Source organism: Pituophis catenifer, unplaced genomic scaffold (genome assembly GCF_029215685.1).
Source record: "Pituophis catenifer annectens isolate HBS135680 unplaced genomic scaffold, rPitCat1.0.hap2 SCAF_5, whole genome shotgun sequence".
Classification (NCBI taxonomy): Eukaryota; Metazoa; Chordata; class Lepidosauria; order Squamata; family Colubridae; genus Pituophis; species Pituophis catenifer.
Window position 1 is genome coordinate 8,817,158 of NW_027256885.1, and position 72,089 is coordinate 8,889,246.

The 72,089-nt window shown below is 42.7% G+C and overlaps 1 pseudogene; it reads left to right on the top strand.

The window, feature by feature from the left end:
• The first annotated feature begins 19,557 nt into the window (after positions 1-19,557).
• On the top strand, positions 19,558-42,599 carry LOC139317509 (vomeronasal type-2 receptor 26-like; annotated as a pseudogene).
• The last annotated feature ends 29,490 nt before the right edge of the window (positions 42,600-72,089 follow it).

The following is a 72,089-nucleotide window of genomic DNA, read 5'->3' on the forward strand; positions in this document are numbered from 1 at the left end:
ATCTAATTCATATGGCTCTTTTTGGAATCCAAATTGCACCGAATCTGTCTTATGTCTAGATTTTATTTGTAAATATGGCCACCAGTCAATGTCTGTACCCTGTTCTTTCAGTTCTTGTCTTGATCTTAGTTCCCCTTTATTTATTTATTTATTTTATTGAATTTCTATACCGCCTTACTCCCGAAGGACTCAGGACGGTGTACAGCCATGAAATAAAACACATAGATATACAAAATTTAAAATCAAATAAAATGAATTAAATAAATTTGGCTGAATTAATACCCATAATTTAAAATACCCATAATTTTAAAATACATTAAAAATTTAAAATTTACACTTAAAAGGGAGAAGATTTAGGCGAGGCCAGCTTGATGAAATAAAAGCGTCTTCAACTCGCGGCGGAAGGTGCGCAGATCCGGAATCCTCCGTATCTCTGGGGGGAGCTCATTCCAGATCGTCGGTGCCCCCACAGAGAAGGCTCTCCCCCTAGGGGCCGACAGCCGACATTGTTTGGCCGACGGCACCTGGAGGAGCCCCTCTCTGTGGGAGCGTACTGGTCGGTGGGAGGCTGTTGGTGGTAGTAGGCGGTCCCGTAAATAACCAGGTCCTAAGCCATGGAGCGCTTTAAAGGTGGTAACCAGAACCTTGAAGCGCACCCGGAAGACCACCGGGAGCCAGTGCAGCTCGCGCAGGAGAGGTGTTACATGGGAGCTCCATGTTGCTCCCATAACCACCCGCGCGGCCGCACTCTGCGCCAGTTGGAGCCTCCGGGTGCACCTCAAGGGGAGCCCCATGTAGAGAGCATTACAATAGTCCAGACGAGAGGTGACGAGGGCATGAGTGACTGTGCGTAACGAGTCCCGATCTAGAAAGGGACACAACTGGCGAATCAGGCGAACCTGATGAAAAATCCTCCCGGTCACGGCAATCTTTCCCAGAAGCGATAGTTGTAGTTTACTCCACATTTCTAAATCCTTTTTTATCTGTTTTGTCAGTTTATTATAATTGTCTTCTCTAATTGATGATCCTTTGTTAGTGAGCCAGATTCCTAAATATTTTATCTTTTTTGACATTTGTATTCCCAATTTATCTTCTAATTCCTTCTCTTGTTGGTTTGTAAGGTTTTTCATTAATGCCTTTGTTTTTTGTTTATTGATTTTTAATCCGGCTACCCTTCCATACTCTTCTATTCTTGCTAATAATTTAGTTCCCGATGGTATTGGCTGTTCTAAAATAAAAACCACGTCATCAGCGAAGGCTTGGAGTTTATATTCCTCTTTTTTGATTCTCAATCCTTTTATTTCTGTATTTTTTCTAATTTCATTTAATAACGTTTCTAAAGATAATATAAACAGTAGGGGGGATAAGGGACATCCTTGTCTCACTCCTTTTGATATTGTGAATTGTTCTGTCATGTCTCCATTTATCATAATCCTTGCAGTTTGGGAGGAATAAATCTTCTTAATCATATTTATTTTATTATTTATTTATTTATTTATTATTTATTTATTTATTTTATTTCTATACTGCCCTTCTCCCGAAGGACTCAGGGCGGTGTACAGCCTGATTAAAAGCACAAAGACATACAAAATTTAAAAATAATTAAAATTATTAAATGATAGGCTCAATTTAAAACCCCAAATTTAAAATCCCATTTTTAAAAACCAATTAAAATCTTTACCTTGATAGCCCAGCCTGGCGGAACAACAAGGTTTTGAGGGCACAGCGAAATACACGGAGATCAGAGATTTTACGAATTTCTGGGGGCAGATCATTCCAAAGGGCAGGGGCTCCCACAGAGAAGGCCCTCCCCCTGGGTGTCGCCAGCCGACATAATTTGGCCGATGGCACCCTGAGGAGACCCTCTCTGTGGGAGCAGACTGGCCGTTGGGAGGCTACTGGAGGCAGAAGACGGTCTCGAAGGTATCCAGGTCCAATGCCATGGAGCGCTTTAAAGGTGGTAACCAACACCTTGAATTGCACCCGAAAGACCACTGGGAGCCAGTGCAGCTTGCGCAGGAGGGGTGTCACGTGGGCTCAACGAGTTGCGCCCATAACCACCCGCGCGGCTGCATTCTGGACCAGCTGGAGCCTCCGGGTGCTTTTCAAGGGGAGCCCCATGTAGAGAGCATTGCAGTAGTCCAGTCGAGAGGTGACAAGGGCGTGAGTGACTGTGCGCAAGGCGTCACAATCCAGAAAGGGCTGCAACTGGCGGATCAGGCAAACCTGATAAACAGCCCCCCTGGCCACGGCCGTCATATTTTCTTCTAAAGACAGCCCTGCGTCCAGGAGGACACCCAGATTGTGAGCCCTCTCTGTGGGGGGTAAAGACTCACTCCCAATAGTCAGCGATGGCACCAGCTGATTATATCGCGACGCCGGGAACCACAGCCACTCAGTCTTGGAGGGTTTGAGTCTGAGCCTATTTCTCCCCATCCAGACCTGCATGGCCTCCAGGCAGCGAGACATCACATCAAGGGCATCGTTGGGGTGGTCTGGGGTGAAGATGTACAGCTGAGTATCATCAATGTACAGATGGACTCTCACCCCCAAACCATGGATGATCTCACCCAGCGGCTTTACATAAATGTTGAACAGAAGGGGCTAGAGGACCGACCCCTGCGGCACTCCCCATGCGAGGCGCCTCGAAGTCAACCTCTGCCCCCCCTGTCAACACGAACTACGAGTGGTCGGAGAGGAAGGAGAACCACCACAGAACGGTGCCCCCTATTTCTAACCCCCTCAACCGCTGCAGCATGATACCATGTTCGATGCTATCAAAAGCCGCTGAGAGATCTAACAGGACCAGGACAGAGGAGGAACCCCTGTCCTGAGCCCTCCAGAGATCATCCACCAACGCGACCAATGCCGTTTCAGTGCTGTACCCCTGCCTGAAGCCCAACTGGTACGGGTCCAGATAGATAGCTTCATCCAGGTGCCTGGGCAGTTGTCGTGCCACCACACTCTCAACAACCTTCAGCACAAAACGAAGGTTGGAGACCGGACAGTAGTTGGCTAATTCAGCCGGGTCCAGGGAAGGCTTCTTGAGGAGGGGCCTCACCACCGCCTCTTTCAAGGCAGCGGGAAAGGAACCCTCACTCAGAGAAGCAGTTATAATCCCCTGGAGCCAGCCTCGTGTAACCTCCCGGGAGGCCAGTACCAACCAGGAGGGACACGGGTCCAATAAACATGTGGCGGCACTAATCCTACCCAGAACCCTGTCCACATCCTCAGGAGCCACAGGATCAAACTCCTCCCAGATAATGTTCTCAAGACCTACCCTCGTCTCCTCCCCCGGACTCACCCAGTCGGAGTCCAAGCCTTCCCGAATCCGAGCGACTTTATCATGCAGGAATTGCACAAAATCCTCAGCTCGACCCTGCAAGGGATCTTCCCGCACTCCCCCGCGAAGAAGGGAGTGGGTCACCCTGAACAGAGCGGCTGGGCGGTTCTCTGCAGATGCGATAAGAGCGGAAAAATAGTTAGATTTTGCCGCTTTTATCGCCACTAGGTAGGTCTTGATATAAGACCTCACCAGTGTCTGCTCGGAATCGGATTGACTAGTCCTCCAAATGCTCTCTAGGAGTCTTTTCTGATGCTTCATCTCTCTCAGCTCCTCGGAGAACCAAGGAGCCAATTGAGGTCGGCATCCGGTCAGAGGCCACAAAGGCATGACGCGGTCCAAAGTCCCAGGCTCAATATTTAAAAATTTGTCGCCGAATTTCATGTTTTCCAATTGTGATGTGAGAAATTTCCAATTTAAATTATCAAAAGCCTTCTGTGCGTCCAAAAAAAATAATGCCAATTGTTTGTCCGGGTTTTTTTCATAGTATTCTAAAACATCAATTATTAGTCTCATGTTATTTTTTATTTGTCTTTTTGGGAGGAAGCCGTTTTGGTCTGGATGGATATACTCGTTAATTACTCTTTTCAGTCTCTCTGCAATGATTAATGTAAATAATTTGTACTCTACGTTTAACAGTGATATTGGCCTGTAGTTTTTGATTTGTGTTTGATCTGTTTCTTCTTTTGGAACGAGCGTGATGGTAGCTTCAGTCCAGGATTTGGGAATTATAGCTTTTAAAAGTGCATCATTAAAGACTTCAAGTAGGGTTTCATCTATTGAGTGCTGACATGTTTTGTAGAATTCTGCCGGTATACCATCTGGTCCTGGAGTTTTATTGTTTTTTTTGTTTTTTCCTTGCCTCTATTAATTCTGTCATAGCGATTGGTCTGTTCAGTGACTCTCTCTGTGTTTCTTCTAATCCTTGGGTATTTGTTTTATTTAAGTATTCTTTAATGTCTTCTTCCAAAATCTCTTCTTGTTTATATAAATTCTGAAAGAAACTTTTTGTTATTTACTTTTTATCTTCATTTCTATAGTGTATTTCTCCTGTATCATCTTGCAGTTGATGTATTGTTCTTTTTTCTTTTTCCTTTTTCAATTTGTACGCCAGCCAGCGTCCTGTTTTATTTGCATGTTCAAAATGATTCTGTTTTGCCAGTCTAATTTTCCTTACTATTTCTGTTTGTGTAATTAGGTTAATTTTATGTTTTGTCAGATTTATTTTTCCTTTAATTAATTTGTTTTGAGGTTCTTTCTGTAACTTTAATTCATATTTTTTAAGCTCCGTTAACAAATTGTCTCTTACTTGTTGCTTATCTTTATTTTTCTTTGCCGTGTATGCGATTGTCAAGCCTCTTATATAAGCTTTGGCCGTATCCCATAAGTTTTGAAGTGAGGTTTGTTCCTTTGTATTTATCTTGAAGAATATATTCATTTCTTTCTCAATCATTTGTGAATAGTCTTTATCCTTTAGTATTTCTTTGTTCATCATTCATCTTCTCTTTCTTCGATATCCTTTCCATGTTACTGTTACCGGGCTATGATCTGCCCAAGTATTTGTCATTATTTCAACTTCCTCCACATCCTTTCTGAGTTCTGTCGTCATCCAGACCATATCTATTCTAGACCACAATTGATGTGGGCTAGAATAGAATGTATATTGTTTTTTTTCTTTATTCACCTCCCTCCATACATCTTGCATCTGTAATTCCTGTGCCATGTCTTTAAATGTATCTGGGAGTGTCTTCTTCTTAGTTTTATTCTTCTTATTACTTTGGTAATCTTTTTCTATGTCTGTGATCACATTAAAGTCTCCTATGATACAAATGTTCTCGTATTCGAAATTCTTTACTATATCGTGTATTTTTTTGAAGAATTCATTTTGGTTTCAGGTTTTGTGCATATATTGAAAGCAATAGTATTGTTTTTGATTCTGTTTGTATCTCAATCATCAAAACCCTTCCATCTTCATCTGTGTATATTTGTTTAGTTTTCAGGTGTTTCTTAGTATAAACTGCTATTCCTCTCTTTTTTTGTTCTGCTAATGAAGTGTACAGCTTTCCTAATCTTTGGTTCTCTAATATTTTTTGGTGTTGTTTCTTAATATGAACTTCCTGTAAATTTATAATATCCATTTCTAATTTTTGTAATTTTGTGAATATCTGGGTTCTCTTGGTTGGTGCATTTAGTCCATTTATATTGATTGAGATGATTTTTATTTCCAGTTCCATTTTTATTCTTATCTATTTGTTGTCCTTAGTCTTCTTGTGTTTCTTGTTATTATTTGTGTTGTTTCCCTCGCTCCCTCTCTTTCCGTTCTTTCTCTCTCCAGTCTTCTCTTTTCCTCTTGTTCTCTTTCCATTTCTTCTGTAGGGTGTTCCTCTTGGCTTTTATTATCTGGTTCTTCTCTACTTTCCTGGTCTTCCTCTAGCACAAAATGATGGTCGAAAAACTCCTGAGCTTTTTCCAAACTATCGATCTTATATTTTTTATCCTGCCAGGAGATTAAGATACCTTCCAGTATCAGCCAACGGAACATCACCTTGTATTTATTTAATTGTGATGTTAGGAAGTTATAGTTTTTCCTCTGGTCCCTTACTCTTCTAGGAATCTACTTGAGTATAATTATCTCCTTTCCCTTATATAAGATTGCCTCATTTCTCATCTTCTTGTAAATATCCTCTTTTATCATTTTTTTTTAGTGAATCTCATGTGCACCTCTTTTGGTAGTTTATGCCTACGGGCATAATTTGTGTGCAACCTATAGACCTCATCAATGTCCCTTCTGATATCCTCTTTGTCTCTCTGTGTTGCTTCCGCTAAGATTCCTGTCATTGTCTCTCCTAAATCTTCATCTTTGCTTTCCACTACGTTCTGGAATCTAAGATAGAAGGAGGCCTTCTCCATCTCCAGATATGTAATCGACTCTTCCAATTCTCTATTGATTGACACCTGGTTTTGTTCCAGCGTTTCCATCTTCTTATCCATTTGTTCAATTTTTACCTCCATCTTTTGAATCCTTTGTTCATTTTTCGCAATATTCTGTTGTATTTTTTTCAATTCCGGGATACGGAAGATCCCGGACCTGCGCACGTTTCGCCGTGCTCTCAAAACTTTTCTATTTCAGCAAGCTGGCCTGGCCTAACTCCCCTCTTTTAAATTCTTAAATTTTAAATTTTTTAATTCGTGATTTTATAAATTGGGTGTTTTAATCTGTGTTTCGGCCGAAATATTTAATAATTTTAAGGGATTTTTAATATTTGTATTGTCTGTATTTTATCTTGGCTGTTCACCGCCCTGAGTCCTTCGGGAGTAGGGCGGTATAGAAATTTGATTAATAAATAAATAATAAATAAATAAATTTTGTCATCCATTCTCTTAATATTATCCTTTATTTCTCCCACATCTGACTTCAGGTCCTCATGGTTTCTTCTTGTTTCTTCATGATTATTTGCAATAGATTCTTGTGTTTTGTTCATTCCTTCCTGGATCATTGCTAGCACTGATTAGATATTTTGCATGCTAAAGGAGGAGGTTGTCTTTTCTTTCTCTGTTCCTAACATGGTGTCAATTGATCTTTGCTGTGCAGGTGATACTGTAAGTGATGTCTGGTTTGAGGTTATTTTCTTGTTTATCTTAGTTATAGTTGTTGTGCCTGTGCTTGTCATTTTTATTCTTTGTTTTACGCTTTCCCAAAATTTCATACACTAATTTACTTTTAAGGTCTTTGTGTTTGTGTGTCTATGTTAGTATTTAACTTATGTGGTATACAAATCCTAGAATAACAATCAATATTTATAATATTATAAATTTATCTATACTAGTGCTCTTATCCCCTTAATACGTAAGTTCCTTTACTGTTTAACCACTCTATCACACAATATATATTTCTATATGACTTTCTGTATAATTATTCATAGTTTTGTAGGCTTAAACTTATCAATATCCTTATATAAGGGAACAGGAAAATGAAGGGAGGGAAATGAGGGAAAAATTTAGGATTTCAGCAATTCATTAATTTGTTCTTAATATAGTTAACTCAATCTATATAATCAATCTAAGGTAATAATTAGATAATACTAAATGTTACTGATATTGATATAAATAGCTAAGTAAATAGATAGATCAATGAATAAATAGAAGACTAAGTGAATAATTAATCACACTAAGCCAAATTTATCTCAAGCTTTAAATACTAATTAGCAATTGAACTCTAACAATCAATTATTTTAAGTGATTAATAAATAGTTCTACTCCAATTAAACAATTATATATATACTTCGTTGTTCGTTATTCGTTATTCTCCCGTCTTGCAATCTTCTTTCACTCTTGCGTCATTTCGTCTTTACAGTTATTTTTAATGTCCCTGGTCTGGAGTATCCAAGTGTCCAAAAAGTCAAAATGTTCTAATATGACACTTTTAGGTAATTAGTTCAGTCTTTCCAGTTTGTTATTTTCCAAATCTGTTTTGTATATCACTCCGTTCCTGTCACTCTTTCTCCAATCGTCGTTCTGAGTCAGTCACTCGATTGCCATCCCCAACCTTAGAAGCTTCCATCAGTCTCACCATACTTGTTTTTGAAACACCGTTCTTTTTTACAGTCTGCTTCTTTTAAAATCCAACTCTCCTTCAAATCAAATATAACTTTCCATCTCAGCCGCTCGCTCATCTTTCACACTGTCACTGTCTGTCAAAAACCACCTTCCTTCACTCGCTGTTTCTTCCACTCTTCTGCTCTCTAACTTCCACTCTTCCGCTCTCTAATTTCCCTCATCACATCCACAGTTCTGATCCAAAACACTTTTCTCTATTAGTTCTGCTTATATTATAATCCACACCTCTTTACGAGTATAGCTTCTGGAGTTTCTCTGTTTCCACCGCTCTTTCTTTTTCTGCGCTGTCACTGTCAGTCTGAAAGCTTCTGTTGTGACTCCGGCCCCGGAGGCTGATTTATCTTTGCATGCTGAGTTGGAAGATGATATGGAGGAAGCTGGCACGAGCTATGTGCCGGAGGGGCTGTCTTCACTGGTGAGTCAGCAAGAACTGACAGTTGCTGACGTGCCTCTGGACCCCAGCCAAATTGAGGAGGAAACAGAGGCTGGTAACGAGGAGAGGGAACCCCTATTGGATGCAAGAGAGAGACGTAGGAGACGTTGTAGAGAACAGCTATTGCCACGTCCCAAGAGGTGTGGTCAGGAGACATAGGGCCACACCCTACAAAGTATAAAAGGGGTGTGGCTGGGCCGGAAAGGCATGGTGAACAATTTGTTGGCGTTTTAGGATGTAGTGGATTTACAACTGTTGGTTTGGAGTTTTCTGATGAGAGACTGCATTCCTGCATTAGCCTGCTGGCCATCTGCCAAGACCTCTGGAACATTGTCCGGTAATTACTGAACAGATATACTTTTGAAAGAGAACTGTTTATTAAAGGGCCAGCTTCAAACTCTCTAGCCTGCGTTTGTTACTGCTGGGCTATTTGAGCTTCTGCAAGGCCACTCGTGGGAGGGGACAGAACAGCTTCTTTCCGCTCCTTTCACTTTTTCATCACCGCTTATTTGGCTGTCGTTTTGCTGCTTGCTTGGAGTCTCGATCTCTCCGCTCTCTTCTCCTACTCAATAACTGTACCACACTTGATTCTCTTGTTCCTCTTACCGATGCAATCTCTTGTTTCGATTTTCGCTTCCTACTCTTCGGTTGTCAGCACTTCAGGCCAGCCAAGATGGCTGGTTTTTTCCTAACCAGAATTAAGAGGTTTCTCCTGAACCTTCGAAGAGATTGCTTTTCTCTCTGAGGTCCTTGAAGACTCCTCTTTTTTCTATTGATCTCTCCGGGATCAATAGCGCCTAAATCGGCTTCCTGGTTAAGAATATTGGAACTTCAAGAACAGAGCTCCGTTCTTTCATTCCAGACACATTGACGTCACCGCCGGAAGTTTGGGGCTGCTGGTCTTTCTATCCTCCCAACTGCCCCTTCTTCCCTCCAACTTCCCTCCCTTTGGGGATCCCTCTGATTAACGGCTGGAGAGGAGAGAAAATCTCCCTTCAGCTTTTTTCCCCTCGAAATGGAGGGAGGAAAAATCCCCTCAGGAAAGAGGCCACAAAATGGAGGACGCTGCTGGGTCTTTGCCCACTTTAGCTGTCCTTCTCACTGCCTGTGGGGCCTAGCTGGGACCGAATGGCCAAATGGTAGACTGCCCCCTGCAGGCAGTGAGAGGGGCAGCTAAAGCGTGGAAAGTAATAAAGAGTCTATCTAGAGCAGAGTTGCCCAACCTTTCCAGGTTGGAGGCCCAGAGTGGGGGAGGGAGGGGGGAAGAAGGGATGGTTTTTGAGGGCAGGGCAATTAGTCGGTGACAATTAGCCCCCAGCCCAGTCGCCTGACCTAGAGCAGCATTTCTCAACCTCCGGGACTTTAAGGAGGGGGGACTTGTACTGTCCTGATCCACACACGCAGAACACGAGTGGAGTCTTTGCCTCACACAACCAGCCCAGGGGTGAAATCCAGCAGGTTCTAGAGAACCAGTAGCGGAAATTTTGAGTAGTTCAGAGAACTGGCAAATACTACCTCTGGCTGGCTCCCGAGTGGGGTGGGAATGGGGATTTTGCAGTATCCTTCCCCTGCCACACCCACCAAGCCATGCCACGCCCACCAAGCCATGCCCACAGAACCGGTAGTAAAAAAAAATTGAATTCTACTACTGAACCAGCCCCTTAGTCACTCTCCAGGTCCCAGCCAGTTCTGCCTGCAGACTCTTTTAAAGTGCACTCTAAGCATCCTGGACAGAACAAAGACAACGGGAGCAAAACCTGCAACAGTCATTTCTGAACCAGTGGCTCAGGAATGATCCCGGGGATACGGCAGCCCACATGGCGCTCTGGATTCAAGGAAACAGCAAACACAGTTTCTTCTTCTTATTTTACATATATTTTTACATATAAATATATTGAATACAGTGTAATTGTCCTGGCATTCCACTTACCATACCACAAAAGTAAAAACAGAATAACATATATACTATTTTAAACAGTGCTAGCATTGTACAATATTCTCTTGGATTCCCCCCGACATTCCTGGCACGACTTCACCTCGACCATCCAGTTCTGCCACCGAGCCTTCCATGTCCCCCTGCTGCTCCCCCATAGTCCCTCTCAGATGTCCTCAGAACCAGCTCTTCCCCCTCATTGTCCAAGCCGGCAGCCAAGGGAGCCATCACACTACCCCAGACAGAGCCAGTGCACAACTTGGGGGTCCTTCTGGACTCACACCTCCTGCTTGCAAAAAACTGGCAGCTGTGGCCAGGAGGGCCTTCACTGAACTTTGTGTTGTGTGCCAGTTATGCCCTTTCCTGAACAGGGGGGTGCTCCACTCAGTCACTCATACCCTGGCCATCTCCCGTCTGGACTACTACAACACATTCTACATGGGGCTGCTCCCTCAAAACTCAGACACCCCAAAAGCGCCTTGAGCTGAAGACTTGTTCCCTGAATTTGGGAGAGAACACTTTTTTCTTTGCAAAGGATCTTCTTTACCTCCTGAAATTTGAATCACCAAGTAATTCAGGCAAAGCAAAAAGCATTTATTAAGGGAGGGGCAGCCAAGTCTTTTTCTAGGGCACAGAAACAAATGATTCATGCATTCAGTACATGAAATATGTCAGTAAGCAAATGATCAAACAATAAAATACATGGATGGCTTATGAAATTTGAATAATAAAAAACATTAATTCTAGATACCATGTTTCCCCGAAAATAAGACCCTGTCTTATATTTTTTTGAATCCTGAAATAAGTGCTTGGTCTTATGTTCGGGGATGTCTTATTACTTTGGGGCGTGTGGAGCAAGATGGGGCTCCTCCAGTGGTGAGTTTCACTTACCTTTATTACCGGTTCGCTCGCGCATGTGCATAGCATATTTGATGATGTCCGGGCAGGTGGGTGGAGCCTCCCGCCGCCGCTACTCCTGGTTTGCCCGAACTGGAGCGAACCAGTAGCAACCCACCACTGGGCTCCTCTTGCCGTCTTACCTGATTTCCAGCTCTGTCTCCCTAACCCTAACCAAAGGAAATGGCGGGGACCGGCTACACATGCAGTTAAATATTTTCGGGGTGGCTTATTTTAGCGCATGTGCTCAAAAGCCCGATTGGGCTTATTATCAGGGGAAGTCTTATTTTAGGGGAAACAGGGTAATATTACATCAGTGGTAAATTTATGGGTTATACTACTCTTTCCCAACCAGGATTACATCTTTCTTAAAACTTGCAAGTGTATTCAAGGACTTTTATAGTACATTCTCTATTGTGTAGTTGCTGAAAAAGCAAGTTATCACATATGGGAAAAAATGCCTTGATTAAACAGGAAAATCAAGCTCTTTTAAAATTTAAAAAAAGAGACCCAGACTGCTATGTTAAAAGTACTAATATAACTTTTAAAATGCTAATAATGAAGCCTAAAATTTGAGGCACCAATTCCCCCATTAAATTCTCTATTTACAGTTTGCTGAACTACTGTTATATTTAGTTAGCAAGCATGTTTATAGCATTTGAAACTATATGGGATCCGAGTGTTGTGGGGTAGATTTTAAAAAGTTGTTTCAGATTGGATGGCAGGCAAATAAAAGGAAGCAAACCAAAGAATTGCTTGAAATAACACTGAAGTACAAGGAGCACCAATGTAACAATGTCAACTAATCAATATTTCTTTAAAAAATTCTCTGTACGGATTGCTTCCTTGCCGTTGGAACACAGACAGTGCTAGTGTTAAATGTCATCAGCCTAGAGTGTCACCAAACTCCACAGCTCTGGGTGAGCTTCCCCAGCTGTTTCTGGAGACAAGAGACCATGTTGAGGGACAGCAGAAGTCAATTCCCTTCTTACTGAGCTATCTTCCTCCAGCATCACTTTCTGGACATGCCCTGGCAGGAAGGACCACAACCATGATAGAACAGTGTCCTCAGGGGTGTGTCTGTGATTTTTCACTAACATGCTTTTGCCCAGCCTCTCCTCTGCACCTGGAGCCCAAAAGAAGTTCTGGATCCCAAGAGAAGTTGCTTCTCACTGTAATTACAAACATCTGAGCCTTTGAGACCTGATATACTACTTCCCCAGAGATTGCCTTTGATGTACACAGCAGACTGAAGCCATCTGCAAGAGATTTTGCATCAGAATAGGATCAATTCCTTTCCTTTAAATCACACTCTATGTGACACAAGTTTTGGGACAGCAGGGCTGAGCTCTTGATTGTACCTTTCTCTCCTTTCCAGGTGAAACTGAGTGGTTCTCTGTTTATGTCAGGAAAGCCACGGGCACTTCTCAGAGTCTTTCAATTTTTCCAACTATTCCTGATGTTTGTGTCAGAAAGAGGAAGCAGATTAATTCACCCCATGCCATGAATGATGGACCTCCTGCTTCTGCTTCTGATGCTGCTTTTGTCCCAGCCAGTCTCTGGGAAGCTGAGAATGAAATGCCCGCTGAGTTTGGAGCACCAGGATGGAAAACAATCACAGAGCTTTTACAGGCCAGGAGACCATCTCATTAGTATAGTTATGAGTTTAACGAATATATCACATACAGCGTTGGCTTTCAACTGTGCTCCTAGTCAGCCTCCTTCGTAAATCATTCAGAGTGATGGAGCTGTCAGGAATAAATGCCTTGCCTCTGATCCAGAGCTAGAGGCAGGGGGGCTGGACAAGCCAGCCCCCAAGGTCCACCCTAACCCAATAACCCCTCCTTACCTTAGCCACGCCCAAGGGGTACTTAAGGGTCAGCCATGCGGTCCTGCTTCAGTTCCAGACTTGTACCTGTAATGATAAGATGCCTAATTAATAAACAATATCTGATTTAATGAATACCTGCTTATGGAGTTATTGGGCACGATCCTTGAACACATTTAACAATATGGTAGCAGAGGATGGTTTGACAGCCCAATTATAATACTCCACAACATGCAAAGGACCACGACAGACAGGGTGAATACCAGGGCATTCACCAAGAAGATGGCAGGACGGCCTGCCCAACCCGAAACCACACAAGGAGAGGCATCCGAGGCGAGCGGCCTACTCCAACACCCATGCACCCCGGCCAGAAGCGACGAGGGGTGGAAGAAACACGAAACCTCAAAAGGAGAAAAACACGACCTAAAAGTAAAACTTCTGGAGCTGATAGATTCGTCACAAAGCAACACCGACCTCATCGCGGAACTCCGAAGCCTGGTCAAAGGCTGCGAAGCAGCGAGTGAGGAAGATGAAGACGAATCCGACCACAGCGACGAAGATGCGGTAAGGGGAGACTTCCCCCACCAGAAACCCACCGAAAAGGCCGAAGGAGACTTCGCGCCCTTTTTACGGCAGCCATCTTGGGAGGCGGCGTCATCAAAAATGGCCGACCATCCACCAATAGATTCCCGAGATTTAAATCTCATGGCGGGAATCGGGGCCTACTCGAAAGTAGCCGACCAAAACTACTACAAAAAACAAAAAAGCCCAAAGCCAAAACCTACAGGCCCACCTACCGAGCCCGAGGTCAACCAAGCCATCGAACTAATCACTGCGGCCCTAGGGGAGAAGATGAAATTACCGAACACGCACCCCGGTGCTAGGCCAAAACGCAAAGGGGACCCTAGCGTGAAGAGGGCTGACACCGGCACCTACCCTGGGGAACTGGCCACTACCTCATGGGCCCAGGGCCACCCAGAGCCCCCAAGGAGCCTCCCCATAAAAACGGGACACCGAAGGCGATGGGACTACTCACCGGACCGACGACCGGGACCAGATCCATGGCCCACGGGGCCATCCGCAGGCAGGGGACGTCCATCGGCGGGCAGGGGACTCGGCTCGACACCCGGAGGCGACACCCACACAAGGCCGGGCCATCCGGGACCATTCGCGGCCCCAACGGGACTTCCGACCTCCACCGACGATCCTCACTGCTTCCCGAGGCTCCAGACGATGATCCGCGACGATCCCGAGCAAACGAGGCCGACCAAGAAGGAACCGAAGGCCCATCCGGAAGGTTGGGGCCTTCACCCGAGAGCTGCGGGGACGAGCTCCTCACTCCATGGCGGCTGGGCAGAAATGAACCTCACGCATGCGCAATGCATCCCTGTAAGAGAAACGGAACAAGACATAGAGCTACATCGACGCAAGCACATAGAGACAAGTCAGTTCAGACTTGCCACAGTCGTTCCTCTGCCTTATTGTGAGTACCCTTACGTGAGGAACCATGGACAGCGACATAATGTAAGTAATTTAACTTACAATTCAGGGACTTTGCCAAGTGACTTTCCCAAACTAAGACTAGATGGGGAGAATTTCCTGGACTGGAACCAGCAACTCCAGGTCACCCTGCTAAAGGAAGATCTATTATCCCTAGTCATAGACCCCCCAGAAAAACCCTGGACTTTTGAATTAGATTGCATCCACCATAAACCATACTGTATTGTCATTGCCAGCATTACCCCCAGTATCTACCCCAGCATTAACCACCACTTGACTGCTCTGGAGGTAATACAGAGGATGCACAAACTATTTTACTGCCAAAGCGTAGCAAGCACCACCAGGTTATCCAGGGAATTCTACGCCACCAAACTTAAAGCAGGAACCCCAATGAGCGAGCATTTATTGTCTTTAAATACCACCAGAGCTCAGCTGACACAAAGGGGGCAGGTCATAAGTGAGAGGACTATGATAAGCATCATTATAAATTCCTTAGACCCCAGTTGGGACACATTTATCACGCAGATAGACAACCTAGGGTCAGGGAAACTCTCACTGGAATTACTAACAAGTAAACTAATAGCTGAAGACAGCATCAGGAAAGACCGCTTACTAAGCCGCAGGGAGCAAAGACCCAGCAGAAAGGCTGAGCCACAGGGTAGGAACTACAGTAATGCAGAGTGCTACATATGCGGGTCAAGAAATCATTACAAAAGGGACTGTCCTAGAAACACAGGGGACAGGGATAGGTCACATAGAAGGGACAGACCAGAACAAAGAGCAAGGCACACTAGCGGACGCTCACCAGAGGACAGACACAGGCGTAGGGATTCCCCTAGCCCAAGGGACAGGAGAAACCACAGGGACAGCTCCAGGGAGAGCCAGACTGGATCACTGTATGGCATAGGAGATCAAGAGCGACACATAGGCCAGGACAGGGAGGAAGGCACATGGCTGCTGGACTCAGGGGCCACAAACCATACCACTTATGACCGTAACTCGCTAACCTCATTTACAGAAGAGAGTTTTATAATAAAAGTGGCTAACCAGAACAATGTGCAAGTAACAGGTAAAGGTAACGCATACGTGCCAGGGGTAGGAGTAGTACAAGGAGTACTATTAGTGCCAAACATACCCTACAACATCCTTGCCACTCTAAAACTAAGCAAGGACAACAATGTCGAGGTGACATTCAAGGAAGGAAAGGCGCAGGTAACTAGAGGGGGCAAAAGAATAGGAAAAGTAGTAATCAGTGGGGAACTGCCATTCTTCCAACCAGTCAGGGACAAACAGCCAAAGGTAAACAATCACCAGAAGGTCAAACCCGACAACCCAGACTACACAAGTGGGGAAGTAGAGGGGGTTAGTCACACACACACCACTGATGATACAAGTGAGCAGGGGACTCCCAGGGAAGGAAAGCCAGCGATAGGGAAGCCAATGCACGACAACTGTGCCCACCTGCTACACAGAAGACTAGGACACATTAGCTTCCCTGTGGTGCAGAAAATGATGGAATGCTCTGAAGGTGTAAAAATAAAAGATTGTGAGAACTATCTCGAGTGTTCTATTTGTAAGAGCTCAAAATTAAAAACAAAACCAAGGCCCAAAAAGTCAGTACGCACAACTAATTCAATCTTCCAACTCATACATATGGACCTAGTGGGACCACTAAGACCCGCCATCAAATATAGGAAGAGGTACTTCCTGACCATAGTGGATGATTTCAGCCGCTATGGCTTCGTATACATGCTAAAACACAAGAGCGAAGTATTCCAAAAATTCAAGGAATTCTACACAAGGGTGGAGACACAACATGATACCAAGATCAGGCAAATAATGACAGACCGGGGGTCTGAATTTTTGTCAAGTGACTTCTCGCAATGGCTAAAGACACGCGGGATAGTCCACTACATGACTTCTCCATTTTCCGCCTTTCAAAATGGCGTTGCAGAATGAAAAAACGGAACACTGCAGACCATGATGAGGTGCGCACTAGAGGATGCCGGCCTAGGGCAGCATTTCTGGTCAGAAGCACTCATTTATGCAAACTACACTTTGAACAGGTTATGGACCAGCGTACTAAACAAAACTCCATACGAGTTAATGTACCAAAGGAAACCACAGGTGTCACATTTACACATATTCGGGGTCACAGCAGATGTGCATATCCCCAAACAATTGAGACATAAGGGAGACAGGGTGTCCAGAAGACTGAGGTTCATGGGGTATGAACCAGGAACGAAGGGATATAGATTCATAGACAGCAATAACAATTTTGTGATATCACGAACAGCTGTCTTTCATGAAAACGCCAACTGGTCCAAGATACACCTCAACGAGGTGTCCCTTAGCAAGGATGGACCAGGGGATGACCAAAGGGGGATAAAGCACCAAACAGGAAAGGGCACAGAGCAGGAAAGGAGCAAACCCAAGAGACAGGAAATACCAGTGAAGGGGTGGAAGGAAAACCACCCATGCATCAAAGTGGACTCACTCACCGAGAGAGAAGCTAGGTACATGCATGACACAGAGACACCCCCCGACAGGCCAATCAGGGCAAACAGGGGCAAAAAGCCAGAAAGGTTAGGGGACTACGTGTTAACCCTCCACACTAACCAACTAACCCCCAACACATATGAGGACGTACTGAAGTTACCAGATGAGGAAAGAGAAAAATGGGAACAAGCCATGGAGAGGGAAATGGACAGCCTGAGGGAACTAAACGTATACACTCCCTCTAAAGTCCCAATAGGAAAGACGACCATAGGCACCAGGTGGGTCTACAAAATTAAAACACTAGAGGGAAACAAAGCACTCTACAAGGCTAGGCTGGTGGCACAGGGGTTCACCCAAAAATACCCTGATGATTACACGGAAACGTACTCCCCCACAGTCAGGGCTGAAAGCGTAAAATGTGCGTTGGTTATTGCATCACTACTTGGGTTAGAAGTACATCAATTCGACGTGCAAACCACTTATCTGCACGCCGAGCTCGATAAAGAAATATACGTGAGGGCGCCACCTAGCCAAAACACCAGGAAGGGAGAAACCTGGATCCTAAACCGGAGCTTGTATGGACTCAAACAATCAGGGAAACGTTGGTACGAATGCCTATCCAAGACATTGAAGTCCATGGGATTCTCAGCCACCTCGGCCAACAACTGCTTCTTCACCAAGAAGTCAGACAGTTCCCTCGAGTACGTTTTGATATACGTGGACGATATATTGTATATCGGTGGCCAGTCTAGCAAATGTAATGACTTCGCCAGTGAGCTAGGAAAACATTTTACACTGAAAATATTGGGTAAGGTAGATAAATACTTGGGAGTGCAAATCACAAAAACTGGCAGAGGTTTCCAGCTGTCACAGAAGGACAAAATTTTGGAACTAATACATAAGTGCAACATGACAAACGCCAAGGGATGTGAAACACCAATGCAACCAGACTTTCTGAAAGACATGTATAATGAGGCTGAGGCGTTCAAGGACAACATATTATACAGATCCACCATAGGCTCCCTACTATACATTGCGAACTGGACTAGGCCAGACATCGCCCTACCAGTTAACTTGCTATCACGACATGTAGGTAAACCCACTGTGTACCACTGGGAGGCCATCAAAAGAGTACTGAGGTACCTAAAGCAGAGCTCCGATGCTTGCCTATCACTAGAACCGGAGAACACCACAACACCCACACTCACGTGCTATGCAGACGCTGACTGGGCTGGGGATGTGAAATGCAGAAAGAGTACTTCAGGTTACGTATTCTTTCTAAACAACAGCCCAGTACATTGGTACACAGGCAAACAGGATCTGGTAGCCACATCCACAACAGAGGCCGAATATATTTGTTTGTCCAAGGCCGCCAACAACCTGGTCTGGTTTGATGACCTGCTCGCAGACATATGGGCCGAACCGAACTATCCCATCATCATGCACGAGGACAATAAAGCCGCTATGGAAATATCTAAGGCCGAAGCTGTGGGTCAAAGGTCGAGGCATATCGACATAAAATACAAACACGTTAGACAGTTCGCAAGCATAGGATTTATAAGAGTTATACATTGTGACACAGAAGAACAAACAGCGGACATTCTAACCAAACCATTGCAAAATAAACAGCACATGTATTTAACATCAAAATTAGGTGTCCTCCTGAAAAGGGCACCTCAGGTATGCACCACACAAGAACACCTCGGCCAGGCATTTAGAGGGGGTTTTGTCAGGAATAAATGCCTTGCCTCTGATCCAGAGCTAGAGGCAGGGGGGCTGGACAAGCCAGCCCCCAAGGTCCACCCTAACCCAATAACCCCTCCTTACCTTAGCCACGCCCAAGGGGTACTTAAGGGTCAGCCATGCGGTCCTGCTTCAGTTCCAGACTTGTACCTGTAATGATAAGATGCCTAATTAATAAACAATATCTGATTTAATGAATACCTGCTTATGGAGTTATTGGGCACGATCCTTGAACACATTTAACAGGAGCTGCATTTCCTCCATTTGCAGTTCTAACACTCTCCTTTTCTTCTTATTTCATTTACTATTATTAAGTGAATATTAAAGGGCCTGTCTAATTTTCTGAATGATTTTGATTTCCATGGCTTCCCTCATTTGTCTTATTTTGTGAAAGAGATTCAAATCAGCAGATGGGAATTAAAAACCCTGAAGGAAGTCCAGATTATTTTCCTCTCCCAGTTCAATCCTGAATTCATCACTTGAATATTGACCTTTGTTTAAAGCAGTGGTTGAAATTGGTGGAGTTGACTCAGCCCAGGCCATTTCCATGTTTGTATAACTGATCCTTGGTTTTGGATCAATGTTGATTTAAGGCTCAATAAGCTTTGGAAACAAAGAGGATTAATTTTTAAAAGAAATGTTTGTACTTGCTATTCATTATAACATGAACTTTTTTTTACAATAGGAATACTTATGCTTTTTCATATGCCCTACAATTCATTGTCGCCGTTCAAATGGTGAACAAGAATTTGTTCCTCCTGTACAATCTCACACTTGGCTACAACATCTATGACAACTCTTTGAGTCCTTTACGCCTTGCTGGACATTCTCTCTACTGGAGAAGCCAATGTCCCCAACTACAGCTGTGGAAGGAAGGAGAGCCTCCTGGCTCTGATGGATGGAGCTAAAGAGGACATCTCTATCCAGATGTCAACATTAGGAGGCATCTATAAAGTCCCACAGGTTTGTGTGTGTGTTTTTCTCTATCTGGTAAAGTGTGGGGGATGAGAGATAGATTCTTACATAGATACTATGGAATTCAAGAGCTGCTTTTCATCATATTATCAAACATGTCAACTATTTTTCTACCCTAACATGTTAGTGTTCAAATTCATCGTAAAAAGTCTGAAGAGCAATAAGGCCCTTGGAGAAGACTTTTCAGTGGATGTTCAGCTATTCAAAAAATATCCTTAATTCTGGGGGGCTCTATTGGCATGTTCATTTCCACATATTGTCAGGGCTGCAATCTCCGCTCACATCCTGACAAGAGCAACGGTAGGAAGGAATGGGTTGGAATGCAGGGAGGGAATGGGGAGAGGGGTTTAAAGGAATGCAGAGAGTGCCGTCTAGGAGCCTGAGACAATGCCAGCATCCCAAGGCCAATTGCTGGGAATGTCTGTTCCCCAAACAAAATGAATGCAGCTGATTGAACAGTAAATAAGAACAGTGAAAAGACCAGGAGAAAAGGGAAAGTTAACTATGCTATTTGCATGAGAAAATATCAGAACTGGCGTTGCTACTTCTGTGACTACGTTGGTCTAGTAAATTATACTCTTGGAGAAAAAAAATGTTCCAGGAGTTTTTATTTACTACATAAACCAAGTGGGACAGTTGACACATATAAATAATACTTGCCACATCCAGTTGGATTCAAGTTGGCAATAGTAACATCTATATTTAAATAAAAATGGAATAAAAAGAATTGTAGCAATTACAAGCCAGTTAGTCTAACAGATATTGTGGCTAAAATATATGCCACTATTCTCTTAGGTGAACTGGAGATTGGGTAGAAGAAAAGTGCATTCCTTTCAGAAGGACAATGTGTATGATAAATAATGCATACATTAATAAACTAATTGTCTCGAAATGGAGCTCAGCCTGTTGTCCTTGATCCAAGTCCTTTCTCCAAGCCCTTGTTTGAGAGGGAGGTTTGGGCTCAATGGAGCCATGAGAAGAAGGATGGATACTTAGGAAGGGGGAAACCTTTGTTATTCAGTCTAGATATTAAGGACTTACCAGGCATAATGAAGGATTCTGAAATGCATATATCGAAGGTGTTAAATATATATTGGACCATCCTGGTTTATTATGTTGCTAATATGATACTGGTAGTCCTTGACTTCCAACAGTTCATTTAGTCACTTTTCAAAGTTACAACAGCACTGAAAAAGTGACTTATGACCATTTTTCACATTTACGACCGTCACAGCATCCCCAGGATCACATGATCAAAATTCAGATGCTTGGCAACTGGTTCATATTTTATGATGGTAGCAGCGTCCCGGGCTCACGTGATCCCCTTTTGCAATCTTCTGACAAGCAAACTCAGTGGGGAAGCCAGATTCTCTTAACAACCATATTGCTGTACGGCCGGCCCCAGCTGACCCCTCCCCTTAGGCCAGAAAGACCCTCGACTCCATTTGATTTATAGTGATAGGCAGTGGTGGGTTTCAAAATTTTTTACTACCGGTTCTGTGGGTGTGGCTTGGTGGGCGTGGCTTGGTGGGCGTGGCAGGGGAAGGTTACTGCAAAATCCCCATTTCCTCCTGATCAGCTGGGACTTGGGAGGCAGAGAGTAGATGGGGCGGGGCCAGTCAGAATTTTTACTACCAGTTCTCCGAACTACTCAAAATTTCCGCTACTGGTTCTCCAGAACTGGTCAGAACCTGCTGAAACCCACCTCTGGTGATAGGTCCTTTTACTCAAAGGTGCTGGTTGAGTAAAGTCAGGCTAGTACTAAAATTCCCATGTTTGTCTTTGACAAATGGATGAACATCTGGGTGTTTGAGGAAGGCTTGAGATGTTTGCAGCAATCGCCATTCCATTCTCTGGTTTCTTAGACTGGACAAGCTGCTCCCGGTCAACCCTCATCCCCCTCCCATTTTCCATTGCAGCTGCATTGCCCATTTGTTCCTCCCCCCCCCCCCCATCAATTGATGGCAGGAGGGCGACCAGGCTTTGACTTGAATATGGCAGAAGTGACATCTGCAATGATTCACTTAACAACTGTACCAAAAAAGGCCATAAAATGGAATAAAGCTCACTAAAGAAATGTCCCACTCAGCAACGTAAATTTTGCTGAGCTCAGTTGTATTGCAGTCAAGGACTACCTATATTTTCATACTCATACACTGGATTGCATAGGCTTAAGAAGAGTTGGATCCTATTGTCATAATAATTGCCCAATTATTAATAAATCAAGTTCAAAAGTTATGGTCTTTCGGAAATGACATCATAGCCATAAATGGTCAGCCAATAGAGCAATTAATGCCTTTCCTTGCCTGGGGTCATTTTCTCTAAGATTCAACCTTGGATCCCTCATCATCAAAGGAGCTCAGTTAGAGAGCAAACATGGGTGAATCTAGTGCTAAAAATTTAAAAAGTCATCGTTCTCCAGCCTCCTTAGCCCCATTTATTAAAGTATATAAGGCCAAGGTTACACCCATGATCTTCAAACAGAAATCACGACCAGAAGAAGCCCAATCAGAGCATCTGAGGACTATCTTGAGGTTCGAAGAAAGACCTTCAGCTGCTGCCTTGGGAGCTGAATTGGGAATTTACACAATTTGTTTACAATCAGAATGTATCATTATTGGTGTAAAATTAAAACTATGGAAAGTGATAGACTCCCAAAATTGTGCCTGTTAAAACTCAATTTTCAGTCAATTTTGTATTGTGCAACTGATGAATTATATCAGGAGCTGTGGTCCTCCTGTCTCTCGTAAAATTGGGGATTAACAGATTGCTGCACAAAGAATCTGGGATACAGAAGCAGAGAAAGATGTAGAAATCCTCAAAAATAACATATAATACAGCCCTTTATTCAGTGGTGAAATCCAATTTTTTTTACTACCGGTTCTGTGGGCGTGGCTTGGTGGATGTGGTGTGGCTTGGTGGGCATGGCTTGGTGGGCGTGGCAGGGGAAGGATATTGCAAAATCTCCATTCCCACTGGGGCCAGCCAGAGGTGGTATTTGCTGGTTCTTCGAACTACTCAAAATTTCCGCTCCAGAACCTGTCAGAACCTGCTGGATTTCACCCCTGCCTTTATTGCAACAAAATACTTAGGTTGACATTTATACATGTAAATCTAATTGGGGTAAAATTGTAGGGTTGATTTTACTGCTCTCTTAACTTAATTTAACTTCTTGTATTCCATTTTTATTCTGTCTTTAATATTTTGTCTTTAATATCTTAATATTTAATATTTTAAACAATGGCTAATCAACAAACTATTCTAATACGTTCATCAGAATGAAGTTGTATTAATTAAAACCTAATATTTTGGAGTTTGTGTGACCCCAAATTTAGCACAGAATTCTTCATTGCTTTATCAGGTCAGTGATAAAATTGTTTCAGAAGCTCTGAGTGATAAAAGGCAATTCCCCTTTTTCCACCTGTTGTCCCCCAAACAAGGATTCCACTACCCGGCAATTGTCCAAGTGTTCCTCCATTTCAGATGGACCTTGATTGGCCTCTTTGCTTCAGACATGGAAAATGGAGCGGATTTCATGAGGACTTTCCCTCCTATGCTTGTCAGGAATGGAATTTGTGTTGTTATATCACAACGATTCTCAATGACCGGTCACACAGCAGCCCTCAGGGATGCCCTCTCTAAGTGGAGACAAGTCAATGTCTTTGTTCACTTCATAGAAAATGTTTCTTTTTGGGACAGAATTCTTCTTTTCCATTTAATACTTGAAGATTTTCCAGGACCCATTGAAGGGAAAGTCTGGATCCTCACAAATTTTGCGTGGTATATGGTAGAAAAGAGCAGATTTCTCAAATACATCCATAGTATTTTGAAATTTGGTTTTTTGCTAAAAGACAGGTCACAGGATGATGTTTGAACACGACATCTTCATCGACCCCCAGTTTCATGAACATTATTTTCACTGTTCTCTTTCAAAGCATGTCCTTTCTGTCAAAGGCCGGGGAAGATGCACCCAAATAGCCCCAATGGAGACCCAATGGAAAAGGAACAGGATCCACATCCCAAACTCCCAAAATTTGCACAGTATCGTTCAGACTCTGGCCCATGCTTTGAATGCAGCATATTCCTCCAGATCAAGGAGGGGGAGAAGGAAGAAGATCAAAGAGAGTTTGGTGACTCCAAGGCTGCAGCCATGGCAGGTACGGGGTCCAGAAATGGATCCATGAATCTTAGATCTTTTGGAGAAGGAATCCAAAGGAGAAGGAGGGGAACTATCTCAACCCACTTATGCTACAAAAGGTCAACAGATTTGGCCAATTAATTGTTCAGGCAATAATGTTCCAAAGAGTAGATACCATGAAAGATAAATTTTCATACTAAACATGGCTAATTTTAAAAGGCTGTATGCATTTTTAAATAAATTCCTGCATATACGGATTTGTGGTTACCATTGTGGAATTTTATCATTAGGAATTTAAAGGAAACCTGAGACCATCAAGCCCAACTCTCTTCTCTGCAAGAATCATAGTTAAAGCTTAACCCATTTAACAGAATAACAGAGTTGGAAGGGACCTTGGAGGCCATCTAGTCAAACCCCCTGCTTGAGCAGGAGAATCCACACCATGCCAGATAGATGGCTGTCCAGTCTCTCCTTGAAAGCCTCCACAACTTCTGAAGGCAAACCATTCCACTGATCTTTCCCATTGTTAGGAAACTTCTCCTTATTTCTAGGTTGCTCTTTTCCTTGGTTAGTTTCCATCCATTGGTTCTTGTCTTGTCTTCTGGTGCTTTGGAAAATAAGTTGAGCCCCTCTTTGTGCAGCCCCCCAAATACTGGAACTCTGCTATCTAGAAGAAAGATTCAAATGTGGGATAAGAAATGACGTTTTCTGCTTGTAAAATTTCTCAATGTTTCAATACTAGTTTCATCCGTTTCTGGAGAAGAATGAATTTTGGAATATTTCTGAGAATAAACTGTACTTGGACCCAAATGGAGACTTAGCAGCAGATGTTGGCATCCAAAGCTTCTTGGTTGTCCCCAAGGAGGATCCCAGGAGAAAGATCCTGGGGACTTTTGAAAGACAGAAACTTACTATCAGACAAGATGCTCTTTCACAGCTAAAGTTGCTCAACAAGGTGGGGGAAAGTTTGGTGTCTTTTCTCTGTTTTCCAAAGCCTGAGGAACCATTTCAAGTGGACTAATCCTTGTCCCCAAGATGGTTGACCTTCACCAAGAATTGAATCTTGAATTCTCTTAACAGACTGCTTGAGAGGATTCAATACTATTCCATTTTGTGGACCATCCACAATTTAGTATCTCCATTAAAGCTCTCAAGGGCTGGGAGATGTGTTGCTAAGAGCTTCAGGTTTGTTTGTTCCTTGTACACAAATAGCAAAGAAGAAAGCAATTCAGAGCCTGAATTCAGGTTTGGACTGAATCAGATGAATTGAATCATGATTGTGTGGAGGTCCTTTTGGTCCCATTGGGAAATAAGCTTCATCTGGTCCTGCTTGGGGAAAGATGTCCCCTGAAAAGACAGGTTCATAGTCTGGGATGTTCTTAAAGAGACCAGACCTGGTCAGAGTTATCCCTCTCTTTCACCCGCCCCCACCCCCACCCTGGGATGGAGCAATAGGCCTTCTGCTCTTAGGAAGGAGCTCCAAGGCTTTCAGTCCACATGAAACCACAATGGCTGTTCTGGTGTGCCCTGACCCAGACAACTGAAGCACTGAAACAAGACTTTGATCCAAAGAAGAGCCCTTCCTCATATTGGAAGTAATCAGGGAGAATTTGAAAGGAAATGCTACTTAGATTTGGTCTTTGGTTATGAAGAGGCTCTTCATCTGAATTCAACCCATTGAATTGCAATATTTATATTGATTGTCACCTACCTTAAGCCTCTTTAGGGAAGAAAAGAGTCTCCAAATTTAATTAAAACCTCCCTCCCTCTCATCCTACTCCAGTTCTAGAAATTAGAATAAATCAGACTAAATCAGACTAAAATTAAATCAGTTTTACCCTTAGCTCACTATCATTTTTTTTTATTATTTGATTTATATGCCGCCCTTCTCCGGAGACTCAGGGCGGCTTACAATGCATTAAGCAATAGCCTTCATACTTTTGTATATTTTATACAAAGTCAGCTTATTGCCCCCACAATCTGGGTCCTCATTTTACCTACCTTAGAAAGGATGGAAGGCTGAGTCAACCCTGAGCCTGGTGAGATTTGAACTTGCAGTAATTGCAGGCAGCTGATGTTAATAACAGTGCTTTAGTCTGCTGCACTACCAGGGCTCATAACAGTCATATAAATCAAAGAAATTAATATACAAATCAACAAAGAACATTACAGCTGACAGCCCTAATTTTTAAAGATTTTTTTCTTTTTATGTTAACAGAAAGAATTACTTTCAAAGGGGAGCAGCTTTGCAATGTGGTATGTAGTCCAAAATAAATATTTTTTTTTTATTGAAAAGTTTTACAGAAGAAAAAGATTTTCCCCCCCACTCTTTCCCTCCCCTCATCCCACCCACCCCCCCAGACTTCCCAGAGCAAAATACAAGGTATTTCAGTTAACAATCATAAGCTAAATTAATCTATCTATCCTTAGACTACTAACCCCCCCCTTGAAACCTTAACTCCACTATAGATAACATAATACTTCTAATACTTAACGTTCATTCATAAGCTATTTGATATTTTCTTGTCTGATACTTATTTTGAATATAATCAATCCATCTTCTCCATTCCAATACGTATCTTTCTTGTTTATAGTCCTTCAAATACGCTGAGATTTTCGCCATTTCTGCTAAATTCGTTACTTTCAGTATCCACTCATCAATAGTAGGCAAAGAGTCCTTCTTCCAGTATTGCGCTACCAACAGCCTAGCTGTTGATATTAAGTTCAAGATCAATTTAGTCTCTAATACTGTACAATCCGTCGTTATACCCAGTAGAAACAATTGAGGAGTAAATTTCAACCTTTTTTTCAGAATGTTCTGCATCACCCATCAAATTTTTATCCAAAATGCCTTGATTTTCTTACAAGTCCACCATATATGATAATAAGTTGCATCATCACATTCACATCTCCAACATTTAGCTTGCAAATTTGAGTACATACATGATGATTTTTTAGGATCTAAATGCCATCTATAAAACATTTTATAAAAATTCTCTCTCAAATTTTGTGCTTGCGTAAATTTAACATTTCTAACCCAAATCTTTTCCCATGTGTCCATCATCACTGGTTCCTGAAAGTTTTGTGCCCATTTTATCATACAATCCTTAACCAATTCCGTTTCTAAATCTATTTCCAATAATGCATTATACAACCTTTTAATATGCATTTGACTTTGATCTCTAATCTGTTTTACCAAGTTTTCCTCATTTTGCATGACACCAATTTTCTGATCTTCCCTCCATCTAGCTTGAAGCTGACCATACTGAAACCAAGTACAAAGTATCCCTTCTTCTTTTAATACATCTAAAGATTTCAGTTGCAGCTTACCCCTTTCCATAAAAAGAAGCTCTTTATAAGTAATCACCTCTGCTTTTTGTTCTATACTTATATTTTCTATTGCATGTCTAGGATTTGCCCATATGGGTATCTTATAATTTAACTTATATTGATACATTTTCCAAACCCTCAACGACGCATTTCTAAGTATATGACCCTTAAACACTTTATCCACTTTTTTTTCATATAACAGATAAGCATGCCATCCATATAACAAATCATAACCTTCTATATTTAACATTCTCTCTTCAGTTAAATTAAACCAATCGCTAATTTGTGATAAAACAGCTGCTTCATAGTACAATCTTAAATTAGGCATTTTAAGACCTCCTCTCTCACGTACATCCTGTATAATTTTCAGTTTCACTCTTGGTTTCTTCCCGCCCCAAATAAAGGTATTAACCCCTTTCTGCCATTCCCTCAAGTTTCCATCTTTCTTTAGCACTGGTATCATTTGAAACAAAAATAAGAACCTAGGTAATACATTCATTTTTATTACTGCTATCCTTCCCAGTAAAGATAGTTGTAGCTTTTTCCAATTTTCCATTTCTTTCTGCACTTTTTGCCAAAGAACTTCATAATTGTTTTTAAATAATTTTGTGTTTGAGGCAGCAATATATACTCCTAAATACTTAACCTTTTTAACTATTTCAAACCCCGTTATCCTCCCTAAATCTTCTCTTTGAGTTATGGACATATTTTTAGTTATCATCTTTGTCTTGTGTTGATTTACTTTAAATCCAGATACCTTACCATATTGGCCTATTATGTCCAACATATGTGGAGCCGCTTCTATAGGTTGAGTTAAAGTAACAACCAGGTCATCTGCAAACGCTCTTAATCTATAATCTTGCTGTCCAATTACAATTCCTTTTATTTTATCAGAGTCACGTATCTTATTCAACAAAACTTCTAAAGTTAAAATAAACAACAATGGAGACAAAGGACAGCCCTGCCTTGTACCTTTCTCAATTTTAAAAACATCTGTTAAGCCACCATTAACTATTATTTGTGCTGTTTGTTCCTGATATATTGCTCTAATTGATTGTATAAAATACTCTCCAAAGTGCATTTTCTCTATTATCTTAAACAAAAATTGCCAATTCAATCGATCAAATGCTTTCTCTGCATCCAAAAATATAAACGCTGCAGAGACCTGGTTGTTTTTTTCCAAATATTCCAATAAATTTATAATTTGTCTAACATTATATTTCATTTGCCTCCCTTTTATAAAACCTGATTGATCATTATGAATTGTTTGCTGCATAACTGGCATTAGTCTATTCACTAATATCTTGGCAAAAACTTTATAGTCAGTGTTCAAAAGTGATATTGGCCTAAAATTTTCAGGTTTGGTACAGTTTTGATCTTCCTTCGGGATCAGTGAAACAAAGGCTGTTCTCCAAGAGGGTGGAACTCTTCCCCCTAATTGAATTTTACAAAATAATACTCTAAGCGGTTCTACCATTTCAAACTGTAAATTCTTGTAATAAACAGCTGTTAATCCATCTGTTCCCGGAGCTTTCCCTATTTTTAACTGCTTAATTGCTGCAATAATCTCCTCAGAAGTTATTGGCTGATTCAATCCTTCCCTCTGCTCTAACGTTAGTTCAGGAATATTCTCTTCCTTTAAGTATCTATCTATATCTATACCTTGTATTGAATCACTAGCATATAACTTTGTATAAAATTCTAAAAAAGCCTTTTTGATCATATTCTGTTGGCAAACTTCCTTACCTCTGTATTCTATTTTACCAATAACTCGTGATTTCTGTTTTTTCCTCAACACGTAGGCCAACCACCTGCCTGGTTTATTGGCATTACAAAATGTATTGTGTTTAGCATATTGTAAACTAGTTGCCACCTGATCAGCCATTAACATATTAAATTGCTCTCGTAGTATATTTATTGTTTCTTTTGCTTTCTTATCTCCTGGATTATCTCCCCTCTCCTGTTCCATTTCCACCCAAACCGGACTATGATCAGTTAGAGTTCTTGGACATATCTTCGTCTTCTTCACCCTAGAAATAAAATCATTTGTGGTTAGTATAAAATCAATCCTGGAGAAGGATTGATGTCTATCAGAAAAAAATGTAAAGTCTCTCTCCTCCACATTGCGTTCTCTCCAAATATTTCTCAGTTCTATGTCTTCCATCATATCAAAAAAGGATTTAGGAAATTTTGCACGGGTTGAGATCTTTGATAAACTTTTTTTATCTTTCTGTGTATCTATTACTCCATTCCAATCACCCATTAATATAAAAGATTTATAGTCCCATTGTATTATTTTAGTGTGTAAAAATTTATAAAACTTGTCTTGTTGCTGATTAGGGGCATATATTCCAATTAAAAGCATTTTTCCAGTCTGTGTTAATAATTCAATTGCAATATATCTTCCTTGAACATCTGCCTCAATTAAATTAGCTGATAGTCCTTTCTTTACATATATGACTAACCCATTTTTCTTCTCTGGCGCTGATGCCACAAAGTGTGTACCTAATCTTGAATTTATCAAATATTTTTGATCTAATAGTCTAATATGTGTTTCTTGCAAACAAATAACATCATTGTTAAATTGTTTCAAATAATGAAATACTTTCTTTCTTTTTTGTGGTGAATTTAAACCATTGACATTCCAAGATAAGAATTTAGTTGCCATCTTTAGCCTTTTGAAGCCGCATGAGCATCAGCTGAACATCCTCCTCCACCTTACTCTTCGGCCTAGCCCCTCCCCCCCACTGCTTCTGTTTTTTGAACTTCTTGAGGTAAATCTTGAGGTTGTTGGACTTTTAATTGTTGTTCACATTTATAAGTTGCTCGGGTCAGTCGTTGTTCTCTTGGCTCTCCCTTCTGAGATGGTTCCAGAGTTGGGGATAAGCCCCCAAGATCCAAATCTTCTTCCATGGTGATTCCTCCAGCTGCAACTTCAGCATAAGTTTGTGTCTGCTTTCCATCTTTTTCTTGTTGTAGCATCTCCATTTTCTTTCTACCCTGCCCCCCCCCCCCGGTGAGGGTGGGTATCCAGCCTTTAGAACATTAACATAAAAATCTTTTGCCTTCCAAAGTGTGTTTAACCGGTATCTTTCTCCACTATAAGTCACTATTAACCCAGTTGGAACTTCCCATCTGTAAGGCACTTGTTGATTTCTCAGTTCATTTACCAAAAAGCCAAAATCCTTTCTGCTTCTTAACATTTTTGGGGGTATCTCTTTCAAAACCACCACTTCTTGCCCAGCCACTTGAACCTTATTCTTGTAAGAAGCTTGTAAGATGTCATTTCTAATCCTCCTGGTTGTAAAATAAATCACCACATCTCTTGGCAGCTGTCTTTGTCTTGCCAGCCAGGAGTTAACCCTGTAGATTTTATCAATTCGACTTGCCACATCTTCTGGTCTTTCTTTAATTATCTCTGCAATAGCTTCAGCACAAATGTCCTTTAGATTTTTCTTACTATTTTCTTTCAGGCCTCTCAATCTCAAGGCAAATTCCATAGATCTGTATTGTAAATTACCAATTCATCATCCACCCTCTCTGTTTTAGTCCTTCCTTCGGACTGAGTTTTGGCCTATTGGCCTATTACGATCATAGCTTCCCATCCATCTTGGCCTGCTGAACTACTCCTAATTTTTTTCCTCACTTCCATCTGGCCTGTCTGGATTCCCTACCATGTAGAACTTCTTTGACGAACATTTACGAACTTAAACCTCCTTTGAGCTGGATATTGGATTCCCTGATGCTGCTAATCCCAGGAGGGATACTGGTTCTATGGACATGAGGCCTGAGGAGGCGGAATATGGCTATCCTCACCCTTGAGCTTTCTATCAAAGTCTCCATGGATTGGCCTGGTGAGAGACGGCCGCCCTGGAAACTTTCGGGGTCGAATGATATGCACCTCCTTAGCCACTGTCGTGAGAGGACAGTGGAGCTTGGCAGCCTGACCATGGACTGGAATTTTCCCTGCGCTTATAACATCAGCGGTCCCCCACCCTTGGACTGTTTCCCCTGATGGCTATATGTATTCAGTGTCGGAACTCCTTGTCCTGCGAGATTCTCCCCTCTCGCAGGTTTGGCCCCCCACATTATCGAGGGCCTATCTCGATGACGGACTTTGGAGTCCGGAGAGATGGCATGGAGCAAGGAAGAATTTATGGGGCTTTTTAGGGAAATTTTTAAAGATTTTAAGGGGTTCTGGGGGGGGGTTGTAATTATTCTTTTAAAGATACTGGGAAGACGACTATGGCGGATGGGGGGGGAAATCCACCAGGGTCAGAGCCATGCCCGGCACAGGGTAACGATCCGGGGGGCACTGGACGAGGGACTGGGAAAGGGATGGGGGACGATATCTATGAGGGCTGTACCATCGGCACGGTGAATGGGAGGGGCAGATATGGCGGGAGCAGGGGACCACATCAGGTGTTGGGGGCTCGCACTTGCTGTCTGAGAGCAATTGCCTGCCCCGGTCCCCAAGGCTCTGCTCGGATACTAGGTGGCTTAGATACTCAGGAGCTGGGCCTTCGGCTGATGCTGTGCAATGCCAGGTCCGTGGTCAATAAGGCCTCCCTCATTCACGATCTTATACAAGAGGGAGGAGCGGACCTGGCGGGTATTACGGAGACCTGGTTGGGCCCGGAGGGTGGCGTCCCTCTGGTTGAAATGTGCCCACCAGGCTTCAGAGCATTCCATCAGCCGAGGGCCCAGGGGAGGGGCGGGGGGGTGGCGGTTATTATTAACGAGGATCTGGGTCCGAGGGAGACCACTGTGCCTCAGATAGCCGGATGTGAGTCCCTCCTTGTGAGGTGGGGCCGTGGGGTTCAGATGGGCTTGTTGCTTACGTACCTGGCTCCCTGCCGCGTGGCAACAGCCCTACCTGAGCTACTCGACGTGATAGCCACGGTGGCAGTAGATACACCCAGGCTTTTAGTCATGGGTGATTTCAACTTGCCATCCGTTGGTGAAACGTCCAAGGTGGCTCGGGAGTTCATGGCTTCCATGACGGCCATGGACCTGACCCAGTTAGTTCATGGCCCTACTCACAGGGGAGGTCACACTCTGGATTTGATTTTTGTCTCTGGCCAGTGGTTGAGTGGCCTTGTTATAGGGGATATAGACATGGAACCCTTGTCATGGACTGACCACTCACTCCTTCGCCTAGATCTTCGAACCGCGACCCCTCGCCGCAGGGAGGCAGACCCAATTAGATGGATCCGCCCCAGGCGCCTGATGGATCCTGATAGGTTCCAGACGGAGCTTGGGCCATTTCCTGAGGATCTAGCACATGACTCAGCCGAGGACCTGGTAGCCGCCTGGGATCAGGCGGCTGGTGGGGCCTTGGACCGAGTTCTGCCTTTGCGGCCTCTGACCCGATGCCAATCCCGTGCGGCTCCTTGGTTTACTGAGGAGCTGAGGGAAATGAAGCGCCGGAAAAGACACCTGGAGAGCAGTTGGAGGGCCAGTCTCGCTGAATCTGATCGAACACTGGTAAGGTCGCATATTAAGGCCTACCTAGTGGCGATAAAGACGGCAAAGTCTAACTACTTTTCCGCCTCTATTGCGTCATCAGGGAATCGTCCGGCCGCCCTATTTAGGGTGACCCGCGCCCTGCTCCATCAGGGAGTGCGGGAGGATCCCTTAGAAGGCAGGGCGGAGGATTTTGGACAATACCTGTATGACAAAATCGCTCAGATCCGGGGGGATCTGGACTCTGACTGGGTAGATCAGGGCAGGGTGACGAGGAACAGTCTTGAGAATGTTATCTGGGAAGAGTTTGATGCTGTGACTCCCGATGATGTGGACAGGATTTTGGGGAGACTTAGTGCAGCCACATGTTTACTGGACCCGTGTCCCTCCTGGTTGGTACTGGCTTCCCGGGAGGTTACACGAGGCTGGCTCCAGGGCGTCATTAATGCTTCGTTGAGTGAGGGTCACTTCCCCGCTGCCCTGAAAGAGGCGGTGGTGAGGCCTCTCCTCAAGAAGCCATCCCTGGATCCAGCAATATTGGCCAACTATCCTCCTGTTTCCAACCTTCGCTTCATTGCGAAGGTTGTTGAGAGTGTGGTCAAGCAACAGTTTCCACAATTCCTGGAGGAAACATCCTATCTAGATCCGTTCCAGTCGGGTTTCAGGTCTGGGCACAGCACGGAAACGGCATTGGTCGCGTTGGTGGATGATCTCTGGAGGGCTCGGGACAGGGGTTATTCCTCTGTTCTGGTCCTATTAGATCTCTCAGCGGCTTTTGATACCATCGACCATGGTATCATGCTGCACCGGCTGGAAGAGTTGGGGGTGGGAGGCACTGTGTTGCGGTGGCTCTCCTCCTTTCTCTCCGACCGGTCGCAGTTTGTGTTGGCAGGGGGGCAGAGGTCGACCTCGAGGCCTCTCATCTTTGGAGTGCCGCAGGGATCGGTCCTCTCGCCCCTTCTGTTCAACATTTATGTGAAGCCGCTGGGCGAGATCATCCGTGGCTTTGGGGTGAGATACCACCAGTACGCTGATGACACCCAGCTGTACATCTCCACCCCAGGCCACCCCAACGATGCCCTTGAAGTGATGTCCCAGTGCCTGGAGGCTGTGCGGATCTGGATGGGGAGGAACAGGCTCAGGCTCAACCCTTCCAAGACTGAGTGGCTGTGGCTCCCGGCATCCCGATATAGTCAGTTGACTCCATCGCTGACTATTGGGGGCGAGTCTTTGGCCCCCACGGAAAGGGCTCGCAATCTGGGAGTCCTCCTGGATAGGCAGCTGTCTTTGGAGGAACATCTAACGGCTGTTACCAGGGGGACCTTTTATCAGGTTCGCCTGATTTGCCAGTTGCGGCCCTTTCTTGATCGGGATTCCTTGTGCACAGTCACTCACGCCCTCGTCACCTCTCGCCTTGACTACTGCAACGCTCTCTACATGGGGCTCCCCTTGAAGAGCACCCGGAGGCTCCAGCTGGTCCAGAATGCAGCAGCGCAGGTAGTGATGGGAGCAACATGGCGCTCCCATGTAACACCGCTCCTGCGCGAGCTGCACTGGCTCCCAGTGGTCTTCCGGGTGCGCTTCAAGGTGTTGGTTATCACCTTTAAAGCGCTCCATGGCATAGGGCCTAGCTATCTCCGAGACCGCCTGCTGCTACCGACGACCTCCCATCGACCCGTGCGCTCCCACAGAGAGGGCCTCCTCAGGGTGCCATCAGCCAAACAATGTAGGCTGGTGGCCCCCAGGGGGAGGGCCTTCTCTGTGGGGGCTCCCACCCTCTGGAATCAGTTGCCCCCGGAGATAAGAAGAATCCATGACCTCAATGCCTTCCGTCGTTCCCTGAAAACCTATCTTTTTCAGCAAGCCGGGTTGGCTTAGAAGAAATTTTTAAATTCTTTTAATTAGTTTGTGATTCCTAACTTTCGGGCCAAAATTTATATATATTTTTAAATGTTTTAATATTTGTATTCTATGTTTTTTATCTTGGCTGTACACCGCCCTGAGTCCTCAGGGAGAAGGGCGGTATATAAATTGGAAATTAAATTAAATTAAATTAAATTTTGCTTTCCAAATTCAAATTGGCTTCATTGATTTCTTCCACTCTCTCTTCCACCTGAATAACAAGTTTTGACAGTCCTGATACTGCAAAAACAATATCATCTCTTATTTCATCATGCTTTATTGCAACAACTTCTTTAATTGACTTTATATCCTCCTCAACTTTCTTTAATTTCCCTTCCAAAATTACTGTTAAGTTATTCATTGCTGCAGCTTGGTTATTCATGGCTTCTTTCATAAATTCTTTGAGATCATTAAGAGCAGCCTCCTGACTCTGTGAATCAACCGGAAGTTGTGCTTTCTGTGTCACCACTGACACAATTGGAGAACCTCCTCCTCCTTTAGCAACTCCTGGCTTAACTTGTTTAGAAGCCATCTTTTTTTTTTAAGGATCTTTTTTCCTTTCAAAGCCACAGAGTCCCTTAAACAATTTTCAAGAGCTTGTAAATTATAGTCTCTAATTTATCAAGCAAAATAGTCTTTTCTCCACAAGCTCTCTATTCCCAGCAGCTTAATCCACTCTCACAGAAAATTCTCAATAAGCATTTTTGTTTCTGACTTTCACTTTCACACTAACAAAGGTGCCATCTTCAGCCTCCAGCTCAAAGAAATTCAATTTGAAACATTGTAAGTCCGGAGTTAAGCACTGTTAATTTAAAGCTTGTTCTCCTGTTTCCGCTCTGCCTGCGTTTGTAATCAATCAAACTCACTTTTGACAGCAGGATTGGTCACGGCTTCTAGCTCTGTTTGAACAGAGTTGTCCCGGATTTGGAGCTTCTTGGTGGGCTGACTGGGGAGCTCTCACCCTCCAAGCCTCTGGAGTTATTCCAGAGGACTTTTGGGGAGCTCTACTCACCCCCACTGGCTCTCCTCTCCTTCTTCTCCTGAAGGAGAGGTTTTTCAGCCGCCAGACAGCCGATTAGCGCTGTCAAAGCGGCTTTTACAAAGTCACGGGGCTGGAGGTCTAAGGAGACCGTCCACGAAGCCTGTGGTGCCAACCGGAAGTCCAAAATAAATATTTTTGAATGCTACTGTTCAGAGGTTTCTTTCTTCATCACATTTATTGTATTTTCATAAATCTTATAGAATAAAAGTTTACTAAATCTTTTAAAATAAAGTTTATTCTCAAATTTAATATGAGTAGATCATCATACTTAAAAGTCATGGCTATATGAAAAATGGAGGAATGCATATTAATAGGTTCCTGAGGAGGAACTGGTTGTCACTGAATTTTTAAATCTTTTCTCAGTTCCATCTCTCCTGACTTTATTAAATAGAAATGTACTTTATGTTAATGTTAAATTTCAAAAGCAAAAGGGAGGAACTAAATGAAGACTCTGCCAGTAGTTATATCTCCTACATCTGTTTGGGAGATTTCATATTTACACCAGTGAAGCCCAGAATCTACTTGTCTAATGTCCATTTCTCCCCCCATTTTCCATGGATGGAGAGTCCTAACATATTTCCTTTGGCATTCCTTTTCTTCTGCTTAGTCCCTGCCTCAGTCCAAATGTGTGGAAAGTTGTCATCCTGGATTTGTCAAGAGGGCTCGAGAAGGAGAGCCAGTTTGCTGCTATGACTGCGTTCTTTGTCCGGAGGGGACCATCTCCACTCAGGAAGGTGGGTGACACCAGAGGAAAGGAAGGCCTGGTGGAAATGGATTTATCCACAGCATTTTGATGAAAGTGTAAATTAAAATATACTTTGAAGTTTAGCTGTTTTATTGTTTATTTTAAACGTGCATAATTTCTTATCTAAAAGGAAGAAGAGAAAAAAAGACCTTGAACGAGAAAAGATAGTGTTATGTATCTAATTTTGGTGGGAAATTAGAGTGGGAAAATCTCAATGCTCGTTGGTTAAGACACTTGGAAAGTAGCTATATAAGGAGAGTTGTTGGACTGCAAAGTTGCTGGATTCTCACTGTATATTAAAGAGTTGTTGTTCACTTCGACCTGTCTCCTGTCTCCTCACTCGCCCGATCTAACACTGGCGACGAGGGTGGGATTGAGGTAGCAGGCTGCGCAAATAAGAGCTGAAAACTGAATCCAGCCAGGCAGGAAAATCTGCACGAGCCGAGCACAGCAGAGAAATGATTCACTGCCAACGCCGTTTGATCCCGCGAAAGAGAAATGGGGATCATACATGACACAGTTTGAATGCTTCCTCGAAGCAAATGACCTCAAGGGCTGTCCGACAATCGGAAGCGAGCCCTCTTTTTGAGCCACTGTGGCCCCAAAGTGTTTGACACAGCCGAATCGTTGTCAGAGCCAACACTGGTGCAGTCTGTACCATGGCAGATCCTGCAGACCACGTTGAGGACACACTATGCCCCTGTGCCGTCCAAATTTGTTCAGTGCTATGAGTTCCGGCAAAGACTCCAGAGGGCCAGCAAGTTGATAAATACATACATGGCAGCGCTACGCAAAGCCATCACGCATGGCGAGTACTTTGATCTAGATGATGTTCTCCTAGAGCAATTAATCTGCAGGGTCAGGAACATTCGCCTCCAGAGGTGACTGCTGGCCAAGATGACCCTCACCCTCCATATTGCCCTAGACAAAGCCAGGGTACATGAATTGTCAAATAAAGCAGCAGAGTCACTGCAGCGGCAAGCACCACCCCAGGCGGCACAAAAATCTACCCCCATCCATAATGAATCAGCTCAACCTGACAGTGCCGAAGAAAGCGAGGAAGAAGTTTTCACAACAGAGAGCAAGAGGCAGAACAATAATGACGACCAGAAGCAGAGTTGTGCTAGCTTTGGAGGGTTTCACCAGAGACAGACATGCCATTTCAAAGATGCCATTTGCAGGTGCTGTAATAAGAAAGGGCATTTGGTGCGAGTCTGCAGGGCGACTCAACCGTCCAACCACAGGCAGCGAACGTCTACCAGCCAGGCTAGCCAATCACGGCCCCCCAAGTGGGACGGTGACAACTTCCAGAGGAGAAGCACCTATGCTAAACCCCCCGAGACATTCCAGACTCGCATCAGCCAGACTACCACATCCCCGGAGCAGAAGCTACATGTGACAGTCGAGATTGAGGGATCGCCATGCCAAATGGAGATAGACACCGGCTCGTCTATCACCATCATGTCTTGGGACGAACTAAAGGCGGCCATTCTGAAACTGCAGAAACACCAGCTGAAACATCAGTGTCTAAGACTGAACAATTACCAGGGTAATCGCATCCCTGTGGAAGGCTATGGGATATTCCAGGTGACATTCGGCAAGTTCAATGAGCGGTTGCCAATCACTGTGCTCAGTGGACGCCTGCCAAGTCTCCTTGGACTAGATTGCTTCAAGGCCCTGGGCATGGAAGTGACTGGTATCCATTCCATCACCAGCAGCCTGACGGACGACCTGCTCCGCAAATTTCAGGATGTTTTCGACAACCGCCTCGGCAAGTATGCGGGGACTCCGATTTCTTTTAATCTGGACCCCCAGATAGCCCCCATTAGACTGAAGGCGAGGAGGGTGCCATTCACGCTTAAACCTAAGATAAACCAGGAGCTGGACAAGCTCATAAGCCAGGGTATACTAGTGCCAGTCGACCATGCAAAATGGGAGACCCCGATAGTCACCCCAATTAAATCTGATGGGTCTGTGCGCATATGCGCCGACTATAAGTGCACTCTCAATAAAGCCCTCCAGCAGAGTGCCTCTCCTGTCCCTATTGTGCAACACCTACTCCATTCCCTGGGTCCCGGCAAGGTTTTCGCTAAGTTAGACCTTGCGCAGGCATACCAGCAACTACCGGTAGATGACGCTACCGCGAAAGCACAGGCTATAGTAACGCATAGAGGTGCCTTCAAGTGCATCAGACTACAATTCGGGGTTAGCGTTGCCCCTGGACTGTTTCAAAGTGTCATGGAGAGCCTGTTGCAAGGACTGCCAGGGATTGTACCCTATTTTGATGATGTCTTAGTCACTGCAGCAGATGAGCAACAGCTGCGGGATCGATTGAGGGGAGTGCTAACTATATTCAGGAAAGCGGGGCTACAAGTTAAAAGGGACAAATGCCAGATTGCTGTACCCACACTTGAGTTTCTAGGGTACAAGATCGATGGGGCTGGTATCCCCCCCACAGAGAGCAAAGTCCGGGCTCTTCGCAACGCACCTACCCCAATGACCTGGGCAGAACTGGAGGTGTTCCTGGGACTTTTAAACTTTTATTCTATCTTTTTAAAAGACAAAGTCACAGTGGCCGAACCACTCCACAAACTATTGGCCAAAAAATCTCTGTGGGTTTGGGGTAGGGCGGAATCTGCGGTGTTTGCAGCTGTCAAAAGACTTCTCTCAGCCGACAGCCTCCTAATCCAACACAATGAACTGCTTCCCCTTGTCCTTCTCTGCGACACCTCCCCCTTTGGCGTTGGGCTTGTTTTGAGTCACAGACTGCTGAATAGAGAAGAAGCCCCCATCGCCCATTTCTCCCGCACCCTGTCCACCGCTGAGAAAAATTACAGCCAGCTGGACAGGGAGGCCCTGGCGGCTGTTGCCAGAGTTAAAAAGTTTCATGAGTATCTGTTTGGAAGGACTTTTGAACTCGTTACTGATCACCAACCACTGCTAGGACTTTTGGCTGGGGATCGCCCCACACTGGCAGCCATGTCCCCCCATCTGACTAGGTGGGCTATTTTTCTGGCTGCCTACTCATATCGACTCATCCATCGACTGGGCCAGAGCCTTGGGCATGCCGATGCCCTCAGCAGGTGCTTGCTGCCGGATTTGCTGGAGGACCCGACTCCAGGCATCCCTGTTCTGCTTATTGACTCTATGGACTCTGGCCCAATCACTTCTGCTGAAGTTGCAAGAGCCTCCACTAAGGACTCTGTGTTGTGAACTGTTATTGGCTGGGTGCATAGGGGGTGCCCGGCAGGCCCTGTGAGCAGGGAATTTAAGCTGTTTGTCTGTAAGCAGCATGAGCTGTCTATGCAGGGAGGGTGCTTGTTATGGGGTGACTGGGTGGTTGTTCCACTGTGTTTAAGGGAACAAGTGTTGACCACATTGCATATTGGTCACCCGGGAATTGTGAGGATCAAGGGATTGGCAAGGAGCTATGTGTGGTGCCCTAATATGGACGATTGCATTGCTGAATGGGTGGCCAAGTGTACTCCCTGTCAAGAGTCTCGTCCCGCTCCCCTGACAGCCCAGTTCAAAGAGTGGGAAAGGCCCCGGGGACCATGGTCCCACATTCATATCGATTTCGCTGGCCCATTCCATGGTCAAACCTTTCTGATCGCGGTGGACGCTTATTCTAAGTGGCTGGAGATCATTTTAATGCACTCCACCACTGCAGAGGCTGTAATTAAAGCGCTCCAGAAACTATTTGCCACGCATGGGCTACCTGACACCCTGGTGTCAGATAATGAGCCTCAACCTATGGCTACTCAATTCGAGGGGTACCTAGCTGAGATAGGGGTCTGTCACGCACTCACAGCACCTTTTCATCCGGCCAGTAATGGTCAAGCTGAAAGGTTTGTTAGATCGGCCAAAGAGGCCTTGGCCAGACTTGGACCAGGAGACTGGCAAGCTAGGATTGATACTTTTCTGGCAGCCCAGCATGTTACCCCATACATAGCAATGGGACAAAGTCCGGCAGAGCTCTTAATGGGCCGGAGACTCCATTGCACCCTAGATAGGCTACACCCCAATTACTCCCCTGAGGGGTACATGGAAGCCAAAAGTAAGACTAGAAGTTTTTCTATTGGGTCCGCTGTCTTCGCGAGAAATTATGCAGACGGTCCCCTCTGGGTGGCTGGACAGATCACTGACATTAGGTCATATGTTGTAGAAGTCAGTGGTAGAAGGGTATGATGAAGACATATTGACCAGTTAAAGAAACGTCTGGCCCAAACAATGCGTGACGAGCCAGAATGCAAAATAGACAATCCAGTCCCTGACTCACCGATCATTCATCCAACAGCTAACTCAAAACCGAAGTGGCCAGAAGACTTACCTGATGACTTCGGTGTCCAGCGCTGCCTCCTCGAGAATCCAGGCCCATCCGAAGTGTACGACACCCATAAAAAATTCCAGGAGGTTCCATTGGCTGGGCTGGGAGAGACACAGGGTCCCTCCAACAAGCCCAAATCCCCGCCTCAGACTGAATTGCACAGGTCAACTAGAATCAGGGAACGCCCTAGTCACCTGCGTGATTATGTATGTAAATAGTTTGGTAAAATGCCTTCTGGGAGGGGAGGAGTGTTATGTATCTAATTTTGGTGGGAAATTAGAGCGGGAAAAATCTCAATGCTCATTGGTTAAGACACCTGGAAAGTAGCTATATAAGGAGATCTGTCAAACTGCAAAGTTGTTGGATTCTCACTGTATATTAAAGAGTTGTTGTTCACTTCGACCTGTCTCCTGTCTCCTCACTCGCCCGATCTAACAGATAGGAAGGTAAGGCAGATTGGGCAAGCTTTCTTACTGCCAGAGAAAATATCTCTTCTGCCTTTTACTTGGGATATCCCCTTCCATGTTCACCTTTCTAAGAACATTTTAGATCTCTGTCACTGGTCCACGGTTAGGATGTGTGGACAATTCTGGGGGAACCTCATTACACAAAGATTTTGACAGGAACTGGATATTACAAGACAAGCATCCTCTTGGTTCGGCATATTAACAAGTGCCATCTGGAAGGAAGGACCTAGGAAGTGTGCCTAGAAATATTAAACGATTCATTACTTACCTCTAATATTTAGCTTACAGTGAAGATTCTGCACATTATACAGCAAATCATTCGGGTCCTAGGCCTTTTTCCAGTTTCAGAGTTCTCAGCTTTATATTGTTTAGAAAATGACTTTCTTCTTAGTTTCTTTCTGTGGATATAGTATGAAATATATCAGCTGCTGTCCCAAGAAAGTGTTTTTTGAAAGATAAAAGGATAGAATATTAAAGAAATATTGCTTTTTTGTTTTTTTCAGGTACAGAAAAATGCACCAAGTGTCCAGATGATAAATATCCAAATGAGGACAGAATCCAATGTATCCCCAAAATGATAACCTTCCTGTCTTATGAAGAACATCTGGGCATCATCCTGGTCTCTTTTGCCCTACTCTTGTTCTTAACCACAGGCCTTTCCTTAATCATCTTCATTAAATACCAAGAAACTCCCCTTGTCAAAGCCAACAACCAGGACCTCTCCTACATCCTCCTGGTCTCCCTCCTGCTTTGCTTCTTGTCTCCTTCTCTCTTCATTGGTCAGCCAAGGAAAGTTACCTGCCTTCTCCGACAAACGGTTTTCAGCATCATCTTCTCAGTTGCCATTTCTTCTCTCTTGGCCAAAACCATCATGGTGGTGCTGGCTTTCCTGGCCACAAAACCAGGAAACCGAGTGAAGAGATGGTTGGGGAAGAACTTGGCCAACTCCATCATCCTGTCTTCTTCTGCTGTCCAAATTATCATCTGCTCCTTCTGGTTGGGAGTTTCTCCCCCATTCCCTGACTCTGACCTCCACTCCCAGCCTGGAGAGATCATCCTGCAATGCAACGAAGGGGCCGTTGTCATGTTCTACGTCACCCTCAGCTACATGGGCTTCCTGGCTGCCATCTGCTTCACGGTGGCTTTCCTGGCCAGGAATCTGCCCGGGGCCTTCAACGAAGCCAAGCTGATCACCTTCAGCATGCTGGTCTTCTGCAGTGTCTGGGTGACTTTTGTGCCCACCTACCTGAGCACCAAAGGGAAATCCATGGTGGCTGTGCAGGTCTTCTCCATCCTGGCCTCCAGTGCTGGTCTGCTGGGCTGCATCTTCATCCCCAAGTGCTACATTATCCTTCTGAGGCCAGACCTGAACACAAAGGAGCAGCTTACAGCCAGAACAAATGTAAAAACATGAGATATAACACCATTATGATATTGGAAGAATTATTAGTTTCTTTTATTTGAAAGGAGATATTCTTTCCATTTAGATAGTATGCAGGAGTCAAAGAAAATCATATCTATATGTTCCAAAATGGGAAATTGTTGAATGACTGGAATTCTTGTAACTCCCTTTCCTTTCAGCTCAATAAATTTTGCTAAAGAGAACTCTGTAAAAGTCATTCAGAGGAATTTGCTCTGTTAATGCACATGCAGACTTTATGCCCTCATTTCTCAATAAATTTTATCCAAACTGCCGTGGTAATGCAAATGATATGTTTCTTTTTATTTAGACAATATTTCTTTCTTGAAGATGGTAACAGTGGGCAGGCAGGCAGTCTGGGTGCAAATGGAGATATTCAAAATCCCCTCTGCCCTGCAATCTTTCCCTTGATCTGCTGGCCAGTCTGACTTCCAGAAAGATGGGGGTGGCCAGTCTTTGGGCCTCCAGGAGGGATCAAGAGGAGAGTGAGAGAGGGGCATTGAGAGACCTCCAATCCCACAGGCAGCATTGGTTATGACAGGTTCTGGAAAACCGGTAGCGGAAATTTTGAGCAGTTCAGAGAACTGGCAAATACCACCTCTGTCTGGACCCAGAGTGGGGTGGGAATGGAGATTTTGCAATATCCTTCCCCTGGAGTGGGGTGGGAATGGAGAGTTTGCAGTATCCTTCCCCTGCCATACCCACCAAGCCATACCCACCAAGCCACACCACGCCCACCAAGCTATGCCCACCAAACTGGTAGTAAAAAAATTTGGATTTCACCACTGCCCATAGGCCCTTCTGCCTGTAAAATGAGGATGGGCAAAGACCCCTTTGGAGAAGGAGCCCCATTCAGCTGTGAAGGGACAGTTCAGGGGTTTGAGAGGGAGGGGAGGAGCATAGAGGGGGAAGCCTCAGGGGATTTTTTCTATTTTTCATGTTTCTGAACTGCCCGTCTTCCTCAAAGGGTTCCCCGCTTTGTGAGAAAATCAGCTAGAGTGCAGACAACAAAATTACACACACACACACACACACAAAGGTGACAGGGGTGACTGTAACAACTACCATGGCATCTCTCTTCTTAATGTTGTAGGGAAGCTGCTTGCCCGTGTCTCCAGGTGCTTGCAGAGAGAGTCTATCCAGAATCACAGTGTGGATTTTGAGCCAACAGGTCCACTACTGACATGGAATTTTCCCTTAGACAGTTGCAGGAGAAATGCAAGGAACAAAGACAGCCACTTTTTGTAGCCTTCATAGATCTTACGAAGGCTTTTGACTTGGTTAGCAGGGATGGCCTTTATAAAATTCTCCCCAAGATTGGATATCCACCTCAGCTCCTCAACATCATCAGGTCCTTTCATGAGGAAATGAAGGGCACTGTAGTTTTTGATGGCTTAACTTCAGATTCCTTTGATATTCGAAGTGGAGTGAAGCAGGGCTGTGTTCTCGCGCCAACTTTATTCGGGATCTTTTTTGCTGTCATGCTGAAACATGCTTTTGGAACTGCAACAGAGAGTATTTACCTCCGGACCAGATCAGACGGAAAACTCTTTAATCTCTCTAGATTGAGAGCAAAGTCTAAAGTCCAGCTGAAATGCATACGGGATTTCCTCTTTGCTGATGATGCTGCCGTCACTGCTCACTCTGCTGAAGACCTTCAACAACTTATGGACGGTTTTAGCAAGGCCTGCCAAGACTTTGGACTAACAATCAGCCTGAAAAAAACACAAGTCATGGGTCAGGACGTGGATTCACCTCCCTGTATTACAATCTCTGCACAAGAACGGGAGGTCGTCCATGACTTTGTGTACCTCGGCCCAACTATCTCTGACACTCTCTCTTTAGATACTGAGCTGAATAAACATATTGGTAAAGCAGCCACCACATTTTCTGGACTTACAGAGAGTATGGCTTAATAAGAAGCTGACGGAACATACAAAGATCCAGGTCTATAGAGCCTGCGTCAGGGGTGAAATGTTCCCGGTTCGGACCGGATTGCCCGATCCAGTAGCGATGGAGGCATGTGGTTCGGAGAACCGGTAGCAAAAATCCCTGTCCCGCCCCCCCCATGCCCAGCTGAGCCGCACAATCATCAGAGGCTTTTTTTTTACTTTTACAAGCATTTTTTCTACAACCTCTTCGGCCAAAAAATGCTTTTAAAAGTAAAAAAAAAAGCCTCTGATGATCGCGTGGCTCAGCTGGGATCGTCAAAGCCTTTTAAAAGAAAAAAAGGGTTTTTTCTTTTAAATGCCTCTGACGATCCCAGCTGAGTTGCCTGATCGTCAGAAGCCTCTCAGCTGAGGCAACTCAGCTGGGATCGTCAGAGCCTTTTGAAAGCATTTTTTTACAACCTCTTCGCTGAAGAGGTTGTAGAAAAAATGGTTTTAAAAGTAAAAAAAAAAGTTGGCCATGCCCACCCAGTCACATTACCCCACCCACCAAGCCACGCCCACAGAACTGGTAATAACAAATTTTAGATTTCACCACTGGCCTGCGTCCTGAGCACACTGTACTGCAGTGAGTCTTGGACCCTCTATGCACGGCAGGAGATATGCGCTGTCTCCGACATCACCTGGTAGGACAAAGTTCCAAATAGTGCAGTCTTGGAACATGCTGGAATTTCTAGCATGTATACACTATTGAAACAGCGATGTCTACGCTGGCTGGGGCATGTCGTGTGAATGGCCGATGGTCGGATTCCGAAAGATCTCCTGTATGGAGAATTAGTGCAGGGAAAGCGCCTCAAAGGGAGACCACAGCTGCAATATAAGGATATCTGCAAGAGGGACCTAAAGGCCCTGGGAATGGACATTAACAACTGGGAAACCTTGACCTCCGATCGTTCAGCTTGGAGGCTAAAGACACAGCATGGCCTTCTTCAATTCGAAGAGACACTTGTTCGGCAGGCTGAGGCAAAAAGGCAGTCCCGGAACCAGCAAAATCTGGGGGAAATCTGGGCAAGGGACAGAATGTATCTGCCCTCAGTGTGGAAGGGATGGCCACTCTCGAATTGGCCTTTTTAGTCACACCAGATGCTGTTTTAGGACCTCTTTCCAGAGCACGATACCATAGTCTCTTGAGACTGAAGGATGCCAATGATCACACACACACACACACACACACACACACAAAGAATTAGTGGCCAACACCACCACACAAGCAGCTGGACTGTTCTCCTTCTAACCCGTATAATAAGCATATTTACATTTTTAAAAAACTGGCAGGGATTTTTGAATTCTTGCAACCTAAAAATTTTGGATTTTTTATTTTGGTGAAAAGAACATAACAGTAAAATAAAGTTCTGCAACTGTCATTGTTGTGCACAACTTTTGGGTGAGATTTGTCCCTGCAGTTCAGCAGCCAATTTTTAACAGTCTGGAGACTTTTTCCTTGTAATTTGGACAAGAAGCAAAATTAACCCTCTTACGAGTCCTGGAAGAAGCTCTGTTGTTCAGAGCTCTGATGAAACTCCTGATGCATTTTACAGTGTCCATTGAAAGCACTTCAATGCATGTGTGGCTTAGTGTTAAAAATGAAACTGATTCTTTTTAAAGCTAGAGCTATTTTCTTTTGGGAATTAGTTTGCTGGTATATAATTTAAATGCTTTATAGGATATACTTTATATACCCTTTATATATTGCATGCTATACACGCTTTATACTGCTTTGGCAAGACCACACTTGGACTCCTACAACCAGTCTCGGTCACCCTGATACAAAAAGGATGTTGAGAGTCTGGAAAGTGTGCAGAGAAGAGCAAGAAAGATGAGGAGGGATCTGGAGGCTGAATCACACGATGAACTATGGCAGGAACTGGGTCCATCTAGGCTAATGAAGAGAAGGATTCGAGGTGTCCTGATGGCAGTCTTCCAACAGTTGAGCAGCTGTCACAGAGAAGAGGGGGTCCACCTACTGTATTCTCCAAAGCACCTAAAGGCAGGACAAGAAGTGACAGATCGAAACTGATCCAGAGGAGAATTGATCTAGAATTAAGGAGACATTTCCTGAGAGTGAGAACAATGAATCCATGGAGAGGCCTCCCTCCAGAAGTTGTGGGTGCTCCATCCCTGGAGGCTTTGTAGAAGAGACCGGACAGCCATTTGAGTGGGAAGGTGGAGGGTCTCCTGAATCCCTTCCAATTCTGTTTTGTTTTTGTTTTTTTATCTTGGAAGGCTGCAATCTGAGGCCATCAAAACTATTCATAACCAGAGAAATCCTATCATGCCATTACATATATAAGTGACAAAACATTCTTTTCTATCTACGTCTCCCCATCAATTGGATTCCACCTGAACCGTTTCTTTCCTCCAGCTGAGAAGAGGAAGAATTCCTGGGTCTCTAGGAGGTTGGGATGGATTCTGTGCAAAGAAGGGCAGGGAGGAGTTTTTGTCCTTCGGTTAATGTTAAAAGAATGGGGTGTTTTTGCTCGTTTGTTTGTATGTCTGTATAAAATAGAGCGCAAATGCGGCTTTTCTTTTACATTCTAGCTGTGACTGCACACAAGAGAGAACCAGGAGTGAAATCCAGCAGATTCTGACAGGTTCTGGAGAACCGGTAGAGGAAATTTTGAGTACTTCCGAGAACTGGCCAATGCCACCTCTGGCTGGCCCCCGAGTGGGGTGGGAATGGAGCTTTTGCAGTTTCCTTCCCCTGCCATGCCCACCAAGCCACGCTCACAGAACCGGTAGTAAAAAAAAAAATTGGATTTCACCACTGGAGGGAACCCCTCAACTTGCAAAAGGCCCAATTCCCCTGCCTTGCTCCACGGACGGTAAAAAAGGCGTTAAGGAAGGGGGTGGGGTCATCTCCTCCCTTCCCCTCCCCTCCCCTCTCTTTTCTCCCCTCAATATTTCTCTTTATTATTTTCCGCTCTTTGGGCTCCTGGTCCTCTCGGCGGCCTCTCTGAGCTCTGTGTCAGGTTACGATGTCATCTCAAATAAATTGCATTTCCAAACAAATAGTCTTTGATGAAATCTTTCATTTATTGAGCACAAGAATCTGTCCCCGACTACATCGTAGTCAGCACTGACCTTCTGACCCCAAACCCTCCCTTTCCGTTCCCCAATTCACTGCGTCTCATTGGCCATCTTCCAAGCCACTCTCCCCATATCTACTACTTCAGCTCACAGGAATGTCCCCGCTCCCATCCCATCTCCTAGGGGATAATATCTTCAGGGAAAATAAGTAGGTGAAGAGTCAAGTGTCCTCTTCTCTTCCTTATGTCAGCACTGGAGTGCTGACACTCTGCTCTCAGGTGAGAGTTGGGAGCGCCTGGAGGGGCTTCATCCCAGCCGGGCTGTGGGCCTCGAGGGCAGCTCTGTGCCTCTTCCCTCCTGGGTCACATCGGGGCTCCGTCTCCAGAGGCTGCGGGCACCCCCGCCCAGGAGAGCCACGTGGGGAACAGCAGCAGGCGGGCGGCCTGGAGGGGCTGGAGCGACTCCAGATCCCATGGCGGCTAGAGGGGGGGTCGCTCTGGGAGTGGTGTGCGGGCCCACACTTCTGCTTTCCTTTTGATGGCTTCATTTGCTTCCTATATTGCAAGGCTCTAATCTGAAGCCATCAAGGCTGATGAGAACCGGACAAAGACCATCAGGCCATTAGAAATATCAGTAATAGAAGATGGTTTTTTTTATCAATCTGCCTCCCCGTCAATTGGATTCCACACAAGCCGTTTCTTTCTCCCAGCTGAGAAGGAAAGAGGAGGAAATCCGGGGTGATGGTAAAAGTCCCTGCAGACACAAGCAGGGAGGTGGGGCTGTTGCTTTGTGACTGCAAAGGCATGGTTGGGTTTGGATGGTTTATTTGTCTAGATAAAATTTGTGTGTTGGAAAAACCTGCTGAATTTTACAGAAACAGAAATTGTAAGTTTCTCCCTTTAAAAAGATGAATTTCCTTTGGTGGTGAGTGTAAATGCTGACCCTGCCCCCATCCACCATTTATTCTGGTCTCTGTGAGGTTTGTGTGAATGTTGTGATAAGTCAAGAAAGTGGAGATGAATTTTTCTGTTTTTCTTTCTCTCTTTTCTATTTGCTTTCACCTTCCCCAGCCTCCAAGCCCCCTCCTCTGGAGTTTACAAGATTTCCTAGAACTGGCAGTCCTCGACTTGTGACCACAATTGACTCCAAAAGTTCTGTTGCTAAGCAAGACAGTTGTTAAGTGAATCACTGCAGTTAAGTTAGAAACAGAGTTGTTAAGTGGATCTGGCTTCCCCATCGACTTTGCTTCCCAGAAGATCCCAAAAGGGGATCACGTGACCCCAGGACACTGTGACCGTCATAAATAGGAACCAATTGCCCAGCATCCAAATTTTGATCACATGACCATGATCGAGAGTGTGAAAAATGGCCATAAGTCACTTTTTTCGGTGACATTGTAACTTTGAACGGTCACTAAATGAACTAAGTCGAAGACGACCTGCACTCTCTCTGCCTCTTGTCTGTTTGATGCCTTAATTGAAAGTCACAGAAAGGAAGAGGAAGAGGCAGAAAAGAGGAGACACAAGGCAAGGCTTTCCCAGGAGACCCCCGGGGGCTGCTGACCCACCTCAAGTCCCTGAGTTCCCTCAGGATGGGTCCCAGCACGAGTCCAAAAGCTTGGAAGGCTCAACCTCTGGTCCCAGTGACCAACCCAGATTGGATCCTGTGATCTGAAATCTTTTTTTTTTATTGCAAAAGTTTTACAATTACATTTTCACCCCATTTCCCCCCCCCCTCAACCCACCCCAAACTTCCCAACCTCATCCTCCCTAACCCTCCCTAACCCTCCCCTCCCCCCGGACTTCCACAAAATATACTCACATCAGAAAAAAAACCCCTTTATATAAAAACTTGAACCCCTCCATCCCCCATATAATTTTTCATCTTCACTAAATTAAAATTTCTATCTTAATATAACATTTTCAAATAAAAGCTATTTGGTACTTCCTGGTTTGATATTTGTTCTGCATATAATCTATCCACTTTTTCCATTCCCATTCATAAGTCTCTTGTGAGCAATCTTTTAAGTATGCTGAAATCTTCGCCATCTCTGCAAAACTGGCCATCTTCAAAGTCCATTCCTCGATAGTGGGCAAAGCTTCACTTTTCCAGTATTTACCTATCAATAATCTCGCTGCTGTTATCATATACAATATCAACTTTGTTTCACCCAATGTAAAACCCTTAGCTATACCCAGTAAAAACAATTGTGGAGAAAAATGAATTTTTTTTCTTCAAAACATTCTGCATAACCCACCAAATTTTTATCCAAAAAGCCTTAACTTCCTTACAAGTCCACCATACATGATAATATGTAGCATCTAAACAATCACATCTCCAACATTTTGGCTGAACATTAGGGTACATACATGACAATTTCTTAGGATCTAAATGCCATCTATAAAACATTTTATAGAAATTTTCCCTCAAATTCTGTGACTGTGTAAATTTAACGTTCTGAACCCAAATTTTTTCCCATGTTTCCAACACCACTGGTTCTTCAAAATTTTGTGCCCACTTAATCATACAATCTTTAACCAATTCGGTTTCTGAATCCCTTTCTAACAAAACATTATAAAGCCTTTTAATATGCATTGGACCTTTCTCTTTTATATGTCTAACCAATTCTTCCTCATGCAACATAATACCAGTTTTTTGGTCCTCTTTCCATCTCAGTTGAAGTTGATTATACTGTAACCAAGTTAAGTTAATCCCTTCATCCAACAGTGTCTCTAATGTCTTCAACTGCCATCTGCCCGCATCTGTAAAAAGAACCTCTTTGTATAAAACCCCCCCGAGTGACATTATATTTGTATTCCACATGATATGACCAAGATCCAGCCATAGCGGTATTTTGTAATCCCATTTGAATCGGTGCTTCTTCCAAACTCTCATCAAGGAATCTCTAAGTATATGGCTTTTAAATACTTTATCCACTTTGTTTTCATAAAATAGGTAAGCATGCCATCCAAATTCGAGATCAAAACTTTCTATATTCAATATTCCAGTCTTTTTCCTTCCAAACCAATCACTTGCTTGGGATAAAGCTGCTGCTTCATAATATAACTGTAGGTTTGGAAGTTTAAGACCTCCCCGTTCTGGAACATCTTGCATAATTTTCAATTTCACTCTCGGTTTTTTCTCGTTCCAGACAAACTTATTCACTCCACTTTGCCACTCTTTCAATTGTTTATCGCTTTTAAGCACCGGAATCATTTGAAACAAAAAAAGAAATCTTGGCAAAATATTCATCTTAACTGCTGCTATTCTTCCAAGTAGTGACAGCTGCAGTTTTTTCCAAGTCTCCATATCTTTCTGCACATCTCACCACAACACCTCATAATTATTTTGAAACAGTTTCATGTTTGAGTCTGCAACCTGAACACCTAGATATTTAACCTTTGATACAATCTCAAAACCTGCCCGCCTTTCAAGTTCATGTTTGCGATCTTGTGTCATATTTTTAACTATCATCTTAGTTTTTTTCTGGTTCAATCTAAAACTTGATACTGTACCATAGTCTTGTATAATGTCTTTCATCTGGATTATTGATTCCATCGGCTGTGTTAGGGTAACAACCAGATCATCTGCAAATGCCTTTATTCTGTAATCCTCTTGCCTTATCACTATGCCTTTCAAGGTATTAGAGTCCCGTATTGTATTCAACAAGACTTCTAGTGTTAAAATAAATAGCAATGGGGATAACGGACATCCTTGTCTTGTTCCTTTCTCAATTTTAAAATCTGTTGTCAAACTTCCATTAATAATAATCTGTGCCTTTTGCTCTTGGTAGATTGCTGAGACCGCCTGTATAAATTGGTCCCCAAAGTCCATCTTTTTAAAAGTCTTTAATAGAAAATTCCAGTCCACTCTATCAAAGGCCTTTTCCGCATCCAAAAAGACCAGCACCGCAGATATCTGTTTATTCCTCTCAAGATATTCCAATAAGTCTATTACTTGCCTTACATTGTCCTTCATGTATCTGCCCTCGATAAATCCCGCTTGATCATCATGAATCACCTCTTGGATTACTGGCATCAACCTGTTGGCTAGTACTTTTGCGTATATTTTATAGTCATTATTCAGAAGAGATATTGGTCTGTAGTTCTCCGGTTTTTTAGGACCTACTTGCTCTTTTGGTATCAAGGAAATATAGGCTGTTGTCCATGATGGGGGTATTTTACCCCCTTGTTGAATGTTACAAAATAAGTCTCTGAGTTGTTCCACCATTTCTGCTTGCAAAGTTTTATAATACACTGCAGTTAAACCATCCATTCCAGGAGCTTTAGCTGTTTTTAATTGTTTGATTGCTGCTATTATCTCCTCCTCTGTTATAGGATAATTCATTCTTTCCTTTTGTTGATTAGTAATTTTTGTAACTCTTTTATTATCTAAATATTTTTCTATAAGTCCATTCTGCATATCATCTTTAGCATATAATTTGGTATAATAATCTACAAAAGCTTCTTTAATTAATTTTTGTTGAAAAATTTCTTTCCCTCCAATATCAATACTATCAATAGTCCGTATACTCTGCTTCTTCCTTAATGTATAGGCCAACCATCTGCCCGGTTTATTGGCGTTACAAAATGTGTTGTGCTTTGCATGTTGTAAATTTGTTGCAACTTGTTCCGCCATAAACATTTGGAATTGGTCTTTCAAAAGTTTTATAGCACCACGTATTCTTTCATCTGTTGGATTTTTAATAAGTAGCTGTTCTTTATTCTTTATTTCTGCTTCCAGTTCAGATCTTTTCTTTTGTCTATTCAGTTTATGTTTAGAATTCATATAAATGAGTACCCCTCTCATATAAGCTTTACTGGCATCCCACACAATTTCAATTGGGGTACCCTTATTCAAGTTTATTTCAAAAAATTCTTTCAGCTGCTTTTTGAGTTCTGTTATATTTTTTTCATATCTGAACAAGTTTTCATTTAGTCTCCATGATCGTCTCTCAATCTTACCCATCTCAATTTCTATCCATACTGGGCTATGGTCGGTCCAAGTTCTTGGGAAAATCTTTGTTCTTTTTGTCTTAACAAGTAGATCATCTGATAACAAAATAAAATCAATCCTAGAGAAGGATCTATGTCTATCAGAAAAAAAAGTATAATCCAATTCTTTTGGGTTATGTATTCTCCAGATATCTTTTAATTCCAAGTCTTCTTTCATATCAAAAAAAGTCTGTGGTAGTCTAATCCTTGATTTCGCCAAACTCTTTTTGTCTAATTTGGAATCAATTACTCCATTCCAATCTCCCATAATTAAAATAGATCTATAATCCCATTGCAGTATTTTAGTATGTAAAGTTTTATAAAAATGATCCTGTTGTTGGTTAGGAGCATAAATTCCAATCAGAAGAATTTGGCCATTTACTGTAAGCAGTTCAATTGCTATAAACCTACCATCTTCATCTGCTTCTATAATTTTAGCTGTCAGTCTTTTATTTACATAAATGACCACACCATTCTTTTTTTGCAAAGTTGAAGCTATAAAATGTGTTCCTAATTTTGAGTTTATCAAGTATTTTTGATCTTGAGTTCTAATATGAGTTTCTTGTAAACAAATTATATCATTGTTAAATTGTCTCAAGTATGTAAATAACTTCTTCCTTTTCTGTAATGAGTTCAGCCCATTCACATTCCAAGATAAACACTTAATTGTCATCTTCATCTTTTTGAAGCGATGAGCACAATAGCCGAAGATCTTCCGAAATCTTCGGTTTTGCTCCCCCCATGGCTTCACTTTCTTGTGTAGTACTCTTAGCTCCCTTTTTATATTGTCTTTCCTGTTGTTGCTTTTCTTTGAGTTGCTTAGCTTTTGCACGAGTTATACGCTGGTCTTTAACTTCAACCATCCGAACCGGGTCCAGAATTGGAGAGGATTCTAACAGGTGCTCTTCCAGAAAACCTCCTGTAGCACCCTGCGTTTCCACTGGCTCCACCTGCTTAGACTGTTCTTCTATCTCTTGCTGAGGTTGCTTCTTATCACTCTCCTTAATCTCCAACACTGTGGATGTACGTGGAGATGGTGATCTCTCTTTAAGAACAGTAGAATAAAAATATTCCGCCTTCTCAACAGTGTTCAGCCGATGTCTTTCTCCATTGTATTTCAGAATTATACCGGTTGGGGCATCCCACTGGAATGGTATCTCTTGTTTTTTCAATTCATTCATTAGGAAACCAAAGTCTTTTCTATCTTTTAACATTTTAGGTGGCAGTTCTTTATAAACTCCAATTTGAACTCCCCCCACTTGCATGGAGGAAAGAAAAGATTTTTGCAAGATATCATTTCTTATTGTTCTGTCTGTAAAATATATCACCACATCTCTAGGCAGTTGTCTTTGTCTAGCCACCCAGGAATTCACTCTGTAAATTTTGTCTATTTTATAAAAAACCTGTTCAGGATTAATTTTTAATAACACAGCCAAAGCATCAGCACAGATCTGTCTCAGGTCCTGTCTGTCATTCTCTCGAATGCCTCTGAGCCTTATAGCGAATTCCATGGCCCTGAACTGCATCATTGTAATTTCGTTCTCAACTCTCTGTATTTTGTCATCAACATCCAAAATTTTATAGTCAGTATCCTTGATTTTAACATTGACTTCTGATTTAAATTCTTCCAATTTGGAATCCACTTTAATAATAATTTCTGACAGACCAGACACCACATTCGATATTTTTTTAGTCACCTTGCCATAATCCTGCTTCACCACATTTTTAATTTCGTTAATTTCCTGCATAATTTCCTGTTGAGATTTTTGAAATTTATCATCCAAAACCTGAGAAATAAATTCTTTTAAGCTTTCAAAGTCAAAATCTTTTTTTTGAGTCTGTTGAACAGGAGGAGGCTGCTGTTCATGTTTGTGTGTGGGGGATCCCCCCCGCTGCCTTTCCTTCCTGCTTCTTTGAAGTCATCCTGTCACGTAAATTAGATTTTCTGAAAAAGGAGATCCTTTTTCCTTTTCCACCACCACAAAGTCCTCTGAAAAAATCCCCCAGGTTTAATCAAATTGGGGATAGAAGCTAGACTGAAGCAAGCTCAGATTTAAAAAAAGAATTTTTTCCTCTTCTCCTGTTCCTCCTTATTACAGGCAGTGCTACTTTGTAGCAGATCAAAGTAACTTCACAAATCCACTCTCGCTCTCAGCCTGTTAACTCTGCAGCTGGGCGCCATTTTTTTTTCAAACCACTTTCACTCGTTCAAACTTTCTCTTAATTCAAAAAGTCACCAAAGCAGTAATACTTGCGATTTCCAGATTTAAGGGTTCAAGTTGATATTTCCGCTATTTGTTAAGGTTGGTTTCATTCAGTTTAACTGTTTTCTGCAGCCGGCTTGCTCTGCGGAAAGCAGAGTCGTCCCACGCTGTCCGGAGTCTCAGCAAGTTGAAAGGGAGCCGCGCCTGTTTCCTCCCCAGTAGCGATTCTCTGGGGGCTCACAGGGGCTCAACCTGTACCTTGCTTTCTCTCCTCCTGCAATCCTACGGATTTCGGAGTTTTCGAGCCGCTTCTCGATCTCGAAGCGGCTCTACAGGCGGCGGGGCTGGCGGTCCTTAAGAAGGGACCGTCTTCACCGGAGGCTAGCAAACCGGAAGTCCCTGTGATCTGAAATCTTTTAGGGGGAAAACGGAACAATAAAGAAGCAGAATAATGTGGCTGCATAAGTATTCAGCTCAAGTCCATGAAAATTGACTGATTTCTCACTTTTACTGTTTCTAATATACCCCATAAATGGCTGAAGCATTGTTTCCTGTAAGGAGAAACCGCTGATTCTTATAGCAGAAATAGAAAAACTGAATTTTTATACACACACACAGAGAGAGAGAGAGGGAGACACACGAAACATACAAAGTTATGTTTAATATTTTTTAATTTAAGAAAAAGTTTCATGTTTCAAATTGAAAAAAAGTAAGGGGGCAGATTTCTCTCTGTCGTTCATAATTTGCAGGAAGACCATGGACATTTCATGGCTGTTGTCAAAAAAGGAGGAACTCCAGTTGAAGAATAAGCAATTTTTAGCAACCCTGGCTTTTCTTCCAGAATTTCATATTAAATTCCTCTTAGCTCTCTCTCCCGTAATGGACATATATTACTCATAGTTGTAGGTTGATTTACATTGCCTGGAACAAGGTTGGGGGAAAATAAGACCTGACTCTTTCCGACTTGTTCAAAACATAGAAAATTATACATAGCCTTACATTAAATTTTAATGCTATAAATAACAAACAAAATACCAGGTATGTTTAATTAGTTTTAATTTCAAACAAGTCTGAAGATTCAAGTAACAATCCCAAGAAAGCTACTTTTACTCTGGTTTTGATATTCTACAGAAGAAATTTTTCAGATGATTCTATGCAGACAGACCAGCTCAGAAAAGAGAATCAAGATCTGAGTTGCAGGGTTCAAAAACAAGATGGGGAGAAGGCGGAACTCCTCAGAGAAAATAATGAATACAGAATGAATATTTTAGAACAATTGGCTCAGATTAAAATAGAATATCGTGGAGGTATAGATAGAAGCTACTGCTTTGTCAATTTTACTGAGCATTTCTAAAGCAACTGATAAATCAAATAAATCATTCCCTCACTGGCTCCTGTGAGAAGAGCTTGCTCACTGTAGTAACAGAAATAGCAAAACTGAATTAATTAAAAAGTAAGGCTAGGTAAAACAAACCAAGTGCCAGGTATGTTTAGTTAGTTTTAATTTTAAACAAGTTTGATGATTCAAGTGAAAACCTAAGGGGGGTAATTTCCCTCTTTTCTTCCTATTTTACAGAATCAATATTTTGGAACAACAAAACCGCCATCTCCACTGCAGGGTTCTGCAACAAGCTGGGGAGGACCAGGAGCTCCTCAGGGAGAACCGAGCATTACGGGAACAAGTGACAAATATTTAGAAGGGAATCCTGACTTATTCTTTCAAATTCTATTTTTTTTAAATTAAATTTTTATTGTATAAGAATTATAGTACAATTCCACCGTTTCCGGTTTCATGGTGTCAATATACATATACAGATATACCTTCATAATATTTACATTGTTCTTTACATATTATTAGTTCATTGTCTTAGTTTAGAGATACTACCCATAGTATTTCTTACTTTTATAATCCTTGATATATAGTATTACATATATTTACATAAAATTACATCTTTACTCCCTTTTATTTCCTACTACCGATAGTATGACTCATATCCATATACTCATTTAATTAATCATCCATTTACACTTTTAGCTCTCTCGAGCTTCACTTCGCTTTTCTTTTCCTCAACCACTCATACCACATATCCCATACACTGTAATACTCAGTTTCCTCTCTGTCGTTGATTTCTAACGTCAGTTTGTTCATTTCAGCACATTCCAGCACTTTTCTAATTACGTGCTCTTCGGATGGCAATTTTTTCTCCTTCCAATGTTGAGCAAAGGAGATTCTCGCTGCTGTTATTATATGTGTAATGAGATATTTCTTCTTTCTTGCATATTCTGTCTTCAGAATTCCCAGGAGAAATATTTTTGGTTCTAATTCAATGGTATCTCCTATTATTTCTGATACCCATTTGCGTATCATCCTCCAAAATTCTTTGGCTTGTGGGCAGCTCCACCAACAGTGATAATAAGTACCTTGTTGGTGGCCGCACTTCCAGCAGTTTGGGGTCATATTTGGATAATTTTTTGCAATCCTAGCTGGTGCTAGGTGCCACCTGTATATCATCTTATATTGATTTTCCTTAAAAGTTGTTGCCCTAGTCATTTTAAGATTGTTATTCCAAATTTGGTCCCACTCGTTCAGATTTATAGTTTGTCCAAAATTTTTCGCCCATGCTAACATTGGGTCCTTAACTACCTCCTCCATCAAATCGTAATCTACCAGATAATTATACAGTTTGGCCAAAATTTTATTGTCCGTGCCCATCCATACTTTATCAAAACCATTACTACCTATCTCTATACCATATTCTTCTATGTCTTTTTTGTATCGTGATCTAATTTGTGCATATGTCCACCAATCTATATGGGTACCTTGCTCTTTCAGTTCCTCCATTGTTTTAAGGTTCCCTGCCCCATCCAGAATCTCTTTATCCTTCGCTGTTTTGCCCAATTCCAATACGTTTGGATATATTATTGCCTCCATCGTGGATAGCCATCTGGGAACTTGAGTATATTGTTTTTGCCTTATTTCTCCCCATGTTGACTTTAGCGTATCCCTTATTTTATGTTTGTGAAAATATGTTCTTGTTCTTTTCCCTGTTTCCCAGAGATAAGCATGCCATCCCTTCTCGAGGTCATGCCCTTCCAGTGTCAGGAGTCTTTTATTTCCCAGAGTTGCCCATTCTTTTAGCCATACTAGATTTGCTGCTTTTTGGTAAATTTCCCAAATTGGCAATCCAAGGCCGCCCCTGTCTTTTTTGTCTTGTAAGTTCCTAATTGCAATTCTAGGTTTCTTCCCTGCCCAAATGAATTTTCTAATGATAGAATTTAATTCCCGTAAAAATTTCCTGTCTAGTTTGACTGGGGCCGTTTGGAATAGGTACAATAGCTTCGGCAGTACGCTCATTTTAATTGCTGCAATCCTCCCTAAAAAAGATATCTGGAGCTTCTCCCATTTTTCTAAGTCTTGTTTAATATTTTTAACCAGGGGTACATAGTTATCCTCTTTAATGGCCGAACATTTTGTTGAGATCCATACCCCCAGGTATTTTACTTTCTTGACAATTTCTATCCCCATTGACTCCTCCAACAATTTCTTTTGGTCTTTAATCATGTTTTTAGTCAGCATCTTAGTTTTAGATTTTAGAGATACGGAGGATCCTGGATCTGCGCACCTTCCGCCGCGCCTTAAAGACCTTACTATTTCACCAGGCCGGCCTGGCCTAATTTTCCCCCTCTTTTATAAAGATTTTTAAAATTTTAAATATCTTTTAGTATTTATATATTCAATTTTAAATTGGTTTTAAAAGTTTGGGGTTTTAAATTTGTCGGGGCCAAAATTATTTAATTTGATTTTATTCTATTTTTTAATTTTTGTATTGTATGTGTTTTTATTGTTTGGCTGTGCACCGCCCTGAGTCCTTCGGGAGTAGGGCGGTATAGAAATCTAATAAAATGAAAAAATGAAAAATGAAATTTAATTTAAACCCTGCCACCTCTTCATACTTACCAATTTCCTCCAGAATTTGGGTGCCAGTTTCCAATGGTTCCTCCATAATTAGTGCCACGTCATCCGCAAATGCTTGGGTCTTATATGTTTCCTTTCTAATTTTTAATCCTTTAATTTGCTCATTTTCTCTGATCCTCTTTAATAAAACTTCTAATGCTAGGATAAACAAAAGTGGTGATAAGGGGCATCCCTGTCTCACCCCTTTTCTGATTTGGAAAGTTTTTGTTAGTTCTCCATTCACTAGGATATTAGCCCTTTGTTTCTCATAGTAATTGTATTCACAAAATTTTGTCCGAATCCCATTTTGTTAATTTGTTGCTTCATAAACTCCCAGTTCAGATTATCAAAGGCCTTCTGGGTGTCTAAGAAGACCAATGCCATTTCTTTGTCAGGGTGTTCCTCATAATATTCTAACACATCTAAGACTGTCCTTGTGTTATTTCTTATTTGTCTCCCTGGCAGGAATCCATTTTGATCACTATGTATTATCTTGTTTAAAATTACCTTTAATCTTTCTGCTATAATACTCATATAGATTTTATAATCAGTGTTAAGGAGGGAGATTGGTCTATAGTTCTTTATCAGTTTTACATCTGTTCCTTCTTTTTGGAGAAGTGTTATATACGCCTCCCTCCAAGATTCTGGTATTTTGGATCTTATCAAAGCCTCATTATAGATGTCTAGTAATTTTGGTAGGAGGATATCCTCTAGTTCTAAATTTGTATATAGTTCCCCTGGGAATCCATCCGGGCCTGGTGATTTGTTCTTTTTCAATTTGGATATCGCAGTCCTTAACTCTGTCATTGTAATTTCTTTGTTTAACATCTCTTTCTCTTCCTCCCCAATCAATGGGAGTTCTTTTTCTGATAAATATTGTTCTACTTTTCCTTTGGGGATGTCTTCTTCTTTATATAGGGTAGTATAGTATTCATGAATAATCTCTAATTTCTCTTCTTCTTTATTTATAATACGGCCCTCTTGATCTTCTAGTTGGTAAATGGTGCCTTTCTCTTTTTCTTTTTTAATTCTATAAGACAGCCATCTGCCCAGTTTATTAGCATTTTCAAAATGGTATTGTTTGGTTCGTTTAATTTCATACGCCAATTTTTCCTGATCGATTATGTTTATTCTGTGGCGTATAGTCATCCAATTTTCTTTCGCTGTCTCATTGTCCGGGTTCTGCTGTACTTCCTTCTCTGCTTTCTCCAATTCTTCTAGCAGTGTCCTCTGGGTCTATCTTTTTTCTTTGTTTTTGCATGCTCCATATGCTATTGCCAATCCCCTCAGGAACGCCTTCATTGTATCCCAGATTATTCCTCTATCAGTTGGTTCCCTTTCATTTTCTTTGAAGAAGGCTTTTAGTTCTCCCTTTATTTTCTCCATGTTTTGTTTATCCCGTAGGAATTGTAAGTTTAGTCTCCATCTTACATTCCTTCTTTTATATCCGCTCCTCCATTTGATCTCCAATGGGTTGTGGTCCGCCCATATATTGGGTGCGATCTCAACTGACATGATGTCCATACCTATGTTCCTGCTTGCCCACATCATATCTATTCTGGACCATGATTTTTTGGGATTTGAATAGAAAGTATATTGTCTTTTATGCGGATGTAAGGTTCGCCAGATATCTGCCAGATTCAATTCATCTACAAGATCGAAGAACGATTTTGGTAAGTTTTTCCTTTTTTTCTTTTGGCCTTTAGGTCTTTTGTGGTCTTTATTCGGGTCTACCACTCCGTTAAAATCTCTGATTATACATATATTATTATTGTCCATTTCACTTAATACTTCTCGTACTTTATTATAAAATTCTCTCAAATTCTTATTCGGAGCGTAGATAGCTGTTATTAATATTGAGGAGTTGCCTCTTTTGACTTCCACCACTAGAATCCTGCCCTTTGAATCTGCGTATTTCAGCTCTGCTTTTATTTCCTTCTTGATATATAGGACCACCCCTCTCTTTTTTTTTTTCTGCTAAGGAGGCATAGAGATTTCCAAGTTTTTTTAATTCCAAATATTTTTCATTTTCTTTTTTTATGTGAACCTCTTGGAGGCATACTATATCTGCATTTTGCTTAACTAATTTGGTGAAGAATATTTTTCTCTTTTTATAGTCATTCAGTCCATTCACATTAATCGATAAAATTTTCCAGTCCTCCATTTTTTTTTTTATTAGCCTTGTGCTGTTCTAGTTCTTATTCGCGCGTGTAGCTCTCTGTGGTCTTTGTTTCTTCCTTACTTCCTTACTTTCCTTCTCTTCTATCTCTTTCTCTTCCGGGGTCCCTTCTTTGGGTCTTCCTTGCTGGGTGAGCTCCTCTTCTGTATTGGTCGCTTCCAGTTCCTCTTTACTGCTTTGGTCTTCCTCTGACCCTCTCAGTTGATCTAAAAAGTCCTGGGCCTCTACTAAACTTCCTATTTTAATTTTCTTTCCTTGCCATGTTATCAACATGCCCTCTGGCAGAATCCACTTAAAAAGTATGTTCCTCTTATTCAGTTGAATAGCTAGGAATCTGTAGTACCTTCTTAGTTCTCTCACCCTCCTCAGAACTTGCTTTAGCACAATTACCTCCTTTCCTTTGTAACTGACTGGTTCTTCCCTCACCATATTATAAAAAATGTCCTTAACTTTTTTCCGGGTGAACCTTATGTGAACTTCCCTGGGCAACTTATTTCTTCTGGCATAGTTGGTTTGGACTCTGTAAACCTCATCCAGCTCTTTTATTATCTCATCTGTATCTTGTTGTAGAACCTCGGCTATTAGCTCCGCCATCACTTGGCCCAGATTTTCATTCTTGTCCTTGGTGATGTTTTGAAAGCGCAGGTAGAAGGAAGCTCTGTCCATTTCTAACTGCATAATCGAGTCCTCCAACTCCCTGTTTTGTGCCATTAACTTTTGATCTACTGTGTCCAGGTTCTTTTCTTGTTGCTCAATTTTGGACTCTATCTTATTTATTTTCTGTTCATTCAATTGTATTGACTGCTGTATATCATTCATTTTTTGGTCAATAACTTTGATATCCATTTTCAATTCTAGATGGTTACTAGACATCTTTTCCTGCATCATAAGCATTGTCTCTTGTATCATAGTTAAGGTCGACTGCATTGCTTGCATGGTGGGAATCATAGCTGATTTTTCAGTCTTGGATAGGCCTTCTGTTGACTTTTGCATTGCAGGCGATGACATTGTAATTGTAGGGTTGGAGAGGTTTTGGGTTGTTTTTTTCCCAGTTTTGGTCACCGTGGATGAAAGGCTTGTCATCTCCTTCAACACTCTAGCCTGGTCTCTAACTATCTTTTCTATATTTCTCCAAATGGTCATCCACTGGTTGTTATTTATTTATTTTTCCCTTTTGCTTAGTCTATCTTCTTTTAATCTGCTAGAACCGCTATGTATCTTTCAAAAGAGCCTTGGTAGTACAGGGGTTTAAGGTTTAAGGCACCCTGTTATTAAGCTTATTAAGACCAGCTGCCTGCAATTACTGCAGGGTTCGAATCTCGCCAAGGCTCAAGGTTGACTCAGCCTTCTATCCTTTCTAAGGTAGGTGAAATGAGGACCCAGTTGTGGGGGCAATAAGCTGACTTTGTATAAATATATACAAAAAGGATGAAGGCTATTGCTGAGCACATTGTAAGCCGCCCTGAGTCTTCGGAGAAGGGCGGCATATAAATCAAATTTTAAAAAAAAAAAATCAAGTCTATTGGTCCTTTCTATCTGACTCCAGTTGTTTCTATTCAACTACTAATCTCTTTCCAGTAATCCAGTCAATATATATTATTCACATTTACCCTTCAATCAATTACAATTCTGCTAATAACTAATCATTTATCATATATCAATCAATCACTTAATTCAATTATGGTTCTACTAATAGTTAAGCAATCAATTAATTTATCAATCAATCAGTTCTACTGATAACTAATCATTTATCATATATCAATCAATCACTTAATTCAATTATAGTTCTACTAATAGTTAATCAGGTATAAAAGGCAGTGACACTTAGTCTAACTAGGTCTCGTATAGCAATTAAATATATTCTTATTTATAGTAGTTACCTATATATGTGTAAATAAATAATTATATAAACAATCAGTTAATTAATATATGAATAAGCAATCAATTAATTTGTCAATCAATCAATTAACAAGTCACTGAGTCAGATATTTATCAGTAATTATACTAGATAGTATAGTTAATTTGTGAAGAGAAATATGCCTTGAATATAAATATATTATAAATGTAAATAATTACAATGAGTTAGCTGGGGAGGTTGAACGCAACCACATGTTTATTGGACCCGTGTCCCTCCTGGTTGGTGCTGGCTACCCGGGAGGTTACACGAGGCTGGCTCCAGAGGATTATAAATGCTTCCTTGAGTGAGGGGTTCTTGCCTCCCGCCTTGAAAGAGGCGGTGGTGAGGCCCCTCCTCAAGAAGCCCTCTCTGGACCCAGCTGTTTTAGCAAACTATCGTCCAGTTTCCAACCTTCGCTTCCTGGCGAAGGTTGTTGAGAGTGTGGTTGCGCGACAGCTCCCGCAGTACCTGGAGGAAACCGTCTATCTAGATCCGTTCCAGTCCGGCTTCAGGCCCGGGTACAGCACGGAAACGGCATTGGTCGCGTTGGTTGATGATCTCTGGAGGGCTCGGGACAGAGGTTGCTCCTCTGTTCTGGTCCTATTAGACCTCTCAGCGGCTTTTGATACCATCGACCATGGTATCATGCTGCGCCGGTTGGAGGGGTTGGGAGTGGGAGGCACTGTTTTACGGTGGTTCTCCTCCTATCTCTCCGACAGGTCACAGTCTGTGTTGGCTGGAGGGCAGAGGTCGACCTCAAGGCACTTGGTTTGTGGGGTGCCACAAGGGTCGGTCCTCTCGCCTCTCCTGTTCAACATTTATGTGAAGCCGCTGGGCGAGATCATCCGTGGTTTCGGGGTGCAGTGCCATCTGTACGCTGATGACACTCAGCTGTACATCTCCACCCCAGACCACCCCAACGATGCCCTTGAAGTGATGTCCCGGTGCCTGGAGGTGGTGCGGGTCTGGATGGGGAGGAACAGGCTCCGACTCAATCCCTCCAAGACTGAGTGGCTGTGGCTGCCGGCGTCCCGATATAGTCAGCTGGTGCCATCGCTGACTATTGGGGGCGAGACATTGGCCCCCACGGAGAGGGCGCGTAACTTGGGTGTCCTCCTGGACGCACGGCTGTCCTTAGAAGAGCATTTGACAGCCGTGGCCAGGGGGGCTTTCTATCAGGTTCGCCTGATACGCCAGTTGCGCCCCTTTCTGGATCGGGACTCCCTATGCACGGTCACTCATGCCCTCGTTACTTCCCGCCTTGACTACTGTAATGCTCTCTACATGGGGCTCCCCTTGAGGAGCACTCGGAGGCTCCAACTGGTGCAGAATGCGGCCGCGCGGGTACTTATGGGGGCGGCATGGCGCTCCCACGTGACACCTCTCCTGCGCGAGCTGCATTGGCTTCCAGTGGTCTTCCGAGTGCGCTTCAAGGTGTTGGTTCTCATCTTCAAAGCGCTCCATGGCTTAGGACCCAGTTATTTACGAGACCACCTTCTGCCTCCGATAACCTCCCACCGGCCAACACGCTCCCACAGAGAGGGTCTCCTCAGGGTGCCGTCTGTCAGGCAATGTCGGCTGGCGACCCCCCGGGGAAGAGCCTTCTCTGTGGGGGCACCCGCCCTCTGGAATGAGCTGCCCCCAGGGATACGACTAATCCCGGACCTCCGGACCTTCCGCCGGGCCCTGAAGACTTTTTTATTTCAGCAAGCCGGGCTGGGTTAAAAAAAAAATTTTTAATTGGTGAATTTTATGGGTAACGGGGTTTTAAATTGGAGAAGCCTAAGATAATTTAATTTTGTTTTAATGTACTTTAATATTTGTATTGTGTGTTTTTAATTTTGGCTGTTCACCGCCCCGAGTCCTTCGGGAGAGGGGGCGGTATAAAAATTTAATAAATAAATAAAATAAATAAATAAATATTTAATATAATCTAGTTTATGCACGTCTATATAGATAGATTCTCTAATACTCTAAATGTATACAGCTAAAAAGCTAAGTAAAAAAACAATACAAATATAAATACACTGGTGTGCTAGAGTTAATAACTTATATCAGTGTGGTTGATTACTTGGTTGTTTTTAATCCCTTCAGTATCTTCATTTACAAAAGCCAAAGTGTGGAGACGTAAAAGTCAAGTATCACCGGTTTTCAGTTCTCTCGTCTCTTAGTGTCTTAGGCAGTCAAAATCAAAGTACTTTAGCTCTATTATTCTACTTGTCTTCTCCTGGAGGTCCTTCCAGCCACTCTAGCCACTCGTTGTTCTTTTCGTTGGTTTCCAATATGGTTACACTTCCGGTTCCTATCTCCAGCCGCTCTTCTCTCTCAATCAACAAATCCACATTCGGGGTCCTCAGTAACCTCTTTTTCCACCCGATCAGCAGGTTATATCCACTTTTTTAATAGCGCCGCTACTCCGCTTTGTGAGTCTCTTCTTTCTGCTCTCTCGCCAGCTTATCTGCGATCCCTCTCACGTGTGATCTTCTCCTTCTCTCTCACTCACCACTTTTTCCCTTGTGGATCCTTTCGGTCCGATCCAGCCGGCACAGTTTAGATGGAATTCAAGCGTGTTCAGGGGGGAGTGGATATGAGTGCTCTCTAACACCCCTTTCACCAGAATTTCTTGCTTCCTTTCTTGTTGATTATCGCGGCTTCGGGTCCGCCATTAAAAGGCAGACGCGCCGCGTTGGTTTGACAGTGAATATCAGTCCAGTTGAGTGGGTTTGCAACTCACCACTCCGCCTGCCAATGCCTCACTATTGTCCGCGAAGCCCTCCGAGCTTCCACGCCTCGAAGGGTCCCCAAAACGCGGCGATAAGTGGCAATGGAAAGGAGCGATCGCTCTTACCACGCCATGTCGCCACGAATCATCAACCGGAAGTCCTCAAATTCTAATTTATTTACTAGAACCCTGAGACCAGCTATAAAAAATATACAGAATAAAAGAAATAGGACTTTTTCATATATCTATATCTATCTATCCCTATTTATATCTATCTATCTATCTATCTATCTATCTATCTATCTATCTATATCATGACAGGGCTAATTTCTGTCTGCTCTTCATAATTTACAGAAATTCAATGTTATTTGCATCCATGGTCGCAGAACGAATAGAACTACAGGGAAGAATTGACAACCTCAGAATGAAGAGCATCACCTTAACAGAAGAGAAAGAGGCCATGCTGAAGAACTTCAGGGAAAGGCTGAGCAGGGGATCAGGGGATCTTCATAGTGTTGGAAATTAATTCAACCAACAAGCATGGGTTGATGAAAACGGAGACTTTATTAAAAGAAAATAATAAAAACTATTTTGCAAAATAGGGTGGGTATATCCCAGCGGATCTCAACAGAGGAGTTTTAGCCAGGAAGCCACACCTAAAATTTCAAAAGTGTTGAGTAGTGGGTGCAGACAGAGGATGCAGGACACGTTCATCAGTTTAAACAGCTTTATTCGGCTCCAGTACAGCAATGGCAATGCAAGCCGTGGCAGCTCCTTTTAAATGGAACTGTCCGCAGTTTCAGCCACTGATGCACATTTAATTCTCCCGCTCTAGCTATGGGCTCCTGATTGGTCCTCGTGCCCATCTATTCAATACTTAACACCCCTCCCCTCTAGACCGGCACCCACCAATCAGGGACTTCTCAGATCATGTAGTCACACAAGTAGGCGGGCCATTTTGGGGCGCGACTTGACCTGCGCAGTTCAGTTGACTCGGCGCCTTCACAGCGAGAGGTTGAGTTCTGTGTCTTTCCTGGGGGGACTCCTGGAACTCTCGAATGCTGCTAATGGCGTGGACCTATCTGTTTGGACATTTATTTCCTCACTCCCCTGCTGGACTGGTGGACTATCTCTGACTTCGGGAACTCGTCATTGGACCTCAGATAAGTGCCCGCCAACGCTATTCGGGTTTGAGTAGTGTTGTTGTGTGTCGTGTAGGGCTTGATCTGTTTCTATGGTTTCCATGTGGTGTTCCCTCTCTCTCTCCTGGGTCTCCTCTTGAGACTCGTCTCCCTTTCTGACTATCCATCCCCGGAGTTGGTCTATATGTCTTTTCCAGCCCATCTTCTGTTTCTATTCTATAGGATAGTGGGCCTGTGATTTGGATTATTTTTGCCGGAATCCATAAGGGGTTTCTGCTGAAATTCTCCGCATATACCTTATCCCCCACTTGGGTCTAGGCTTACTGGTGGAGTCTACTGGATTTTCTGTGTTGTATTGGGGGTGTAACCTGTCTTAAGTTGGATCTCAGTTCCCCCCCCACCCCAATCGATAGTTCTGCGGGACTTCTGTGTGTGGTTGCACTGGGAGTTATGTGTTGGATGCTTAGTAATTTATCTATTTTTGCCTGTATGTCCCCTGGTCCCAATCTAGTTAGTGTTTCCTTCATTGATCTCACCATCCGTTCAGCCTGTCCATTAGTGGATGGCTTTCCCGGTGCTGATAATGAATGTCTGATCCCCTGGCTAGCTAGGAACATCTCAAATTGATTGGTGGTGAACTGTGGCCCATTATCGGAGACTATTAAATCGGGCAACCCATGTGTTGCAAACAGTCTCTGTAGGACTCGGATGACCGCTTCTGTTGAAGAAGGAATCTCCCAAAGCATCTGTGGAGTACATACTCAAGCATCTTCAGGAATATTTCAGCATCTTCTCGCTCTCAGACAGACCAAGACCTGTTCTTTTCTTTTTTTTGTAAAAGGGTTTTCTTTATTTTTTACACAACCAAGACCTGTTCTTGAAGAATGGCTGAAGAAGGTCCAAACAGAATTTCAACCCATGGTTAGAAACATCAATAAAGAACCTGGAGGACTTCCGGTGGCTCCGCAGACGTCGAGGACGGTCTCCATAGACCGCCAGCCACCCGATCTGTTAAAACCGCCCTGACAGCGCTAAACAGCTGTCCGGCGGTTTGAAAAAACTCTCCTTCGGGCAAAGAAGGAGAGGAGAGCCGGAGGGGGTGGGTAGAGCTCCCCGAAAGTCACTGGATTAATTCCAGGGACTCGGAGGGTGAGAGCTCCTCAGTTCACCCCTCCCATCGCTCCGGATCGCTGGTGCCTCTGTCTTCAGAGCAAGACGTCTGCGTCCAATTCTGCCGGCAAACAGTGAGTTTTAATGATTTTCAACAAGGCAGACAGAGCGGAAGCAAGAGTGCAAGCTTTTTAAGAGAAACAGAACTTAACTCTGTGAATACATTGTTGCAAACGGAGCTCTCTGGAGCTGGAGGCTGGGAGGAAGCCTTTGTTATGGGCGGAAGGGAAAGTGAAAGTTAAAAGGAAACTGCTTGTTAATAGCCCTCTGCCTGAAGAGAAAACTACTGGGTTTTGAGTATAGTTTGAAGAGAGGATTGTTTATTTTGGAAAAACTTTGGAATATACTTTCTAAGACTGTTTACAAGATTTTCTGGCTGTAAAAGGAAAACTTTTCTTTAAATAAAATGGCTGCTAAACAACTAAAGCCACCAACTTCTAAAGGGGGAGGAGGTTCCCCTGTAGTGACTCAAAAACAACAACTTCCGGCTGATACACAGTCACAAGACCTTAAAGAATTTATAATGGGTGCCCTGAATAATCAGACAGAAATGATGAAAGGATTTTCAGAGGAGTTAAAGAAACTTACAAGTGTGGTGGAGGAAAAACATGATGAAATAAGAGATGACATTGTTTATGCAGTTTCAGGATTGGCTACTCACATGTTAAAGATTGAGGAGAGAGTGCGGGAAATTGATGATGCTAATTTGGAGATTGCAACTAAACTGGGAGAGGTTATGATACAGACAGAGAAAGTGGATGACGAGATGGTTATGTTACAGTACAGGTCAATGGAATTTGCCCTGAGGCTGAGAGGTTTGAAAGAAAAGAGTGGTGAAAATTTAAAAGATGTTTGCTCCAATGCTTTAGCAGAGCTGATTCCAGAAAGGCCAGAAGATGTGGCAATTCAAATGGACAAAATTTACAGGGTCAATTCCTGGCTGGCAAAACAAAAGCAGCTACCAAGAGATGTGGTGATCTATTTTACAACAAGGAGAGTTAGAAATGACATTTTGCAAGCGTCTTATAGAAATAAGATTAAAGTGGAAGGACAAGAGCTGGTGGTCCTGAAAGAGCTTCCTCCTAAAATGTTAAGAGATAGAAAGCAGTTTGGCTTTTTGGTGAATGAACTAAGAAACCAGCAAATTCAGTACAGATGGGATGTCCCATTTGGGATAATAGTGCCATACGCTGGGCAAAGACATCGTTTAAACACAGTTGGAAAAGCAAAAGATTTTTATGCCAATGTTTTAAAGGCTGGAAGGCCACCCTTACCAGGGGGTGCTAGAAAGCAATTGGAAATTACTCAACAAGAGAAAGATGGAGGGCAACCACAAACCTATGCTCAAGTATTAGCTGGAGGAGCTATTCTGGAAGAAGATCCATTACTGACTGGGGGTCCACCACCAACCTTGGAGTCATTAACGATGATTCAGCTGCCAAAAGATCAACGACTGACAAGGGCTACCTATAAACAACATATGGCACAACAGCCTCAAGATCCAACTCAACAAGCCCAAAAAACGCAAGCAGTGGGAGGAGCTAGGCCGAAGTCTAAAATGGCGGAGGAGGTTCAGCTGATGCTCTCGAAGCTTGGAACGCCCAGAGATGGCAAATAAATTTCTATCTTGGAATGTTAACGGTTTAAATTCTCCACAAAAAAGAAAGAAAATATTTCATTATTTGAAGCAATTTCAGAACGATGTTATTTGTTTGCAAGAAACGCATATTAAATCTTCAGATCAAAAGTACTTGATAAATTCGAAATTAGGTACACATTTTGTGGCATCAGCACCAGAAAAGAAAAACGGCCTAGTAATATATGTTAAAAGAGGCTTAGTGGCCAATTTAATTGAGGCTGATACTCAAGGTAGATATATCGCAATTGAATTAACAACACAGAGTGGGAAGCTGCTTGTAATCGGAGTATATGCACCTAATCAACAACAAGATAAATTTTACAAACTTTTACATACCAAAATACTACAATGGGACTATAGATCCTTATTTTTAATGGGTGATTGGAATGGGGTATTAGATACCCAGAAAGATAAAAAAAGTCTTTCCAAGATCTCCATGCGTGCTAAGTTGCCTAAATCTTTTTTTGATATTTTGGAGGATATGGAGCTTAGAGACATTTGGAGAGAAAGGAACGTATTGGAGAGTGATTTTACTTTTTTCTCAAATAGGCACCAATCTTTTTCGAGGATTGATTTTATATTAACTACAAACGATCTTTTTTCTAGGGTGAAGAGTACGAAGATATGTCCAAGAACTTTAACTGATCATAGCCCGGTTTGGGTGGAATTAGAGCAGGAGAGAGGGGAAAGGAGGTCTTGGAGGCTAAATGAGAATTTATTCAGATATGAAGACAATCTGTGTGAGCTTAAAAAACAAATGAAAGAATTTTTTATTAATAATATGAACAAAGGAACTTCGATGGAGATGGGATGGGATGCGTGTAAGGCTTATATGAGAGGAACATTAATCTTTTTGAATAATAAACATAGATTAAAACAACAAAATAGATGGAAAGAGATAGAGGAGGAAATTAAAAAGAAAGAACAATTGCTTATAATTAATCCGGGAGATAAAAAGGCAAAAGATATGATTAATATTTTGAGAGAGCAATTTAATATGTTAATGGCGGGGCAAGTAGCAACTAGCATACAATATGCCAGACATAACACATTTTGTAATGCTAATAAACCTGGGAGATGGTTGGCTTACACGATGAGGAAAAAACAGAAATCACGTATTATAGATAAAATAGAATTTAGAGGTAAAGAAATTTATCAACAGAATTTAATAAAAAAGGCTTTTTTGGAGTTTTACACAAAATTATATGCTAAAGATGCAATTCAAGATGTTGATATTGATAGATATCTAAAGATGGAGATTCCTGAATTAACGTTGGAACAGAGAGATAGATTGAATCAGCCAATAACTTCTGAGGAAATTGTTGGAGCAATTAAACAATTAAAAATAGGTAAGGCTCCGGGAACAGATGGACTAACAGCTGTTTATTATAAACATTTACAATCCGAAATGTTAGAACCACTAAAAATTTTATTTAATAAGATACAATTAGGAGGAGGAGTACCACCTTCTTGGAAAACAGCCTTTGTTTCACTAATTCCAAAGGAGGACCGAAATTCCATTAAACCGGAGAATTTCAGGCCAATTTCACTTCTGAATACTGATTATAAGATTTTTGCTAAAATATTAGCTAATAGACTAATGCCAGTTATGCAACAAATAATTCACAATGATCAATCAGGGTTTATAAAAGGTAGACAAATGAGATATAATGTTAGACAAATTGTAAACTTATTGGAATATTTGGAAAAAAATAATCAAGTCCCTGCAGCGTTTATATTCTTGGATGCAGAGAAGGCATTTGATCGTTTGAACTGGCAATTTTTGTTTAAAATAATAGAGAAAATGCGCTTTGGGGAATATTTTACACAATCAATTAGAGCGATATACCCGCAGCAATCAGCACAAATCATAGTTAATGGAGGTTTAACAGAGGCTTTTAAAATTGAGAAAGGAACAAGACAGGGGTGTCCTCTGTCCCCACTATTATTTATTTTGACTTTGGAGGTATTACTGAATAAGATACGTGATTCACAAAAATTGAAGGGTATTGTAATTAGACAACAAGATTACAGATTAAGAGCCTTTGCAGATGATTTGGTTATTACCTTATCTCAACCTATAGAGTCGGCTCCATACATATTGGATATAATTAATCAATATGGGAAAGTATCAGGATTTAAAGTTAATTCACATAAGACAAAGATGATAGTTAAAAATATGACTACATTTGAAAGAGACAAATTAGCAAGATTAACAGATTTTGAAATAGTTAAAAAGGTTAAATATCTAGGGGTATACATAGCAGCTTCAAATACAAAATTATACAAAAACAATTATGAGGTACTTTGGCAGAAGGTACAGAAGGATATGGAAAATTGGAAAAAATTACAGTTGTCTTTATTGGGAAGAATTGCAGCAATTAAAATGAATGTTTTACCTAGATTTTTATTTCTGTTCCAAATGATACCTGTGCTTAAGAAAGATGAAAATCTGAGAGAATGGCAGAAAGGTGTTAATACTTTTATTTGGGCTGGGAAAAAACCCAGAATAAAAATGAAAATTATACAAGATACACGTGAAAGAGGGGGTCTTAAAATGCCTAATTTAAGATTATATTATGAAGCAGCGGTTTTATCACAAATCA